This window comes from Lactuca saligna, chromosome 1, assembly GCF_052625555.1.
Source record: "Lactuca saligna cultivar CGN05327 chromosome 1, ASM5262555v1, whole genome shotgun sequence".
In the NCBI taxonomy this organism is placed as follows: Eukaryota; Viridiplantae; Streptophyta; class Magnoliopsida; order Asterales; family Asteraceae; genus Lactuca; species Lactuca saligna.
Genome location: NC_136417.1, coordinates 22688873 through 22760961, shown reverse-complemented (window position 1 = coordinate 22760961; position 72089 = coordinate 22688873). Strand labels below are relative to the sequence as shown.

At 35.6% G+C, this 72089-nt stretch overlaps 4 protein-coding genes, 2 long non-coding RNA genes and 2 pseudogenes across 26 annotated transcripts in view; 4 read left to right on the top strand and 4 right to left on the bottom strand.

Moving 5' to 3' along the window:
* LOC145028541 (Rhodanese/Cell cycle control phosphatase superfamily protein) overlaps window positions 1-1665 on the top strand; it is a 2462-nt gene extending 797 nt beyond the window's left edge. Inside the window, exons 3-10 of the mRNA XM_078977235.1 lie at window positions 66-173; window positions 298-394; window positions 536-575; window positions 670-744; window positions 865-952; window positions 1062-1129; window positions 1260-1332; window positions 1413-1665. Of these exons, the coding sequence (XP_078833361.1) occupies window positions 66-173; window positions 298-394; window positions 536-575; window positions 670-744; window positions 865-952; window positions 1062-1129; window positions 1260-1332; window positions 1413-1496 (633 nt within the window). The 3' untranslated portion in view covers window positions 1497-1665. The remainder of the gene's footprint in view (window positions 1-65; window positions 174-297; window positions 395-535; window positions 576-669; window positions 745-864; window positions 953-1061; window positions 1130-1259; window positions 1333-1412) is intronic.
* Window positions 1666-8409: 6744 nt separating this feature from the next.
* On the bottom strand, window positions 8410-10268 carry LOC145028521 (cytochrome P450 736A117 pseudogene; annotated as a pseudogene).
* A 203-nt stretch (window positions 10269-10471) lies between these two features.
* On the top strand, window positions 10472-12892 carry XRCC2 (homolog of X-ray repair cross complementing 2 (XRCC2)). Its single transcript, XM_078977226.1, has 2 exons — window positions 10472-11374; window positions 11857-12892. Exon 2 carries the CDS (start codon window positions 11881-11883, stop codon window positions 12772-12774), a length of 894 nt encoding a protein of 297 aa, XP_078833352.1. The 5' UTR covers window positions 10472-11374; window positions 11857-11880; the 3' UTR covers window positions 12775-12892.
* Window positions 12893-24919: 12027 nt separating this feature from the next.
* LOC145028435 (uncharacterized) lies at window positions 24920-31039 on the top strand. Of its 18 annotated transcripts, none has more exons than XR_013676021.1 (17): window positions 24920-25076; window positions 25214-25289; window positions 25429-26649; window positions 26830-26878; window positions 26954-27013; window positions 27146-27304; window positions 27810-27861; window positions 27975-28017; window positions 28167-28222; window positions 29008-29043; window positions 29275-29323; window positions 29508-29630; window positions 29704-29743; window positions 29958-30097; window positions 30279-30353; window positions 30480-30630; window positions 30753-31039. It is a non-coding gene; the product is annotated as an uncharacterized LOC145028435 (long non-coding RNA). The 18 variants fall into 18 exon arrangements; XR_013676015.1 differs by having other exon boundaries at window positions 29008-29061; XR_013676005.1 differs by lacking the exon at window positions 27975-28017 and having other exon boundaries at window positions 28199-28222.
* A 7368-nt stretch (window positions 31040-38407) lies between these two features.
* LOC145003570 (uncharacterized) lies at window positions 38408-39833 on the bottom strand (annotated as a pseudogene).
* Window positions 39834-44741: 4908 nt separating this feature from the next.
* On the top strand, window positions 44742-46641 carry LOC145028424 (3-beta-hydroxylase-like). Its single transcript, XM_078977114.1, has 2 exons — window positions 44742-45687; window positions 45801-46641. Exons 1-2 carry the CDS (start codon window positions 44767-44769, stop codon window positions 46416-46418), a joined length of 1539 nt encoding a protein of 512 aa, XP_078833240.1. The 5' UTR covers window positions 44742-44766; the 3' UTR covers window positions 46419-46641.
* Window positions 46642-46798: 157 nt separating this feature from the next.
* LOC145028416 (cytochrome P450 Tp4149-like) lies at window positions 46799-50215 on the bottom strand. The gene is made up of 2 exons (XM_078977104.1): window positions 49230-50215; window positions 46799-47503 (listed from the first exon to the last, which is right to left on the bottom strand). Exons 1-2 carry the CDS (start codon window positions 50166-50168, stop codon window positions 46895-46897), a joined length of 1548 nt encoding a protein of 515 aa, XP_078833230.1. The 5' UTR covers window positions 50169-50215; the 3' UTR covers window positions 46799-46894.
* Window positions 50216-55842: 5627 nt separating this feature from the next.
* LOC145028400 (uncharacterized) lies at window positions 55843-58991 on the bottom strand. Of its 4 annotated transcripts, none has more exons than XR_013675992.1 (5): window positions 58855-58991; window positions 58406-58719; window positions 57823-58247; window positions 57676-57732; window positions 57413-57457 (listed from the first exon to the last, which is right to left on the bottom strand). It is a non-coding gene; the product is annotated as an uncharacterized LOC145028400 (long non-coding RNA). The 4 variants fall into 4 exon arrangements; XR_013675994.1 differs by having other exon boundaries at window positions 57823-58507; window positions 58622-58719; XR_013675993.1 differs by lacking the exon at window positions 57413-57457 and adding an exon at window positions 55843-56784 and having other exon boundaries at window positions 57823-58719.
* Between the last annotated feature and the right edge of the window lie 13098 nt (window positions 58992-72089).

Genomic DNA, 72089 nt, shown 5'->3' with positions numbered 1-72089 from the left:
TTAATTAATCTTCCATTAACTTCAACTCAAAGTGTTTGTTTCATTTTCCCACATGTTTATCGTAGGTAAGGGAAGAGAAAGTGAAAATGCTTACACCAAAGGAAGCTGGATACGCCATTCAACTTTCTGGCAAAACTTTACTTGATGTTCGTCCATCTACAGAGCATGAAAAGGTGAACAAAGTTCATATATGATATATCCATTCTTCATCATCATCATATACACATGATATACAAGTAGCTAAAGTTAAATTTCAAAAGCAACATTATTATTTTCTTGTTGTTGATTGTTTTGAAGGCATGGGTTAAAGGGTCAGCTTGGATCCCAATCTTTGATGTCGATACTCAGTTTAATGCTGGAACTCTTTCACGGAAGGTCACAAGTTACATGATGGGTACCCATTTAATCAGCTTTGTCAACGATCACATTTAGTCAACTAATCAGTTTATGGGCAAATTAGTAATTTTAGTGAGGAAAGTTGGTTAAGTTTGTTATTTGTAGGTGCTTATTACCTATATTTCTTGTATGACAACAGGAGGTTGGTGGAGTGGCGTGCCTACATTATCTTATGATAAGTATGTGTTGAGTTGTTTGTAACCATGTATAATAATATATAATCAATCTTGAAAAATATAATCTTTTTGTTACAAAATTTTCTCTTTTCAACAGACAATTTGTTTCAAAAGTCATGGAGAAATTCCCAAAAGATACAGACCTTATTGTCGCATGCCAAAAGGGATTAAGGTGAACGTCTTTCTAGAACTCATGTCATGGAGTTTTATACCGTTTATTTGATTTATGCTAAGCAAGAATAATTATTTATACCATTTATCTGATATTTTACGTATTGCTAAATTATTGTAGATCTTTAGCTGCCTGTGAGCAACTATACAATGCTGGTTATACAAACATTTTCTGGATTCAAGGAGGTCTAGAAGCTGCTGAAGAAGAGGTAAATTATAATCCTTAATTTCAAAGCAAGATAAACACTTTAGTCCTGTTTTTTTTTTCCTTACTAAAAAGCATGATTTGGTAGTGTAATTAAGTCTTGTTTGATGCAGGATCTTGAAAGGGAAGGTCCTCAGCCCTTTAAGCTTGCTGGAATTGGTGGAGTTTCAGAGTTTCTTGGGTATAAATTACTATCAAACATCATCTCATTTTTTAAAAACTTTTCCTTTTAAATAAATGCTATAAAACAAGAATTTGATCATATTGTGGAATACTTGTCCAGTTTTCTGAATAAATATAAATATATGCAGTTGGACTGATCAACAAAGAGCTCAAGCTGCAAAGGAGGGCTGGGGTTACAAGCTAATGTTTTCTGCTCGATTGGTAACAAGTTTAATTTCAATCTTTTTCCAAACACATTTCACTCAACTATACTTTATAAACTAAACATTTCTACTTCATAGGTGGGGGTTGTTATTGCTGCTGATGCATTGTTTATTGGGGTCCAGCAACTCTCTCATTATCTTCAAGATATAAGGGCTAACTAAAGATCCATTTTTTTTTTTTTCGTTCAAAGATTATAGATTTCATAGGCGCTTTTTACAATTCTTGTATAATTTTCATGAGGTGATTATACTGCTATTGCCTCGCTAAATTTTGTCTATAAACCGGAACTATGTATGTGTGTATAATTTAGGCCATGTTTTTTTCTTCTTCCATGAAGTGTTAAAGTGTGGATAAATAGAAGGATAAAATGTCATTTCCATCTACAAATTATATAAGGTTCGGACTTGATAAGGAAAACCATTTTCCTGATTTCTAGATTTAGTAATAAAGAAACGTACGCTTTCTTGCAAGCATATTATGTGTAGAAAGCAACCAATCGGGTGTGATATAGTGTGCATTGAGCCTGATGAAAGGTGACCCAAGATTCTGAAAGAAAAAAAAAAGAAAGAAATTGCAAAGGTTATGAGAATGAATGCATATTAAGAAAGTGGGGGAAGGATCTTATACAAGCTTTATGTAGATTTTTCATCGTAAATATATAGAATAGTGTCAATTCATTTAATAGATAGGTTTCTTTCATTTGTATAAATCTCTTTACTTATGTAGTTCTCTCTTGTAACATTTTCATATATCCCTGCCTAATAAAAGAGTAGCAAGTTTGCCACGTGTCAATCATTAGAGGTTGAAATTAATTATTTATCACTTGTTAGTCTTTGGTTTTTCCTCATTAATTACATTTCCACTAATTCACTCCTCCATTTTACATGGATGAAACACGTCAATTGATTTGTAATATCTGTTGCCTAATTTATTACAATAAATATTTAATTTATTTTATAATCGTGGTTCCCACGGGTATTAACTAGTAGTAATATAATTAGCTTTTCCATTTAGCTTGTTCTTCTTACAATCTTACTTGATTTACTTTGTTAGTTTACCTTATGTGTTCCTCATTTGGGCTGACTTAGTTTGAGGACTATGTGGAGACAAGCCCATAACACCTAGCGAGGACATGAGCTTCGGAATTTTGACTTTGTTTTTGTAGGTGTTCTTCCATTTCCCTTTACTCTTTTTACCAATATAGGCAATTGTACTTTATTTTTATTTCATCATGGTGGCAACATGCTTACATTTCTTTGTAGTTTATAGCAACATGTAACCCATTGTATCAATACACATATGTTCCTTACATATTATAGCAACATAACTATTTATTCATAATAGCAATATACTTACATTTTGTACACATAACAACTAACAAATAAAGTACAATGCCTATAATAGAGACATACTTACATATTTTATATATAAAAATATTTAAGTATGTTGAGATATGACATAGCCTTAGGAGGTCGGGTTACACTCAGTATGCTCCCTGTCGGCTGCCACCCCAGATCTAGAATCCGCATCTCATATCTTGACAAGTTGGAATTATTTTCATGCAAAAACATGTGCTCGATACATCCGGATCACCCACCTACCGATGCTTAGTAGTGTTAAGGCCATACTACTTGATCATCGCCCCATTATACGAATCCCACAATATACCAAAATAACATAATTGTTATTATACCTAACATTGTTAATTATAAGCATCTTTGAGACCCCTTATTAGTGGTGTTACTTCCATTGCATAATAGTCTCAAACAAAATAAATTCTCATAAAACTATTGTAGGAATGAAACAAAAATAACATAAGCATTTTAACAATAGAAAGAATATGTTAAATACTTTATAGCCAACGAGATGATATAGCCATGGCTTACGATGATACAGCCATGGCTTACGGTGTGATAAGTGGCAATAAAACCTTCATTTATTACAATACGAGATGATACAGCCATGGCTTACGATGTGAGCATTGATTCTCACGACGTGAGGGAGCCAAAACACCCTACAAATAGCAAGTTCGAATCTTTCTTTCCTTACGCCAAATACTTTTGTTTGTCTCTCTCTCTCTCTCTCTCTCTCTCTCTCTCTCTCTTTATCTAGTTATCGCTCTCTCTCTCTCTCTCTCTCTCGTTTGCTGAAGGCATTCCGCATCCCGAGCCTGACGATCACGAACCGCTGACCGTTTTTAGTTAGATTTTATCAAATAACGCTACTAATGTATAGATGCGAAGCTACATTACACTGAGAGATTAAAAGAGATGTAGATCACTAATGTAAATGAATGTAAGGTCTGTTTATGCTTATCTTTCTTTATTGACAATGACATCACAAAGTTTTAATATAAACAAAATACATTTATTCGGAAATGTTTTGATAATATATTTATCATGTTTTCTGGAAACAAAATCCGCAATATTATTATTTAAAATGAATACTCTGATTTTCAAATAAGCATAAATAAAAAATTTAAAATAACCGAGAATTTAGGGAAGTCACATTAACCTTATTAACTAACTTATAATTATTATTAGAAATAAATTGAAAAGTAATGAAAGTTTCAAATGAATGTGATGTAAGAGAAAAATGCATGAGAGTTTCAAATGAATGCGGTGAAAGGAAAAATACTTTCTTTATAAATATTGTAATTTTAATGTTATATTTATATTAAAAATATAAGTATTTTGTCCAAACTGTTCAAAAATTATAGTTTTAAACTGATAATGGTTTACATAAAACATTTTAAATCTAATAAATTAAGTATAATATGTTAAAAGTTAAAGACATAACCTTATAAGTAGAAATAAATATATTATTTTAAAATTGAAACATAGTTTATTTATGATTACACTTTAGGTTTGATATTTATTTAACATTATTAACCAACTTATAATCATTATTAGAAAGACACTACAATTTATCAATTTTAACAATTTACAAAATTTTATTTGGGCTGTTTAAGTTAAACTCAAATTTATATTTAAGTTGACCCTGTAATGTTATATTTAAATTAATAATTTATATATTTATACAAAAATTTCCAAAATTGTATTTTTAAACTGATAATGGTTTACACCAAAAAATATATTATTACCAATAAATTAAATATAATATGTTAAAAATTAAAAACATAACTTTATAAGTAGATGTAAATATATTATTTTGATATTAAAATTTTGTTTATATATGATTACACTTTAGGTTTGATATTTATTTAACATTATTAACCAGCTTACAATTATTAATAGAAAGAAATTGAAAAGTCATGAGAGTTTCAAATGAATGTGGTGAAAGAAAAAATGTTATATATATATATATATATATATATATATATATATATATATATATATATATATATATATATATATATATATATATATGGAAAGCTAATTTGGTCTTTTTTTAAACCTCTATAAAATAATTTATATTTGTGGTTGTTTTAATAAGAAGGGATAATGGGGAACACTTAGGTGCTGTTTGTTTTTGGTAAAAATCTTCTTCAGATATCTTATTGCTGTGCGGCGCAGTACACACACAACACTTTTAATCTTGTAGTTGTTTACTTTTTCAAAGTTTTCAGAGTAAAAAACATTTGCGCGTGTTCTGTTTGGTACAACAAATGTATTGTCTTCCAACATCTTCCAACATATTCTTCTTCTTTTTTTCTTGCTAAATCTTGATTATGTGTTGCTAAAATTTTATTTTACATTTTTTTTTGTTTATTGTTGTTGATTTTTTTATATTAAATAATAAAAATAATTTATTGATTAAATAATATTATTTTTTGCTAAAATATCTTTATTTTTTGTTGAAATATCATTATTTTTTTTTGCTGAAATATCATAAATTATTGATGAAATGTTATATATTATTAAATTTTCTGTATTAAAAAATTATTTCCGGTTTATAAAATCATTTTATTTTAGATTTTTAATATCTGCAACACCACGCAGATGTGAAAAAAAAACACGTATTTTATTACAGTTTGCAACCGTTTAATCTACCTCTTCTACTGCATAGAGTTATAAAGATGGTTCGTAAACTTTATGAATTTTTGTTTAAAAAAACAAACTAACACATTAAAAGATCTAGTTGAAGCACATATGAAGACTAATAATTGAGTCAAAAGAGACATAATTTAAAACCAACATGACTTTTGATTTATTAGAAGTTTAGGAGAGTGTTATATTTTTCAAAGGGAACTGATTCGTACACAACAAAATTTTTCCATACACAACAATTTGTGCTTTAAATTGTTGTGTTGTACAACTCTGTTAAGCATAAAATGTTGTGTACGGATAAAAACTGTTGTGTACGAATCACTTCCCTTTTTCAAATAACTATCACCGAATTGAATTGGAATTGCTGAAACTAATGACAGATTGCCAAAGGAAACCTGCCCAATGGTCGATCCTCAAACTCCACTATTTATGCTTTAGTTTGAGCTTTCCCTTGGGTGTAATCAATTTTAGTGATTTGTTTGAATATACTTGAATAACGAATGTCCATTTTTGTTATTTTCTAATATGTTGTTTCTATTTAATAGCTTGAGGATTTTAATTTTAATTTCAACTTTCCAAAAATTATACGTAAATTTTAGCGGCTTCTATATATAATGGTTTTATAAGCCCTAATATCCTGAGATCAATTTTATTTATCGCTAATGTCTTTGTTCTTGCTTTCATTCCACCTTATGGAACGTTTATATTGTACTAACATTTGGTTTATTATTTGTTATATTATAGTATATTATAACAATCACTTTAGCTTTTAAGTTTGGTCTTTTCCATATTAAAACATAATTAGTATTTAATTATTAGTATAACTTTAACTTCTATATCTTTTATAGTTTTATTTACTAACTTCTCTGTCTTCTAATACATAGTGAGTATCCATAGTTAGCATTTTTTTTTTGGGACTCATTTGTACGTAACTAACTAACTAAGAACTTTGATATTCTTTTTTCTTATTTTTCAAAATTATTACGTATTTTATATGTTTTTTTAGATTTTATAATAGACAAAACCGTCCGATAGTGAAAGAAAAGGAATATTTGTTTTAATTCGTTTTTTGTAAGTTCTATCCAAATCAATAGATTATATAATTCTTTTAATAGTGTTTTATTACTACACTAAAAACTAGTTTAATAAAAATATATACCAACAACTTTTTTACACTTTTGACTGGTTAATCAAGGTCTTCCAACCATAGGTCTTTGGACCACAAGTCTAACACAAGTAGCTTGACGAACCAAGTGCCTCAAACTAGCAGACTCCTCTCAACAGAAGACAACTTTAGAAGTCTCACATGATCAACATTGTGGACAAGTTAGCAGATTTGTGTGTTTTTGTGGACAGTTGCAACAAAATTAACCAATCTATACTTGAATAGAAAGTAATTTACTTTTATTTTAATTCTTGTTTCCTCAAGAAGCTACACATATCAAGGGGGACCATGTGAACCTCCTATTATCTAACATTTTCTAGCCCAATTTATTTATTTCTGGCTTTACGATGAGAAATCTTCAATAAAATTTTAATATTTTTGATGAGTTTACGATTTAATGGTAATATTTATTTTTTGAGTAGAAAAATCTCAGTTATTTAATTTTATACGATAATATCTCATTTTTTGTTGAAAAAAAATAAAGAATGTTTTTTTGTTGAAAAAAAAAAATAAGGAATGTTTCGTTAACTTGGACAAAATATAAAATAATCGGGATGTTTCTATTCAAAAAGATAAAAATTGAGATTAAACCGAAAACTAATCCAAAATATTAGAATTTTATCGAAATCTCCCTTACTAAATTTATCCTAAATTTAGATTATCTAATATTCAAACTTTATTCTATGATATCTTATATTTTATAAGGTTACTTTTTCCAAGAGTTTTGGCATAGTATGATTCTAGAACAATTTTAAAGACGAAATTTGATATGATTTCATGATCTTTAATTCAACAATTTTGGTTTGATTATGAAGTTGATCGGTATTTGAAGACTTACCAACCTGTAGATTTGTATATCATTTTGATGATTGGAGATTTCATTACACATACTTAGATATCACAAACACGTCGAGTTTTCAAAGACTTTTCAATGTTTGTTGCTCATTGCATATCATTTTCAACACCAAGCCAAGTAGTCAGATATTATGATTTAGCACTTTAAAACATCGATGTGTTAAAAAAATGCAAATCTAATGCTTTAATATATATTGTAGTTTTGATACCATTTGTTAGCATAAATATATAAATCATAGATCGAAAATGTTATTGACTCACCAAGACATAAAAGAAATTAATATATTACTGAGGCAAAATTTTGACGCCCAACTATGATAAATGATAACATCATATCTTTATTATTAGAATATCTTCCTACCTAATAAAAGAGTAGCAAATTTGTCATGTATCAATCAATTAGAGCGTGAAATTAATTATTTGCCTCTTGTCAGTCTTTGGTTTTTTCTCATTAATTACATTTCCACTAATTCAATCTTCTCTTTTACACAGATGAAACACATTAGCAAAAAATTGATTTGTAATATCTGTTGCCTAATTTATTACAATAACTCTTAATCAATAAATGTAATTTCAAACAATCTCATCACCTGTATGTAATCCCTTCAAATATACTAAATGTCCGCATAACACGTATTCATTTTTATAATTTAATTTTCAAAATTTCAAATTAAACAATATAAACAACTGTACAATATACTCAATATATATACAAATATTTACCTCATCTGCAATGAATATTCATGAATTTAAAAAAATCAAAAATAAATTATACTAATTTACTAAATTAAGTGATTGAAAATTAGCTTGATTTTAAGGATAATATTATCCTTTCGATTTCACATTTTCATTTAAAACAACGATTATAATTTTATATAAATACAAAAATATATATCTTAATTAATAATTTATTTACAATAATTGATTAGTAATTATAAGTTTTTTTTATAAATATTTAATTTATTTTATAACCGTGGTTTCTACGGATTATAACTAATTATATCGTATATCAATATATCAATTATCAATATAATGCTCTATTTTTTTTTTTAATTTTTTTTTTTTTGTATATTTCTTTTTTATTATTTCGTCTAAACTGTGATTATTGAATACACACGAGGAAGAAACATAAGAAAACAAGCCCAGAAACAGGACCTCCTTACACCTACGCCACACAAACATGTAGGGACCATCAAACCGGAGTTGCGACAGCGAGAAGTGGAATCCTTTTGCGGACTGCAACTCCCGGAGATTCCGACATATCCAACTCCTCTTCCTTTTCTCCATTACCCAACTTCCAATCGAACTTATACAGAAGAGTCGCTAGCAAATTCTCATTCGTAGCCATCGCAAATGCAATTCCTGGGCAAATCCTCCTCCCAGCTCCAAACGGAATCAACTCGAAATCATGCCCTTTGAAATCAATATTAGAACCCAAGAACCTCTCCGGCCGGAACTCCTCCGGTTCATCCCAATGTTTCGGGTCCCTTCCGATTGCCCAAACGTTCGTCATAACTAAAGTTCCCTTACTGATGTCATGCCCCATAACTCTAACATCTTTCGAAGCAACATTAGGAACTAACATAGGCAGCGGAGGATGGAGCCGGAGTGTCTCCTTGATTACAGCTTTTAGGTAACTCATCTTCTCAAGATCCTCCTCCCCGATGCCATTTTTTCCCGCCAAAATCGCCCTCACTTCATCTTTTACTTTCTTCATGATTGTCGGGTGTTTGAGTAGCTCCGCCATCACCCACTCCAGCACGGTGGCAGTGGTGTCCGTTCCCGCGGTGTAAGCGTCCAATAGGAGTGCTTTGATATTAGTCTTGTTGAGAATACCACTGTCTTCATCGTCTTTTTGTATCTCCAGTAAAATATCGACAAAATTTTCATGCTCGATAGCATCTTTCTGTTTCTTCGTATGCTCATCAAGTACTCCCTCCACGAATTCATCGATCTCTCTCGTGATTCTTTCCACCTTACTATCAAAACCATTGATACGATCCACCCATGCGAGGCTAGGGATGAAGTCAGCAACTGCAAACGAACCTAATGTTATGAGGAAATCCCTCAAAAGTTGCTTAAACTTTTTTCCGTTCACTCCTTCGCCGTACTTCCGCCCTAACACCACCTGACACGTCACGTTGTTGGTGTATGTCACGAACAAATCGCTTAAATTCACCGGCTCGTTGTTTGAATCACGTATAGTCTTCAACATGATGGCAGTTTCTTCTTCTCGTACTGATCGGAAAAACCGAACCCTCTTGGTGCTCAGAAGCTGGAGCACCATGATGCTTTTTAACTGTCTCCAATGGTCGCCGTAGGGGGATCCGGACACGGTTTTACCATCGTAGAGAAGCTTCTTTATCAATTTGGATTCGGGTCGGCTGGCGAAGATGATGTCATAAGTTTTCATGATCTCACGGGCGGCTTCCGCTGATGAGGCGACCACCGTCGGGACGTTGCCGAGATGGATGAGCATGAGTGGACCATAACGGAGAGATAATGACCGCAGGAATTGGTGGTGGAGGGGGCCGAGTTGGTGGAAGTTTCCGATGATTGGTAACCGGGGTGGTGATGGTGGGGGGTTTCTCGAGGTCTTAGATGGGAAGAATTGCCATTTGATGAAGAAGAGAATGATCATGAAGAGTGACCAAAGAAATGGATAAGATAAAAAGCTCATCATGGTATCTGTGAGTAGGGGTGGCCGTTATTTTCTGTTTTTAAGCTGTAGCGGAGGCAGATAGGCAGCGGCGGATCAAGGCGGCTGCCGGCCACCGTTTAACGACGATATGGATAAAAACTAAAATAGTAAAATTTCGTGACTTGATTGGGTTTCCTTTCGTCTTTCGTTGTTTGTGGTTACAAAAGGTCGCAAGCGTCTATGTTTTCAAAATCTATGTCATAATTTTCATGAGGCTCTGTGGACTTTTTAAGCCTGAATTAATAATTAAATAAATACATATTTTAGGTTGCATTAATAAGTGGATCTCTTACATGTAGTAACGTTTTGGTTTAAAATTACTTATATTTATAATGTTAAGTAGTTGGCTATCTTATTGTCAGTAGAAATATTTTAAATACTAAATTAAATTAAATTATTGTATTAAATTATATACAAAGTTTTTTTTTTTTTATTTTTTATTTTTTTTAATAATACAGACGGAATCTTTATCATCCATATTTTTCATGATTACTTTTAAAAGTTTTTGGACTCAATGGCCGATAACATCAAAGAATTTACGTAACTCATTTTCTTGATTTACAATGATTACTTTTAAAATATTTTGGGCTCCATCTACGATGAAACCAAGAATTTTCGTAGCATATCTTTCCTGATTTCCAATAATGAAAGAATTTTCGTAGGATATGGTGGATGTGTTCGGAGCCTTTCAAAGTTTTTTAGAGTTCTTAATTTTTAATTTTATTTTAAACAAACCGTTTTTTATCTCAAAAAAAGTTATTTCAAATACTTTTGAGAGTTTTTACTTAAGTTTATACTTTTTAAAACTAACTAATTTGTGGGATATTTAGGCACAAATAAATTTTTTTATTGATGAATCGTTGGTAAATAGTGACATTTATGTCGCTCTTTTGAGTCTTTTCCTCAATTTATCTGATAGAATCTTGGTTTTCATACATATCAACCCTTCTTCAAGTTCCATACTATTTTGTGGTCTCTCTATCGCCACGCTATGGTTTAATTTGATAACTTTCTTCTATACGAATTTATCCCATAATTTTTTTTATTAAAATTGACGAAAATCTAATATAGAAAATCGAAAATTTCGTAGGTGGGCTTGTCAAAGGCCCATTTAAGCATAGGTTGATAATATCTGATCCGAAAGATACAATCCTTCTTCAAGCTTCCCGGTTCCCGCTCTTCACTCTATAATCTGTATCATCTTCTACCTTTTGCCCTTTGTTGCCATTTTAGGGTTTTAATAAGCAATTTCATGATTGTCTAACTGGAATAATATAAGAATGAGGACTAATCAAGTTGCTCCGACAGGTTCGTCGATATCTCCCTATCGTCTTAATCTTTTGCAATTTCTTCTTATATATCGGTTTTATTTTATTTTATTTTATTTTATTTTATTTTATTTTATTTTTTTTTTATTTTTTATATTGCTCCGAATTATAGAATTAAGGAATTAATAGGGATGCTATATGTTGTATACGATATTAAATGTATGAAGTTTGAGAATCATTGATCAGAATTGAGAGAGATTCCGACTGAATTGATTACGCCTTGCTCAACAATTAGAGTCCCAATTGGTTTAAAAAATCGCACCTACCATTCTCCTTTTCTTTCTCAAGCTCGTTTTCGTTGCTTAAAAATAGAACTATTATGGTATAGTGTTTGTAATTACTTATTTGAAGCTTGTGCAATTTTTTGTTGAGGCCTCGATTTTGAAGTTGAGCGGATCTATAAATTGAGTTGCAATCATTATTGTTTGACTGATGACTGTTCTTATTTATGTAATTTTGCAGATAACTGATTGATCAACAGTAAATATGGCTAAAGCTTGGATCAATCGAGATGAAACTGCAAAACAAATGCTGGCTAGGGTTCTTAAAGAAAGACCATTGCTACTTCTCCCTCAACCCCTTCACAGGGTACCCCTTAGCGTTAACAACATCATTGAGATCATAGGTCCATCTCCTTCAGCCAAAACCGAAATCTTGCTGCAAGTTGCTGTCACCTGTATTCTTCCCAAGAACTGGAACGGAATCCAATACGGAGGCTTAGAGCATTCCGTCTTCTTCCTGGACTTAGATTGTCGGCTTGACATATTCCGCCTTTCTCAATCTCTAAAGCTACGAATATCCGAAACCAATTCCAATTCAAATCATCAATTTCAGCATGATGATGACATGGAGTTGTTATTTAAAGATTGCATGAAACGAATCTCATACACCAGATGTTACGATAGTTTTCAATTCCTTTCCACTCTAAAGGGATTGCATTCCAAACTTGATAAAGAAAGAAAGGAAGATCGGAATGGTGTTGATGTACTAATGATCGATGGAATTGGAGCATTTTATTGGATCGATCGTGGGTTTTTATCTTTGCCACAGGGGAATCCCAACAGGAAAAACTTTTGTTTTCAAACTGTGTTTGAAACTGTTGTTCAGGAACTAAGGAAGCTCTTGATGATGCATCCTGTTCTTGTTTTAGCTACAAAGACAGTTACAAGTCAAGTCAAAGGTTGGTCAAAGAATGAATATCGTGAGTATATGCCATTGATTTGGCAATCGTTTGTTACACATAGAATTCTTGTGAGACCTTCGGATGATAAAAGAAAGATTCATGATCGTGTTTGCTATTTGGCTGAGTGGTTATTGCCAGCCCTAAATATTTCAGATGAGTTTTTTGTTGGCGATGCTGGAATTCTCACTTTGTTGTAGAGCATGATCTTGGTTTCATATATGTTTTTTTTTTGTCATTATGGTAAATTTCTAACAGGTTTTTGGATAACTGGTTTAGCAGTATGGTTTTTGTTTAAATATAGATTTTTTTCGTTAATTTAGTTATCATCATAAAACGAGTGAGATGACAAACGGACAAATAAACTGCAATGTTAAGCCTTTTTGTATGGTAAAACTAATACTTTGAAGACTACATTCATAGTTCTAGAGATATAACATTGCTATGCATGATCCATTGTACTCTATTAAGAAGCTTTATTGCATCCGGCATGAGGAAACCAAACGTATCAAATGTAAATAGTATAAACAAGTGTTGATTTTCCATGTACGATTTCTTATATTTGGTGATTTTGCATGTGACAGCTTTTAAAGTAGCATGTCTCGTCGTGAAACCTCCAACTTTCAAGTCCACGAGAAGGGATACCTCTATATGGTCCACACATGCGTGCTTCTCTTCAACCTATTCAAAAATCAAAACATCAACCGATCTAGGTCTAAGAGTTGACCTTCCTTCTACCGGGTCGGTCAAGAAATTCATAGGTGCCTCTTTTTTGGCGGAAACCCCGACACGCTTAAATATGTCAATCAAAAACATATCTAACCATATCATGCTTGTATTTAAACATGTGAGTTTTTTACACTGAACTCGATGCTCTCCAAAAAAGTCCAAACATGCCTTGCGACATACCGAAGATAGCTCGTTAGCTGAGAATGTTAGAATTATGAGTCGATATTTGAGGATAGTACGATACTCCACATGAGACATATTTGGCCAAGTCTTATACTTCATTATAAGAATAATCATTTTGCCTTCATCTTCTTCAACCAAGTCCGAAGTTAAACACAATTTAGTCAAATTATAAAAAGACAAAATTACATAAATGGTCCTTGTGGTTGGCCAAAAATATGCCACTATACGTCATTTTGAAGAATTTTGAACGCAAATCCAATTCTTATGACTGACTGTATGTTTTTATCCATTTAGTGTATGTGAAAACTGAAAAGACGTTTTTGCCATTTGTTTTATTTATTTATTGTTTAAACTGAAAAGATGCTTTTGCCACTTGTTTTATTTATTTATTGTTTTCAAAATTATATTTTATACCCTAGCATCGTCTTTCCATTCTTTTGCTAGACTGGTTACTTGAATCAATTATTGACTTTTACTTATTGATTTTTGTATTTAAGTATTTTAAGATTGAATAATTGACCCAAGGATATAATGTGATTAGTCATAATCAAGGTTCTAAATAACGTAAGTCGTGATTTGGCGGTCATGTCAAGCCTTAAGTTTTTCTAAGCCTTGGCGAGCCACGTCGTTTGTAAGCCTTGACATAAGGAGGCGATTTTGTATATAATTAATAATTAATATTTTTATATGTATTTTTCAATTATTATTCGTTTTTATACATATATATGAGTTAAGACGGCGTTTTGATAAAGTTTGACGGCAGGTACAAGCCTTGGAGTCATTGCATGCTATGGCGGAGCCATATTGAACTTTTTAGAACCTTAATCATAATTGAATGGGATAAAGGCTTATTAATCATGTTCTTTGGTTCAATTTTGACTTGAACATTTGGTGCACCTAGTCTCATGAACCAATCTTGACTTGAAATCGATATGAAGTTGTGATGACTTGGTGTATTGTACTATGGCTTTGGTTTGATGATGTTTCGTGTATAAGTGTATCTATTAGTTTGATGTGGTTCGTTTTAGGCTAGATGGAAATATCGAACAAAAGAATCCGATGGAAAATAATGTATTTTATTTCTAATTTGAGTGGCATGGGAGGAAAAAGAAATATGTGTTCGTGTTATATCTCGGAAGGAGGGTGGGAGAGAGGTTTTAAACTCTTACATCCCATTCTCAAGTTCAATTTAAAGAAAGAAAATAAAAAGAAAATGAAAAGAAAAAAAAACATGATAATATCGTTGAATAATATAGATTTTATCTGCGAAAAACAAAAAAACATTTTTGAACTTTTTTGGTTTAATATATTCAAATACCACTTTAGCATAAATCAAGTTTTTAAAAGTCTTAAATCTGATTTATAAAAATTCAAAAAGAAAAACAAAATTTTGAATGTTTCTTGTTAAAAATCTTCAAAGAACAATTAGAGTATCTAAAATAGTAAATTCATACTACCACTTAATATTTTTGCCACCTCATTATTCTAATAACTTTGACCTCTAATTAAATGATCTTTTCGTTGGTTAAACTTTTTTTTATAGTTGTTTTTTTTCTTTAATTTAACTTATTGATCCTTATCTGTTTAAAATCTTCCATAAAGCTTTCTCATTTAGTTAGTTTTTTTTAAACATATTATACTTTAATATGAAACATTTTAACCTAGATAAAGGCCGTCCGAATTTGAATGGTCAGGAGTTTTAAAAAAAAGTTTTTCTTATACCAAAAATTAGAGAAACTCCATGCAATACCAGTAGAAAGTTACAAAAAAAAGTTATTACAAGAATTTGAAGAAAATCAATAGCACAACAAACTTAGCAAATTGAATGACTCTCAAATCTCAATCCAAACATACGCATAGGTTTTCCTTTAGATGAAGGATCCTGATTTTCTTTCACATCAGCTAACCTCCATACACACCTCTCACATTCCCCTTCAATTGCTTCCAAAAAGAACACCCTCTCCTTTTCCTTACACCTATGATCATCATGTTTTACATACTTCACTCTCATAGCCGTCTCTTTAAATATTTATATATCATCCGGTATCCTCAGTAGCCTATCTGCACATGGCGATGACACCTTTCAACAAAAAAAAAACATAAATAAGTTATATGTATATGACTATATGACTATCATATCAAAGATAGAAAATAATACAAGGGTTGGTTAATGGTTACCTCAAGAGCTAAATCATTGTGGATGTCTCCATTTTCCCATTCTGTTTCTACTATTTTCTTGTATTTATGGCTGTAACTTTTAATATCCTGCATGTTAGGGCACCCATATCTGATACACAAATCATGATGAAATTGAGAAAAGTATGAAGTTACAGATGATATGCCCATCAAATTGAGAAAAGTTTCGGCTCCACAATAGAATGTTGCAGGCTCAATTATACCAGTTCCAACAGACAAAAGTAACGCAATAGAGACAAAGGCTAATTTCCGTTCTCTCGCCTGTTTAAATAGTTACAATTTAATCTTTTTATTTTTTATTTTTATAATAAGATTGGTATATTTAAAAGGGTATACCTGAATCTGACTCACTTCGTGAATGCTTAGCTATGTTCTCAACCACAAATGAAGTTGAATGACTAAGTAGGAGAATGTTGAACACCTTTGATACAATATTGAAAACTGATATGGAGATGTCGGCTGATGTTAATTCCAAAGCACCTTAAAGCTTAATTGGGTATAGAATTTGGAATCTATTAAGTACAATATCAAATGAGTAACAAAAGCGGGCACTTATAATTCTCATAAAGCGATAGAAGTGTTGAAGTTGTAAATTTTTCCAAAGCATGTATAGTTGGTATAAAGTTTTTTTTTTTTTTTTTTTTTGGCAAAAATACAATCAATGGAGCTATTGTTTACACCAAGCTGATTAGTTCGATCTAATTCCTTATTACTACTAACAAAACAACAGGAAAAATCAAGGAAATATGTAGATAACAAACGAAATCAACCATTACCTCAAAAATTAATTTATCAATGAATAACCATTGCGAACAATGACCGATTAAATCTTGGAAATATATAATGTGGATAAAAGCAAAAGAAGTAAGAAAATTAACAATAATGTGAGACTTTAAGTTCATATCATGGGTTACACATAAATTTTAAAAATCTTGAGATTTGATTAAATTGACCTACCTCATATGCATGATGATTACATCCCCTCCCAACGTATATATTGAGATTGAAGGTTATCTAATCATACGTTTTAGATATCTGTTAGTTAACTTATATTTAGGAGGTTATATTTATCTTATTTTTCTTGTTTAGCAAGGATGTTCCTGCCTATTTAAACTCAGTTGTATGCTCGTTTATTATTAAGAAGTAATACAAAAAGGAAAACCTAACTTATTATGGTATCAGAGCGGCAACACTTGAGACACCAACGTTAACCTGAAGCAAGATGATTAGGAGCCAACACTTCAGGCACTTCCCTTCCATAAACAGGTGATGATAAATCTATCCTGGATATATCATCACCTTATTTTCTTACCCCCGTAGATTATCCAGGTCTGAATTTTGTAGGAGAAAACTTGTTGAATGATGGAAATTACAACAATTGGCAGAATGAGATGGCTAATGCGTTGTTTGCCAAAAATAAATTTGGATTCGTTGATGGTTCAATTTCAAAACCAAAAGAAGGGTCCAATGATCTGGTGAATTGGAAGCGATGCAATGCTATGATGCGTGGATGACTCGTGAGTGCAATGGAGAAGGAGATCAAAAGCAGTGTAAAGTATGCCTTAACAGCCAGAGACATATGGTCGGATCTCAAAGAAAGGTTTGGGAAAGAGATTACCCCTCGGGCATATGAATTAAGGAGAGCAGTGACCATGATCCAACAAGGAGGTATGACTGTTTCTGCTTGGTATACCAAATTAAGAGGGTATTAGAATAAAATTCGGTCAATAAATCCAATACCCACATGTGCATGCGACGGTTGTGCATGCAAGCTTGCAAGAGTTCAACATACAAAGAAAGATTGTACGATTTTATGATGGGACTAAACGAAGAATATGGTGCTGTCGAAACTCAAATTTTAAGCAGCACTCTATTACTGACTTTGGGAGTTGCTTACCATCTGGTGAGCCACGATGAACAACAAAGTTAGGTGGGGCTCATGAGAAGTAATGCTACTGAAACTTCTGCATTCCAAGTGTTTGGAAGGACAAATTCTAGACAACAATAAAAATCCAACCCTCAGAGAAAAGATGAGATGATCGGATGAAAGATGATCGGACTTGCACCCACTGTAATAAAAATGGACACATGGCTGATGGCTATTTTGACCTCGTTGGGTATCCTGAATAGTGGTCAACAAAGAACTCCAAGTCACAAGTTAGCAAGACTAAGTCGCAGCCACGTGCATCCATGGTCAATGAAGAAAGTTGCCTACCAAAATTTACTAAAGAAGAATATGAGAATTTGCTTCAGATGGCTCGAGCAACACACATAAAAGAAACCCCTCCTATGAAAAACATGGCGGGTAAGATATATGTACAAAATTCTTGACTCGTTGACTATGGTGCAAGTGATCATGTCACACACCACAAGGAATGGCTCAAATCGATCAAATGGTATAAAGAGGACTCTTCCGTTGTTATAGCTAATGGGGATTCCATCCAAGTGAAAGGCATTAGAAACATTAACTTAAAATATGATTTTGAGTTAAAGTGTGTGCTTAATGTTCTTAATTTTAAGTGCAATCTATTATCTGTAAGCAAATTGACTCGTGACTTAAATTGTTTCCTAACATTCTACCCTGATAAATGTTTCATACAGGACTTACGTACGAAGAGCCTGATTGGTACGGGTAAAGAACAAGAAGGGGTGTATCGTTTGGAGTCGTTCAAGAAAAGAAAGGTGGCAATGTCAGTTATAGTGCAACGAGAAGTTTGGCATAGAAAATTGGGACATTGTAACACTCGGTTTCGAATCAATTCATTATTCGGGGTTGTGGCCCGATCATTAGTTATCATATGGATTAGGGCCTTGGGGAAGAAAGGTTTAGACCCATTTGGATATGGGTGGTGTTGGTTATCTGATGATAGGGTTTAGTTTGTGTTTTAGAGCCCAAGGGTATTAGTAATGGCATTGGTTCGGGCCTTTTATAAATTTTGGATTTAAGTTCGGTTAGCTTTCAGATTAAATAAAATTGATATAAGTGTAGGGATTCTTGTTACCTTTCCATTGATATAAAGAACGCCGAAAACAGATAAGGGATGCAAAAGTTATGACCATTTGAAGTTAAAGGGGTTTTGGGCCAAATCGGGTACACATGGTGCTCAAAAGGAAAATGGATGCGGGCCAGCTTGGGAATGTTGGTCATTCCCTAAGGAAACGCTAAGCATTCGCTGGGATGTTTCAAACGCTCTTTTTTAAGGTTTGGTCCCTTTATAAGCATCATTATGGACCTAAACCTCTTCCATTCTTCAGCCTCTATCCTCTCTAACCCTAAGAATGAAACCCTAGCCCTCATTTGCATATTTCTTGAGCTTTATGGTGATTTTTGTGTGTTTTGGTGCTTGAAGACAAAGAAGGAACTTTTTGAAGAGTTAAAGCTTGACTTAGAACTTTTGGATCCATGCTTTGCTCACCTAAATCTAACTTCTGGATGTATAAAGTCTCAACCTTGACAATTCTTTCATGTATATCTAGCTAGTTGGTTTTGGTCCCTTTATGGTGGTTCTTATGAGTAGAAGTTACTCCAAAACCTTTAAGCTTCATATTTGGTCCTTGTTGGGGTTATGAAGTCTTAAAGTTTGGATCTTGATGAGTATAAACCTTTCATGCATATTTTGGTGGTCTTTTGGTAAAGTTTGGGACATAGGGTTTTGATTTAGGTCCCATTAAGTCTTGCTAAGTCATAAAGTCAGGAACTTTATGATTTAGGAAGTCCCTTTGAATCAGATCTGGAAGTTTGGACTAAGGTCTTAAGGTAAAAGCTTGCATCTTCGCCTCTGTATGGAGTTGCAATGCTTGAAATCATGATTGGATCCTTTTGGACCATGAAAAGGTGACAAGTTGACAACTTTATGGGTTAAGTCAATAATATGAAGCTATTTTCAATAGTTAGACGTTGGACTTAAGGTATTAAGTCATTGGTGCAATTTTTGGACATTGGCCGGGAATTCCGTGCGTTTGTCTTGGGAATGTCGCACGTTTGGGTCATCAGTGGACTCTTTGGGATTTTTTCTTTGGACATGATTTTGGGGTTGGACTTTCTGTTTTGTGCAATGTTCGGACTTATCTAGTTAGATAGCCCAGTTTGGGCCTAAGGAGTTTAGGTTGGGCCTTAGTGGGCCAAACTTGGGTTTGGGCCTTAGTGGGCTTAATTTGTTTAGGCCATTAGTGGGTTGGGTTAGATTGGGCCATCTTTGGGACTATGTTTTGGGTTTATCCCTAGTTATTAATTTAGACTAGTCTGGCTTGGCTTAGTGTGTGGAGTCGGTTCGCAGCAACAACGAGTGAAGGATTTTGTTATCATCCGATCAAGGTGAGTCTCCTCACTGGGTTTAGCGGGTTGAAGGCACCAATTTCGTTCCATGTTTATGCTATGTTAGTATGCTAGTTGTCTGCGAGACTCTTGTATGTGTTATGTGTTTATGTGCTTGCTGTGCGGGGCTCGATAACCATTTTGTATGTTATGTATCTTTGTGATTATTGCATATGTATGTTTACTTGATATATGTTATATGTATGCTGGGCGGGGCCCGGTCTATTACCAAGAGGGGCTCGATGCCGGGCGGGGCCGATGTCAGGCGGGGTCTGATGCCGGGCGGGGCCTGATGATAGGGTGGGACCCTTTATGTGTTATTTGTATGTATCATATTTGGTATTTTGGGGAACTCACTAAGTTTTGTGCTTACGGTTTTCCGTTTATGTTTCAAGTGATTCAATTTTCAAAAAAGTGGAAGAGCTCGGGATGATTGCAGGGCATACACTGCATGTTTTCGCATTATGTGATTTACTCTGATTTAATGATGCTTTGCTAAATCTTGACTACCTTGGTTTTATGGAAATGATATGTATTAATGATTTATTAATTTAAAAATGAAATTTTATGTCATTATTTTTGGGGCGTTACAAGTTGGTATCAGAGCCTTGGTTTGAGGGATTCGGGCACACTCTCGGGTGTGTATGAACTCAAACTGAGGATTTGTTAAAGTTTTTTAAAAAATAAATATATTTTAGAAAGAGATTTTTCTAAAAGAAGAAAGGGTGTGGTGCATGTAATCAGCTGAGCTTAAGTAAGTTTCTCCCAAATTATCCATACATGTTATCTGATATGATTTGATCTGTGAATCTGTGAATGACATGCTAGTTAAGGCTAAGGACCTGCTTAGTTTTGCATGGTAGAATGCTAGGAGATATGTCTTTGTATGCCGATTGTATGAGCTTGTAGACTTGCATGCTAGTTTTGATTATCCAATGATAGGTGGGCCTGATATGTGATGCCTTTTAGCCTATGAAGCATGGGATGCTAGATTAAGTATAGTTTGTATGTGTGAGGTAATTAGTAGCGGGAGTGGGAGCTCCTAGTATGAGTTGCAATATGTGGGATTGGATGCTTGTGATTAGTCGGTGGATTGGACTGCTACTACACGAATGTTGTTTGCTTTGTGCTTTGTGGAACTCTTAGGTAATGGGAGTTAGCTACTACGTGAATATGTGAAGTCATATGTGACAAATGTTGAATAATCTCAGAGTGATGGATTTGAACCTATTGCCCAACTCTTGTCTGAGTCCAACCATTATAGGGATGAGTCTGTTACTCGAAGGATTATCTAAGCTTTGTTTCATATGATTGTATCCATGAGGTGGGTGACTGGCATTATGGGGAGTTCTTCAGCAGATGATGGCAGGGTGAGGTTGGGAACCTAGGAAGGCCTAGGGTTTGCTTCAATGGGTTTCGTTGCGCTGGTTAGGGAGTGTTTGGTGTATGGATTTGAGAAGGTGACTTAGAGGATTCGGGAGGATTCGTGAGGAAAGTATGGATAGGTGTAGGAGGTAGTATTGGTATCGTACTACTAAAAGCACAAGATCCATACTCGAATTGGGGAGAGTCTTGGAGAATCTAGGAAGCCTGTAGGATAAGGATTCTTGGGTATATTCGGATCTCTTGCATGTTGATTTCTATATCGTGTTGAGCACTCAAGTATGGGGTTCGAATTCTGGTCCCGACTTAGTAGCAGGTACTAAGCAGATCAATGCGCGAACGTGGGAATTCATCTCCTTGGAGATTACTTGCGGGATCTTAGTATGGACCCGATGGTCTTTGGTTCAGTCAAGGTAGGAAATTTAAAGTTCTTGGATGGTCGTCTCGCGGCCTTTCGGGCCAAGATTATAGCAGGGCAGTTGGGGGTTCATCTGGAGCCCAAAGCTTGTGGATCTCTAGAATTTTTCGAAAAGTACGATACTATTATTGGATATTGACATTTGGTGTTGGAGACGAGTTTTGCACCATGTCCTCGGGATGTGGGGGTAACTCAGGAGGAGGAGGTCTAGATTCCTTCAGATGTTTTGTGGATATGTTATCTTCCGCTTCTTCAAGGTGGTTATTGGGAATTTGTATTGCATTGGAATTTTGATTGGGGTTGAATAAGTTATATCTCAGATCGGTTCTCTGCTATTGTCTGGGTTATCAAGGATTGTTATATGCTATTATGCATGGCAAGAGTCTTCAATGAATCATTAGAGGGTCGTATCTTGTTGAGCGGATTTCAGCATGTTCAGTTGTTGATCTGGGTCTATGTGAGGATCAATTCGGGGGTACTGCTTGGAGGATCTTTGGTCAGGATTAACGGGTTAGTTCTCCAGTGGGAGTCAGGGTTCAGTTGTTTTATCTTTTGATCTGGTAGGATCAACAGTCGTCTAATAAAGAACTTTTGGGTTCAAACCTTACTGTTGCTTGGGGAGGAGCGGTAGTAGGAAGATAGTGATGTCAGTTGCATGAGTTGTTGGTCGTTGGATTTGTCAAGGGAATTGTGCATTCACATGGGTTGTAGACGGTTAGAGTTCAGTGGTTCTTTGTGAACATAAGTTGGGGTGGATGTTCGTCGGTACAGGGCAAGGGTTGTGGTTTGTAGTAGCCAGCATAAGAACCCAAGGATTTGGTATGTTATCATGGGAGGTGATTTGGATTATCACACTAGTTAAGATTTCAAGGGCATTCTCCAGGATTTTACAAAGTACGATACTATTGTTGGATCTTGACATTTGGTATTAGAGACGAGTTTTGCACCATGTCCTCAGGATGGTCGGGGTAACTCAGGAGGAGGAGGTCAGGATTCCTTTAGATGTTTTGTGGGTTTGTTATCTTCTGCTTCTTCAAGGTGGTTATCAGGAATTTGTATTGCTTTGGATTTTTGATTGGGTTTGAATAAGTTATATCTAAGGTTAGTTCTCTACTATTGTATGGGTTATCAAGGATTGTTATATGCCATTCTGCATGCCGAGAGTCTTCAATGAATCAATAGAGGGTCGTATCTTGTTGAGCGGATTTCGGCATGTTCAGTTGCTGATCTGGGTCTATGTCAGGATCAATTCAGGGGTATTGCTTGGAGGATCTTTGGTCAGGATTAGCGGGTTAGTTCTCCAGTGGAAGTCAGGGTTAAGTTGTTTTATGTTTTGATATGGTGGGATTTGCAGTCGTCTATGAAAGAACTTTTGGGTTCAAACCTTACTGTTGCTTGGGGAGGAGCGGTAGTAGGAAGATAGTGATGTCAGTTGCATGAGTTGTTGGTCATTGGATTTGTCAAGGGAGTTGTGCATTCGCATGGGTTGTAGACGGTTAGAGTTCAGTGGTTCTTTGAGAACAGAAGTTAGGGGTGGATGTTCGTCGGTACAAGGCAAGGGTTGTGGTTTGTAGTAGCCAACATAAGAACCAAAGGATTTGGTATGGTATCATGGGAGGTAATTTGGATTATCACACTAGTTAAGATTTCAAGGGCATTCTCCAGGATTTTAGGAGTGGGGGTATCTTTGAGTGTGGCTTGTAATGGAGTGTTAGTATTGATTAACGCAAGTTATAAGCAGTTCATACTATAAAATGTTGATGGGTTGGGAATCCTTCAGATTTAAGGAATGAGAAAGCTTCGTCGAGTCTAAGTGGGGTTGTATCAATCAGAAATTACGGGAGTTGGATCGGGTGTGAAACTAGGGTAAATTTCGCAACCCAATCAGGAGGAGAGACGACCCAAGTGGTCGTCTGGATTGAAGTTGTGTAAGTTGGAAGTCCAAGAAGTTTCCAACAACTGGTCGGCGCCTTCTTTGTTATGCATAGCAGGCTTGCGGATAGATCTAGGATGAGGGTTGTGTTAGAGCCTTATTACTTTTTCTTGTTTAATGAAGGCTTTGAGGTTCGAAGCATGACTCTAACACCTGATTAGATGCAAGTTTTGGCTCTAAATTCGTGGGCTTGTGATGTATAGGGTGTGGTTAGGCTATGAGTGGTATCCATGGTTGGTTAGAAGTGTTGTAAGCCTGCGATGGGATTGTAGCATTCACTAGTTCGAGGTAGACTATCATTGGAGGTGGTCATGAGCGTAAAGGAGGAATTAGTCTTGCCTTGGGCGCACCGGCCATGACTAATGAGGAGTATTTCTCTGTTTGAGTTGAGGACCATTGGGGTTTGAGGCGGAGTTGGGCTTATGTATCTCTAGTCGAGTAGACACGTGGGCGAGGCCACTCTGTGGTATAATTGGGTGGGACCTATAGGCGAGGCCCATGTAATTATGGCAGGTGGGACCTGGTGGAGACCGTTGGGTGAAGGTTTTGGATCTTGAGTTTCAAGATTAAGTGGGGGGTCAGTGTGTGATGCAGAGGGATTTATAGGCTGGGTAGCCTTGTTATTTGGACTCTTGGGAACCTGGTGGTTGGACCAGGTGCGAGACGGGTAGTCTCAGCGATGGGTGGGAACCTTTATATCTCAGTCTAGTGAGGGGTTGTTGTGAATCGGAAGGTTTTGGGTGAAATGCATGTGCACATTCGTGGATTTCGGGTTATGAGTTAAGTATCAGGTTGGATTTTTGGGTGAGATCGTGAGTTGGGAATCACGAGTGTTTATGTACAAGATTTTCTTTACATGGGATTAGAATTTAGGGTATCTATATGCCAAGGACATCGATCGAAGGGTTCAAGGGTAAGGAATGGATTCAGTTTTGGTCACTACAAGAAAAATACCTTTTAATGACGCGCAAACAATGACACTCGCTGATTTACGATACGCAATTTTGTGTGTCCCTAAAAATAATGTCAGCCTTCCAAAATTTGAAGGATAAAGGACACGCGTGCCTTAAAATTAATGTCCAAAAAAAAAAAAAATACAAACACGGAGGGCTCTTGTTTTAAACGTGTGTCCTCTAAAAATGTCGCTTTATATTTTTTTTTATTAAACGCGCATTTTTAAAGGGCAAAAACTTGAAGTGCCCGCTTCTTCGATCTCTCCTCTGTATCTCCCTTCATTCACACATAGGGCTTTTTCAAGAAAATTTAAAACGCTTTCCGATTCTTGATCGGTTCTCCCAGGCCTCTGCAACAATCGAAACTAGTTTGATTTCTACTCTAAAACCTGGTACGATTTCTCCTAATCCTTTCTCCCAGGCCTCTTCGTAATTTTTTTTTAATTTTCTTTGAATTATTGACGTTATTGGTTTTTGTGTAATTTGAATGCTGAAATTTCATGTTCGCGTGTTGAATTTCGTATTTTAGGTATACGATACTGGCAATCTAAATCAGAAGGAGAAGTTTGAGGCCGACTTGAAGAAGGGGATTAAGAAATTTCAAGGTACAAAAAAATGCTTTCTCTCTCTAAAATTCTCTCTACCCTTTCTCTCTCTACCCTAAAACCTGGTACGACTTCTCTCTACCCCTTTTCATCTCATTGCTGAAGTATCTTCTCATCATTTTCGTTGTTGCGATGGAAGCTTCTTCTAAGCATGATCGATTGAAGGATGTAAAGGTTAAGCCTCCTGATAAAGGAGCGGTGGGTCGATTTGTGCGGATTGAGGTCGATTTAAACGATGCTATTCCTCTTGGGGTTATCGATCAGTGTTCGTCTACTATCTACCATGCCTAACGAAAGCCAAGTGCTACTGGAGCTGTTGTGTCGGGAATTGGGAAAGCGGAGTGGAAATTGGAGGGTTTGCATAAAGCTAGGAATCCTAATCGGGGTGATTCTCTTCTCAGAAATCCTATGGATGTTGATGATTACTATGTGGATGATGTTACAGAAGAAGAGAGGGAGGATGTATCGGAATCTGATGGTGTGTGGGAATCCGATTCCAGTGCTTCTAGGGTTGCTTGTCAAGCTTCGATCAAGGGTTCTAGTTCCAATGTTATGGATGAAGTGACCAAGGATTTGCCTCCGATCATTCATGAGGATTCTATTCCTTCAGGTAACACTGCAAACTTATATAAGAATTGGGAAATTCCTAAGGATGCAGTTGTGATTTCTAGCCCTAATTCTGATATGAATCAAGTGAAGAGTCATATGAATAATGTTGGTTTATGGGAATGATGATTCTATCTGTTTTGCTGTTATAAATTGGAAAAATGTTGCTGTCAAGAGTGATATTCAGGATCTGATTGATAAAGATGGTGAGGGGTAAACTATGGTCATGAAAAAAGATGGAAATGCAGGGACTGCTACTGTGAAGGGGTACAGTATAGGTGATATTCAGCCCAATGTTTCTGGAAGCAAAGGTAGTAATTGGAATGGAGGGAATAACAAAAGAGAAAGTTGTAATAGTGGTAATAAGGGTAATAAATGTTGGAATAACAGAAGTAATAGTGCAAATTGGAATAGGGGGGATGTTAGCCATTGGAATCATCAAAAGAACCAGGGAGTTTGTTGCTGCAAATAATAAATCTTTCATTGTGGATAAGCAGGGGCATAATGGGAAAAAGAGTGTGGATTATGGGAAAAAAGAGGAAAAAGGGAAGAAGGGTAGCCAAAAGGAGAACAATTTTGGTAATACAGTGAATCGGTTTGCTGAAAGATTCTACAGGTCCATGGTTTTGTGAGTCATGTGAAGATTCACCATCTTCTAGAAACAGGGGGTCCCATCTTTCAGTTATGTGGTGGCAATACTGGTGCTTTTAGGAAGTCAACTGATGGTCAATGGGTCCATGCCTCCTGTGCTGAGGTAATATTCTTTGACGGTGATTCTTACTTATGAGGTGATATATTATTATTATTATTATTATTATTATTATTTACCATAACATTAATCACTGTCAACCTTCTTGTTTTTCTGCTTCTATTTTTTTATCAAATATGATACTAGTTTCTCACAATACTTTATTTGTTGTTTATTCTCGGCCAGGACTCAAAAACATGGAGTTGAAGAATGGAATTCTCTGAAGAAAGTCAGGGTAAGTTATATTGTTGTTTATAAAAACATTATTTGAATCCAAAATCATAATTTTTTTCTTAAAATCGTCATGCAGGTTTAATTGGAAAGATTACGTCTCATCTGTGAAAGAATTATCAGACGTGAGAAATTGAAGGTAAGCTAGATATTTGATTATACATACATACATACATACATACATAGACTAACTGATGGGATTCTATTGATGATTGTAGCGTGAATTGGTGATTTGTTCACATTATATGCTCTTTATGTGTTTACTTATCAGGTAATGATTAAAATTTGGGTGAATGGTGCTGAAGGCCAAAAATTAGAGGGTCAAAGTGACCCATTTAGTGAAAAAATTGCAGAAACAGAGGATGCAGGTGCTGAACAGTCTGTTGTAGTACCAAATCCCTCAAATTGTTGTTCCAATCTGTCCTCACAGGTCTAATCCTCTATCTCTATTGGCTGCAGTTTGTATGTATATCTTTTTGGGCTCCTTGTAGTTTTAACATATGCTTTTTAAGAGGTCCAGTGGCAGTGAGTAATCATTTCTAACATAAGTTGATTTGACCATTACTTGAGAAACTTAAGGTTTTTCTGAAAAGACTTGTCTTTTTTTTTTTTTTTTTTTTTTTTTTTTTTTTTAAACAAGATATATATGATTATAATGATTTATACCATTTCCATTTCTTTCATTTTTAACCTTTTAATATGGTTGTAAAATACATTGTCCGGTTGTATTTAAGCTTCTCAAAATGGGAAATTGCCACTATTGCCTCGCAGCTCTGAGAACAATGGAGCTGTATGTTCATGACTTACTTCCTTCCACTCCTTTCTAGTTTATTATGCATTAATATTTTGTGTTCTTTGAAATAATCAATTAAGCATTTCCAAAGGTCCATAAACATAAATTTAATTTTTAAATGGTATTTTTTTTCCTTATATAGGTTAACAATCTTGACCGAGGAATTAACTGCCGAAAAGTCAAAATACGTACATGTGAGTTGACCAAGTTCTTGTATTTAGTTTATTAAAAATTAAAAATGAATTAATAAGAGAGTTAACCTTGTTCCGGTTTCTGCTATATTTTTTATTCTATGTTTATGAACTAGGGGAAATGGGATTTCTAAAGTACTCTCTGTTTCATCTACAATGGTATGTACCTTGATTCTCAATCTTTTTTTTTTTTTTTTTTTCATAAAATAACCAATTGGTACAAATTAGAAATTTCAAATATCACAATAAATTTAAAAGGTGATCTTTTTAAATTTGTTTATTATAATCTAGCTTTGTTTACTTGTCAGGTGTTTAAAATGATCATCGATGTTCTAACCAGGGGCGGATCTACACTGTCGTAAGGGTATGCAATTGCATGCCCTTGACTTTTTATAAGAAGTACTAATTATTTATGTTTCAAAAAAATTATATATAATTACTAATGGGTTGCATATCCTCTATAAACTGTTTGCATATCCTGAAACAAATAAAACAAACAAGTGATAAGAAGCCATGGTACAAATCAAGATACTTTCAGAGGCTTCATTATCTTCAAAAATTTAAAACAGAAAAAATCACACCTCTGGCTTTTAAACGGGATAACTGGACAAAATCTAACAAATCTTCTAAACTTTTGAACCATTATAAGATAAAAAAATCAACTGTAACCCTAAAAAAATCAACTATAATAAGACTCAATCCAGAGAAAAATGCGAACATCACTCTGCATTCATAAAATCGCTTTCTGGTCCAACGGTGCGCCTCACCGGAAGTTCCTCGCAGAAGTGCACTTCATATATGCTCTCTCTCTCTCTCTCTCTCTCTCTCTCTCTCTCACACACACACACACACATCAGATCTGTCATATTATCTAAGTTTCATGAATGATGAATTCTATGGACACTGATGTGGATGAAATAAATTCTTCCAAATTTATCCTTAAACAGAGGACAAGTAGTTTACATCATTGTTAAGATGTTGGTCTTGAGTAATTGGTGAAAATCACCCTGTTAAAATCTTTTCTGGGCATCAGGTTTGTTGTTAGACAGAGGACAAGTAGTTTACATCATTGTTAAGATGTTCATCTTTTTTTCCTATATTGTACTTAAATTGAAACACTAATTATAATGAAAATTTATATTTGTTCAGATTTGGAGTATGAAGTAGGAGAAACGCATTCATGATGTAAGATATCATACTAAGGTGATTCATTTTGAGTAATAATTTTTTTAGTTTAATAAATTGTGGTTATTTAAATTGGGAATCTTTAATTTGTTACTAAGTAACTGAATTAAACATTACAGGAGATATACTCAGTGAGATGAAGTCCAACTGGGGCACCATTAATCTGAACAAAAAAAAATTTGAAGCAATGTTGAAGAACTAACTCTATAAATATGTGCTTTGTTTTTGCAGAATGTTAGTCACAATGCTTATAGCTAGGATCCTTATGCTAAGGAATTTGGTATAAAAATTATCCAAAATTTGATGTATTTCCATCTTTTTTTTTTCTTCCTTTTCTAGCTTAAATACCATGACACAGGACGTGAAAGGGATCCTTATCCTTATGTTGAAGCACTAACTCTATAACTAACTGTTTTTTTACGTGTTTAAATTTCTTGCATTCTAATGATCTTTATTTTTGACAGAAAATGGTCAATGGTGGAACAGTCACCAGCTGGATTTGCATAAATTTTGCACGAAATGTTCAAGATAATATTGCTAAATCTTTATGTCAAGAGCTTGCACAGATGTGCAATACCTCTGGCATGGTATTTTCTAAAAAATAAAACTTGTTTTTTTTGTATATTTATATATTTTTTAATAAATGTTTTGTTTTTGCAGGTTTTTTAGAATGTTTTAGATACGTGTCTTCTGCTGCCAGGTTATACTTTCTACCTAAAAATCTATTTTGTTAGCTTTGTGTTTTGGTAGTTTTTTCACTTTTACAATGTCGTAATCGGAAGAAACGTAAGTACTAAGTAGGATGCTGTAATAAACTAGTAACTGATAGTACATTTGCACTAACTAGATTTGCTTATAATATTATACCATGGTTCCATATGTCATTTACACATCATTTGGACCAATGGAAGCAGGTTTATAGCTGGCTTCTAAGGTTCAACACACGAAACAGTTTGTATCCAAGTGAAGGTATTCATAGAAGATGGAGTGGTGGATAACATCAACTGCTACAACGTGGGACCAAGCTGCTTTTGTTCCTAATACACATGTTAAGGTCAGCAATCACCTTTCCTTTCCTTTCCTGTTTTATTTTTACAATAATAATAATAATATCTTTTCTTATGCATGACATACCTACATTTGATCAGTATTTTAGTTTCTAATCATTATTTGTTTCATTCCTACTACCTTTTTAAATGCACAATAATATATTTTTTTAATTATTATTTATGAAGAGGAATAGCAAGGCACTGCAATTACCTTGGAGATCTGTTATTGGCACTATCCTTCAGCTTACCCTGTGTGATTAGGTAAATTTGCAAAAATTTAAATTTATTTATTTATTATACCATTCTATTTAAATTTAAATTTATTTGTTTTGACTTGAAAAGTCAACTACTGTATATGATATTATAATATGAAGCATGTGATTGCAGCTCTACAGTTCCATATTTTTATCCAATTTATCTTCTGATTCTGCTGATCTGGCGAGAGAGAAGAGAAGAATCCAGATGTGCACATAAATACAAAGAGGTGTGGGCAGAATATCGCAAGGTTTGCTCCATGGACAACTAGTATTCTTTGTGGGTATGTGTTTGAACTTTGATGCAACAAAATTTGAGGTTTTATTTCTTGTTTGCAATTTGTATGTTTTGTTGATTTTAGTGGATAAAGACCTTGTAGTTTGTTTCATGTATTTTGTGCGTCAGGTAAAGTTGATGGAAGAAAGGAATATGAAGCTACTTGATTCAAATCTTGCAGCATTATCAGCAAGATGCAGTAAAGACTTGGAGTTGAATTTGGCTAAGTCATTCATGAGTGAGATGGGCCAATGTACAACTGCTTATCCATATAGTCTTAAAGAATTATGAAAGGCAAGATGCAACTTTACTTAGTTGGAATTTGGTGTATAGAGTACATTAGATGCAAATTTAGATATTCTAAGAAATAGAATTGTATGACATTAAATTTTATGCAATGGATTGTATTTTTTGTATACTTTATTTCTATTATGAGACATTAAATGCAAATTTAATTTAAAAATTAATAAATATATAAATATATAATTTTTTAGAACATTTAAAATTATGATATGCAAAAATGTGTGTCATCTTCATTTATGACATGGCCTTTCTTGACAGGGGCTTCCTTGATACGTATTATGTGTCATAAACACGCGCGTCATAAGGTTACGACACGCATTTTACGACACGCAAATGCGTGTCGTCTTCCTTTATGACAGGGCCTTCCTTGATACGCATTGCGTGTCATAACCACGCGTCGTCTCTCTTTATGACATTGCCTTTCTTGACGCGCATTTGCGTGTCGTCTGAGTGTTTTACGACGCGCAATGAGCGTCGTAAAAGGCTGTTTTTCTAGTAGTGGGTGATAGATCAAGCTCTTATGATTTTGTCTTGGATTGGTTCTATTGGTGAAGGGCATCAAGATAAGTCAAGGCAGTATTATCGATTTGGATCTTGTGTATGAAGTCGCTCATGTGGGGAATGTGTTAGGTCAATTGTAGTTTGGGTTAAATAATCTCAGAGTAAGAAATTTGACGCTGTAGCATAGCTCTCGTTTGAGTCTAACCATTGCAGGGATGAGTCTTCTACTCAAAGGATTATCTGAGCCTTTTGCCAAGTATGAGTGTTCTGCATCAATAATGGTTAATTATTTTGTCTCCTTTTGAAGCATCAAGTCAATCAAGGGTTGGAAGCATTCTGTTTAAGTCTTCGTATCAATGAGGTTTTGGTCTGCTAGTGGTATAGTATGGGCGGTATGTCGGGGAGTCAAATCAATTCGAGATTTCAGATTTTAGGTAAAGTATAGTTGGTTTTCTGCATGGGATTATGGATTCGACTTCTTTGGGTTGGAAAGCTATGCTTGGGTTGGTTTTGGTTGCCTTGGGAAGGCCATTGTATTCTCAAGTTTGTGATTGTGTCCCTCAGGCTGTCGGGATTGTTGGGGATGGTGTTGAATGATTTCGAGGACAAAATCGAATTTAAGTGGGGGAGAGTTGTAACGCTCGTTTTCAAATCGCTTCATTATTCGGGACTGTGGCCTGATCATCAGTTATCATAAGGCTCAGGGCCTTGGGGAAGAAAGGTTTAGACCCATTTGGATGTGGGTGGTGCTGGTTATGTGATGATAGGGTTCGATTTGTGTTTTAGAGCCCAAGGGTATCGATAAAGGCGTTGGTTTGGGCCTTTTATGAATTTTAGATTTAAGTTGGGTTTGTTTTCATATTAAATAAAGTTTATAGAAGTTTGGGGCTTCTCGTTACCTTTCCATGGATATAAAGAACGTAAAAAACGGATAAGGGATTCAAAAGTTATGACCATTTGAAGTTAGATGGGTTTTAGGCCAAACCAGGTACGCATGGCGTACTAGGTGGGAACGCATGGCGTTCAAAAGGAAAATGGACGTGGGCCAGCTTGGGAACGTTGGGCATTCGTTGGGCAGTTTTGAAAGCTCGTTTTTAGTGTAATGACCCAAAAATCGAGGGTAAAATTTTTAATTATAGTCAAACACAGATGCTACTTAATCCAACCATTCAAAGACATTGTTTAATTAAAACATTTATCAGAGTTACATACCAAAATCACATAATGCGGAAAATACGGGTGTGTGCGCTGCAATCAAGTTGGGCCCTTCCTTACAAAACCAATGATATCTGAAACCATAAATAAAACTGGAAGCACGGAGCTTAGTGAGCTCCCCAGAGCATACCTAACATAATCCACATAATCATATAAACCTTATCAACCATACAATCCATATAAGCCATGCATATAAACATATAAGGATGCCATGGAAACCCTCCAATGTCTTACACCGGACACCATTGGAACTCCCACATGGTCTAAACCCACAACCATGGGAACCCCCACATGGTCTTAACTAACAACCATGGGAACCCCCGCATGGTCTTAGCTATCTGTCATGGGAAACCCCACATGGTCTTAGCTAACTGCCATGAGAACCCCCACATGGTCTTAGCTATCTGTCATGGGAAACCCCACATGGTCTTAGCTAACTGCCATGGGAACCCCCACATGGTCTACACATAAATACATTACATATTGATAACACATTTGCAAGTAACCATTACATGCAAGAGTCATGAAGACAACTAACATACCACATATACCTAACTACCATGGGAACCCCTACATGGTCTACACACCAGTACATAAAATATTGATAGCACGCATGCAATAAACATCTCAACTAAATAAGACGGGCCATGGGAACCCCCACATAGTCTTATATCCAATTGCCTCGGGAACCCCTGGGGTCTTCCATGCAAGTATCACAAAAACAACTAGCATATCACATACCACATAATCAACTAGCACACCACATAACACATAATAGGATGACTTTGGTGCCTTTTACCCATTGGTATGGTGCGAAGACTCACCTTACACTACTGAAGTCCCACGGATAAAACTCTAGATGTTGGATGACAGACTCCCGAATTGTCCATATAAAAACAACACCCAGTTAACCATTTGGGTTTCATTGTATAACCATAAATCAACACTTGAGGTAAAAGGACCATTTTACCCCTAACCTAGCTTGCTTCAAAACCAAGGCCTAAACTCACACTCTGAAGGCCCAAAAGACAAATAATCAACCAAGGCCCAACATATGGCCTAATTTTCCAAATTGGGCCCAAACTTCTACATGGTCTTACATTAAGTCCCAACCATTTATTCTAGTCCAAAAACTTGGCATTCCGATGGTCCAATATAAATTGAAAATGGAGAAGAGGCCCCTGATGTTGAGGATTGGGTCCATCCTTGCTATAAGTTATCAACATGGAAATTAAGCCATGTATCTGAACAAAATTAATCCAATAAATGGTCGTTCAATGTGGCGAAAAAGTGATTGTCCATTCACTTTAACTCCACAAAAACATCACACACAGGTTGTTATGTCAACTAGGCTAGATATGTACTTTTAATGCCAACATGTATGTTTATGTTTTAAATATAATAAATGCATATATGTAGGTTGGGAGGCCAAAAAAGTAGAGAAGGAGAGGTGTTGATGAGCCCAACAGCCAAACCACTAAATTGAGCAGGAAATTTCTTGTAGTCACATGTTCAAAGTCTCATAACAAGGGGCACAATTCTAGAACAAGTAAAAGGAAAGGAGGCATTGGTGAAGTTGGATCAAAAGGGAAGATACAGGGAAAGGGGAAGACACAGGCAAAGGGGAAGACACAAGGAAAGGGAAAGGGGGTTGGAAATTCTGTTAAGTAGTTAATTGGATGTTTGGGTAGTTAGGTCTTTTGAAACTTGAATTATGGTTTTGTTGTTTAAATTATGGTAATTAGGTCTTTTGTAATGTTTGTATGGGTTAAGACCTTCCATCAATAAGTATGTTGAAACTAAGTGTCATGTTTAAACACAAACTTGTAATGATTATATCAACATTTTGCTTATGAATTACCCTCTCCAAACCTTTCTAAAAAAGATGCATGTATAACAATGTAGATTTGAAATACCATTCCTAAGCATTTGCAAGATGTAGTTATAACAATGTATCATACGAAAATGCACATCAAAACCACTGATTTATAAAAAAAATACATAATCATCATTTCCATTAACTTAATGTGTTACACTTCATACAACAAAATGAAAACAAAAATACCCATTCCATCTCAATCCAAAACCCCCTGAACTAGTTAGATGCGTAAAAAAGAAACCCCCCCCCCCCCCCCCCCCCCAATCCTATTACCATCCAGACCATTAAACCACCTTACTGGTTAAAATAAAACCAAAAGAAACATCCATGAACAAAACAACATCAACTGATAGTTCCACAGTTCTGCACTTGCAATTGCAACCCTCCTTTCCAATCGGTTCATTGATCTTATCAAACCTGGAATCACCACCAATGCCCTAGCACACATCAGCCCACCTTACGAACCCACATCTTGATCAATTCAAAAATTGCCTTCCTGGGTTACGATCCGTCCATAAGGTCAACTTCGTTGTTTCCATTCCGTATCTACAAATCGCCATCTTCGACACTCATAGAATTCGTTTTGCGATTGGATGCACAGTAGAGTGAGAGTAGAAGATGGTGGGTGCGAGAAGGGTTTTCAAAATATCAGACATGCATTAGGTTATAAAGAAGATGACACAGGTGAAAAGACCGATTTGCCCTTATATTATTTTAATGAAATAAAAGTTAACGGTGTGGTTCTAACGGTGTGAGGGATAAGGACCATCTTTCAAAAGTTTAGAAAGAACAAGGACCATCTATAAGGTTTTTAAACCACATAGCCTAAATTTCAGATTTTGAGAAACCACAGGGACCCATTTATGATGTTTTTTCAAAAATATACAAAAAGTTAGACACTCATATTAAATAAAATAAGTGATGAATCAATAATAAAAATCTATAAAAAAGGCCTCATTGATGCTCTTATATAACAAAAGAATAAGCTTAATTAATGATGTAAAAATAATTTTCTTTTAAATAGTTTTCACCTAAAAGGAAGATAGAGAAAAATAGCCTTAAATAGTTACATACGGGACATTTCGTGACCCATTTCACAATGTCTTCGCAGCCGAAAACGACTTTTCCACGACCCATTCATAATATTCTCAAAAAATAATAAAAAAACCTCAATCTCTTGTGATTCCTCCATCTCCATCTTTTATCATTACTGACCCAACTTGAAAAAATCTGAAAATGAGGTGGGATTCCTGATTTTAGAGTTTAAATACTATGTGTCGAAAATAGACCGGAATCGCAACCGATTTATTGAAATCACATGTGGAGGTGATTACACGTGTTGTGCCTCACTTGCGATTTTAATGGTTATTTAAAAAAAAACGATTAATTTTTGGCTAAAACTTGAAAAATCACTAAGAAAAATGACTAAACTTGTCATTTCTCTTTCAAATTTAATATTGATAGTATGAAATTTTATGAAGTAAAAGGAAAAATAGGGTTCTTAAAAGCTAAGGGTTGAAAGAAATCAAAGAAAGTAAGGTATAGTAGTCATACTTGTAAAAAGGAACAGCTATTTTGATGTTTTACTTAGGGTATCACCACTAGAAAATTGGGAAGGGTACCAAGTTTAAAAGAAAAACAATTCTAGTCCTTAGCTGTCTTAGAGCCTGCAACCAAATTATTTAAAGTTTTTAGAAGCTTGAATTATTAGCTTTTAAAATAAAATAAAAGTCAAATCTATTAAAAAGTTTTGTTTGTGAATACGTGGTTAAAGTTTTTAATTTAAAATAAAAGTCTCACAATCCTCACGTAATAACAAAATTATAAATTGCTTTTAAAAAATCAAGTATAAAGCTATCATTTATGTTTTTCAAACGTTTAGAACTATACACTTATATATGAATAAAACCTACTCTTCAAACTACCAATTATTATTATTATTATTATTATTATTATTATTATTATTATTATTATTATTATTATTATTATCATTATTATTATTATTATTATTAAAATAATGTATAGCTTAAATAGTAATTTTTATTCATATAGATATAACTCTTTGAAAAGAATAGTTCTCAAATTTTCAAAAAATATCAATTACACAAAACAAAATCATTACTTGATTTAAAAAAAAAGAACATATGATTTTGTTATAGCAAGCGTTGGATTTTTCTTTAAAGATGCATTAAATACACTACAATAAATATGAGTATTATCAACGACACTTTTAACGGCGACAACCATTATTAGCGGTGGCAACAAACATTCGCATTGGTCATCGTCGTTTAGAGTGGATGTCGCCACTAATGCTCTTTGACTACAATCCGTAAGAAAGTATGAGATTACACTCTATTCGTTGATCTTGTTGCAAAGCATTAACGGTGGTAGGTAGGTATTAGCAGCAACAACGCATTAGTAGTGACATATAGTATTTGCGGCAACAGATTGAGCATTTGCAACCTTGCAACAACGGTGATCTTTTTGCGGCGACACGTCGCCGCTAATAGCTTTAGCGACAACAACTGCACTATTTAGCGACGACCATTGTCACTGCTAATGATCCCATCTCCTGTAGTATACTTTTTGTATTATACGATTTTTATTCTAAATTAACAACTTTAAACACATTCGCAAACAAAACCTCTTATAATTTAAATTTTAAAAAAATAACATAAATGTCTTACGAAGTTTTTAGGGTTGGCGTATTAATTCCTTATGAACTGTTTGGTTCGTAGAATGTTTATGAAGAAAATGGAATCGGAAATCAAAAAGGAATCTATCGAGAATTTGAATCCAATTCTATATTATTTATGTTTGGTTGGCAGAAAATATGATTAGAATTATTTCTAGATTCTGTTTAGTTCGCGAGAAATGGAATTGGAATCCATGTAAAACAGCAAAATTACACTTTTGTATGTTTCACTTAATTTTACTTTATTTTCTAACTTATATGTAAAGATAGATTATATAAATAATAAAATAGTAAAATCTCAACAGTATCGACGGTGGCAGTGGCGGTGGTGGTGGTGGTAATGAAAATGGTGATTGGGGCAGTGGTGGTGACAATGACGATCGTGTTGGTATAGTGGTGGAGGAGGCGACATGGATAATGGTGGTTGTAGCGCCAATAGTAGTGGTAGCGGTGGAGGTATTGGTGGTGGAGGAAATGGTAATGGTGGTGGGTGATGGTAATGATGACGACGACGATGGTAGTGGTGGTGGAGGTGGTGGTGGTAACTAATGGTGGCAGGTGATGATAGTGATGGTGGTGGTGACGAGTGATGGTGGTGATGGTGGCGACGATTATTAGTGGCAGTGGTGATGGGGGCTGGTGGTAGTGGTGGTGGTAGCGATGGTGGTGGCAGTAACGATTGGTGGTCGGTTGCAGTAGCGGTGAGTGTTGGTTTTCTGATAAGTAATGATGATATTTTTATAGTCTGTCACTTTCCTTGACGAGATATGAAAGATTTACATCCAACTTTGGAAGGAATCCAATTTCCTCAATAGGGTGGAAAGTTTATTTCATTAGGAATTCGTTTCCCCCCTCTAAGTATAACCAAACATATGAATTCGATGTAATTGAAATCATTTTCCCTCGAATTTCATTCATTTTCTACTAACCAAACACGCCCAATCATTTTCGTTGCTTTATAAGGGCATAAACTCGTTTTTGCCAGAACTATTGGGTCCCTTTGGAAGAATTAATTGGGTATATCGGTTAGCCATTGCCACATAAGCATTTCTTAAGACCCCACTTCGCTTGACCCAAGTATGAAATAAATGATCTTCCATTTGTTCTTTAAATACCCAAAGATTGGAGCTTACAATTGAATTTGTTGACTTTGAGTTTGTTAATAGATTTACATCAAGTTCAATCATCACCTTACATGGTGTTCCAGATCTCTAAGAAAGCTTCCACAATTACACCATGGTGAAATCTTGAATTCAACAACAAGAAACACTATAAACTTTGCTCGAGATCAGTCTCCTCAAACCTGTTCTTCTCCATTATCATCTCCATCATCGATCTCTTGAAATCTTTGAATGGATCCTCCGATCTCGTCACCACTGGGAAGATCTCCTTCATGTTCCCCTCCATTTTACAAGGTATAAGTTTTTTAAAAACCGAAAACCTCGTCGGGGATCCCCATTCAAGCTCCCAAAACTGCATTCACACATCATCATCATTCCTTGTATGCCATTGTTTCCATGGCCTTGGCTGTTGCGTTTGGATGATGTAGTTTGCTTTTTGTTGAATTTGTAGCGATGCGATAGTGAAATTAGCGCCCACTTATGTATGGTTTCTAGTTGATGGTTGAAATCTGTTGACGAATCAGTTCAACAGAGGAAATTATGGTTTCGGTTTCATCTTCCACTTCACCACCGCCTCTGTCATGAAGAGCTTTGTCTTCGCATCCTTCATGGACACTATACTCACTGCTAAAAATGCCACTATCAACAAAGGAAATTATGGTTTCAGTTTTAATCTGTTTTACCTTCACTCTTTTACTTTGATACCTTTTCTTTTTGTCTACCGTAGGCAATGGTGGTAATAGTAGTGGGAAACCATCATCGTTTATATCACAATTGGAGACAGATGAGCTGTATATTTTCCGACGACGGAGACTCCACGTCGTATATTTTAGCGACAACAAGCCATTGCTCGTCCTCTTGTCACTGGAAGTATTCAGTATCGGATTTGTCTCCGGATTTGGAGCCACATCCGAAAGCGGATGAGATGCTTTTAATGTTTTTCTAGTAACAAAGAATTTTCAAAATATTATGTTGACTTTCCAATGGCTGATGTGGCAAAAATTGCTGATGTGATGATTGAATCGGCTAAAATAAGTTATAATAAGTTATGATGACTAAAAATGTAGATTGTTTTCTACCTATTAACCCCATGAAGCAATGAAAATATTTTAAGAATTAAATGGACCAACCATAAAAATTTTGTAGGACAAACATATAAGACATCGAGGACTAGAATTGTTTTTTTAAAAAAAAAAACAACGAAGGACATGCAACAAAGCAAATTAATCATGGACTGAAACCGTAACTTTTGAATAATTACACCGTTGTTTTTGTAATTTAGTATTAGTATTTATTAGACAAATGTTATATATATTAGGCATTAATTACATGTTTATATTCTAGAGGGATCATAGTGTAAATATATCTATTATTAATACTTATGTAATTGTGACATTCTGGGAAGATATACAATTCACGTTTTACCAGTTTAACTTGGTATCAGAGCCGCTATTCCCTAACCCTAAAATTGGCGCCACAGCAGCCCTCAAGATCATCAACCTGCACCTGTTTCTACTCTTTCTTCCTCTTTTCTCTTGTCGATCAGTACACAGCCAACACAATGGCGCCTCTCACAGCATTCACTACTGCAGAGAAAACAGCCCACAACTCTCATAAATTTGCCTTTACTTTGTCCCCAAACAACTATGGCTACTGGAAAACTATGTTACAGCCCTTTCTGGTTACAAACAACCTGTTCGGGTATGTTGATGGCACCATACAGTGCCCACCAGCCACCATCGTGTCCACCACCCCTACAGGAAAAGAAGGCGACACCATGACCACATCCACATCTACTACTAACCCTTGTTACAATACATGGGTCTCTAATGATGCGCATGTTCGAATGCTTATTCTGTCCACCATCTCTGAGACGTCTTTTCAGCATGTTCAAGGTAATACATCACGTGATCTTTGGCTGTCTTTAGAAAGTGCTTATGCTCCTCATACTTCTTCTCGTGAATATACTCTTAAAACCCAACTTCTGAAAATCACAATGAAAGAAGATGAGTCCTCATCTGCTTACTTAACCCGTGCACAAGAGTATTCTAATGCTCTTGCTAATATTGGCGAACCAGTTAAAGAAAAGGACCTTGTCATGCTAGTTATCTCTGGCTTAAGAGAAGAATACAATAGCTTGAAATCTACCCTTTTAGCAAGATAGTCTCCAACAGCCTTTGCTGAACTTCATGGTCTACTGTCTGACCATGACTACATGATTACAAAGACCTCCACAGTGATGCCACCAGCCCAAGCGTTCACAACCACCACTAGACAACCCGGTTCCATGGCTGCTGGTTCGTCTCTATCACAAGATGCAGCAATCCAAGCTGTTCAAAAGCTTGCACAACAACTGGGGTTACAGCTCCAGCCAACTAATTCAACATCAGCCCAAGCTTTTTACACAAATCGATCAGGAAACAATCGTAACAACCGATCAACAAACAACCGTGGGCGTGGCAGCTACAACAATCGTCCACAAGGAGGAGGTAATAGAAACCAATTTAGTTGGGCATCTAATCAAAATACTGTGTATGGTACATGTAACAGGTGCGGTATTGGGCATGTTCCGTCTCAATGCCCTAATCGAGATCCCTCCACCATACGTGTGAGACAACAACAACCATTCGCTAATTTTGCAGATTATCGATCCCGGGCCTCTTCTACCTGGGTCACTGATACTGGGTCTAGTCATCATGTTGCATCCGATCTCTCGAGCTTTGATCACTCCAAGGCATACCATGGCCATGACAACTTACATGTTGGCAACGGTAAAGGTTTACCCATTCTCCATATTGGCTCCTCTAAACTCTATTCTCCTAATAAAACTTTTCATCTCTCACACATTCTTCATGTTCCAGAAATCAAACAAAACCTTCTTTCTGTTCAAAAATTCTGCGATGATAATAATGTTTATTTTGAATTTCACACTTCCTTTTTTGCTGTGAAGGACGAGAATACTCACACTACCCTCCTCATGGGTCCAAGTAGTGGCGGCCTTTACTCCTTCCACCTTCCGCAGTTGCAGTCTACCTCGTCTAAAGTTGCTTTCTCCGCTACTCGTGCTTCTTCCGTCACTTGGCATCAACGACTTAGACATCCCCATCCGCAGCTGTTGAAGTCAATGATTTCTAGATATAGTTTACCTTTATCAAACAATTTTGTCAATTCACCTTGTGATTCTTGTTCTATCGGAAAATCTTCAAAACTTCATCTATCATCTTCTAATTATAAAAGTTCTCATATTTTAGATTTACTCTTTTGTGATGTTTGGGGACCATCCCCTGTTACTTCTTTTGAAGACCATCGATATTTCTTACTATGTGTTGATCATTTTTCTAGTTTTATGTGGATTTTTCCCTTAAAATCCAAATCTGATGTCTTTAGTACTTTCCAACAGTTTCTTCTTACAGTAGAATGACAATTTCAAACCAAACTAAAATCTGTTCAAACTGATTGGGGAGGTGAATTTCGAAACCTCTCTAAGTTTTTCTCATCTCTCGGCATTACTCATCGCTTGTCTTGTCCTCACACCAGTGAACAGAATGGTGTTGTTGAGCGTCGTCACCGTCATGTGGTCGAAACCGGCCTCACTCTTCTTGCTCAATCCGGTGTTCCACAACGGTTTTGGCATTATGCTTTTGACACAGCCGTCTATCTCATAAATCGTATGCCTTCTAGAACCAACTCCAATATCTCACCTTTCGAACATGTTTTCAAACACAAACCTGATTTTTCCTTTCTTCGTGTGTTTGGTTGTCGATGTTATCCACATCTTTGTCCGTATAACAAGCATAAAATGGATTTCAGATCTCTTCCGTGCATTTTTCTTGGATATAGCACCTCCCACCATGGTTATCGGTGTTTTGACCCTCTTTCCGAACGCCTTTATATCGCTTGTCATGTTCGTTTTCATGAACAATTATTCCCTTACCAAATCAGCCCATCATCTCCACCCACATCTTCCTTTGATCCTTATACATCCTCTTATCCTAATCCTGTACCTGTACCTGACATATCAACTCCTTCCAATACATCCCCTACACCTCCTACGTCATCTGCACCATCCCCTTCCAATACATCCCCTCCACCTCCTATATCACCTACACCATCTCCTTTCAATACATCCCCTACACCTCCTACATCACCTACACCATCTCCCGCATCATCTTCTTCCCCTATATCTCCACATGAACCTCCTCTTCCGCCTCTCCTTCATACCTTTGCTCGACGCCTTAAAACTACCACCACCTCTCAATCAGAAAACACCACATCTCAACTAGCACATTCTACCTCCCAACCCGACAGTTCCTCCTCTCTACCTCGTCCTCGTCCCTCTAATTTGCATCCTAATCCTAAACCCTCTCAACCATATAGTCCGACCTCCTATCATACTACTCCTGTTCCTACCGAACCAGCCACCTTTAACGTTGCTAACAAATCGCCTCAATGGCGTCAGGCCATGGCCGACGAGTATTTTGCTCTTCAGCGCAACAACACCTGGTCCTTAGTTCCTCCTCCATCGAATGCTAATGTTGTTGGTTGTAAATGGGTCTATAAGCTCAAACGTGATCCAACTGGGGCAATTACACGTTACAAAGCGCGTCTTGTTGCAAAAGGTTATCGTCAGCAACATGGTCTTGATTATCATGAGACTTTTAGTACTGTTGTCAAAGCGACTACAATTCGGGTGGTTCTATCCTTGGCAGTCTCACATAGTTGGCCCTTACGACAACTTGATGTTCAAAATGCCTTCTTACATGGCGATCTCACAGAGACAGTCTACTTGCAACAACCACTGGGTTTTGTTGATCCGGACAAACCTGATCATGTTTGTCTTCTCCACAAGTCTCTCTATGGACTTAAGCAAGCTCCCCGAGCATGGTTTCATCGGTTGTCAACTGCACTTCATGCTCTTGGTTTTCGTGGATCTAAAATGGATCCTTCGCTGTTTATCTACTCCTCTAACGGTGTTCTCTTGTATATGCTTGTTTATGTTGATGACATTATTCTCACAGGAAATAGTCCCGCTGATATCGACCGGGTTGTTCAACATCTTAGTCGCATTTTTGCTCTACAAGATTTGGGGTTGTTATCTTATTTTTTGGGGGTTGAAGTTATTAAGCAGGGGTCCGACATTGTTTTGTCTCAAAGAAAATACATACTCGAGCTACTTGAACGTGCGAATTTGTCTAATGCCAAATCTGTGCCATCTCCGATTACTACCACCGCCAATCTTGCCCTTGGCGACAGTCCACCATTTGAAGACCCGGTTAAATATCGTCAAACAGTTGGTGCACTTCAATATGTGACTCTTTCACGGCCGAATATTTCGTTTGCGGTAAACAAAGTGTGTCAATTTATGCATTCTCCGACTCAGAATCATTGGTCTGCGGTTAAACGCATTTTGCGTTACTTACTTGGCACAGTAACAAGTGGACTTTTATTTCAGCTCACTTCCGATAGTGTTCTTCATGCTTACACAGATTCGACTTTTAATGTCTTGAATGCTTTCTCTGATTCTGACTGGCCTGGTTGTCCGGATGATCGTCGATCCACTGGGGGATATGCTATATATCTCGGTTGTAATCTTGTCTCATGGTCTGCTAGGAAACAAAAGACTGTCTCGCGATCATCAACAGAATCCGAGTACAAAGCCTTAGTCGATACAGTTGCTGAACTCACATGGCTTCAAACTCTTCTACAGGAACTACGATTTTCTACGGTGTGATAATCTTGGTGCTACATACCTATCTGCTAATCCGGTCTTTCATGCTCGTACCAAACATGTTGAAGTTGACTTTCACTTTGTTAGAGAAACGGTTGCTCAAAAACAACTCCTGGTTCAGTTCATCAAAACAGATGACCAGATTGCGGATATGTTCACTAAACCACTGCCTTCTCAACGTTTTCAGTTCTTGCGGTCCAAGCTAAGAGTCGCTCCCCGACCTTAGCTTGCGGGGGAATATTAGACAAATGTTATATATATTAGGCATTAATTACATGTTTATATTCTAGAGGGATCATAGTGTAAATATATCTATTATTAATACTTATGTAATTGTGACATTCTGGGAAGATATACAATTCACGTTTTACCAGTTTAACTGTATTTTTTAAATGGTTGACCTTAAATAACATATGTATGCTTCAATAATTTGGAGTTTAGAATAATTTGGATAAGATTAAATAAGTCATAACGTGCTTTCAATTATTTGTTTACTTCTTAATTATGTTTAAGTATAAACTTCGAATTATAAAATTAGGTTTCTTGTTTTTGTTTTATCGGTTATACACACCATAACACTTTTCTATTACAGGTACATGCACTTGTTTGTCATCTCCTTCCAAGTTTGGCTTATATATACATCTTCTATGAACCTTCTGCAACAGCATGCATGATATATCATATCTGAACAATTAACAATAATGTTGTTGTCCATCTTTGATCAGCTCTCGTCTTCCTTGATTCTTCTTCCATTGTTCATCTTGGTCGTCTCCATTCTTTCAAAATGGTATTTCTTTCCGTCAAAACCCCTAAAAAACTTACCACCTTCTCCATCGAAGCTTCCAATCATCGGAAACCTCCACCAACTAGGTTCAAGCCCCCATCGTTCCCTCCAAGGTTTAGCCAAGAAACACGGCCCTGATCTCATGTTGCTACATTTTGGTCGTGTGCCGGTGGTTGTGGCCTCCTCTGCTGACGCATCTCGAGAAATCATGAAAACTCATGATTTAATCTTCGCTAATCGAGCCAAATCAAGCGTGCCAAGCATACTTTCATACAATGCTAGGGACATTGCTTTTGCAGATTACGGAGAGTATTGGAGACAGATCAAAAGCATTGCTGTGCTTCAGCTTCTAAGTCAAAAAAGAGTTCAATCATTCCGTCGGATGAGGGAAGAAGAGACGGATCTGCTCGTTGAGAAAATCAGAGAGATCAGTTGTTCTTCTTCTCCGGTGGTTGATATGAGTAAGTTATTGATTTCACTTACAAATGGAGTGATTTGTAGATCAGCAATGGGGCGGAGGCACGGTGGTGAGAAGTTCAAAGAGCTATTTGCTCAGTTTGTAGAGTTATTGGGTGTTTTCAGTGTTGGAGATTACATCCCATGGTTGTCATGGGTGGATCGTTTGAATGGTTATGCTGCTAAAGCAGTGAAAATTGCTGCCGAATTTGATGAGTTTCTAGAAAGCGTGATCGAGGAGCATGTTGACCGGAAGAGACAAACATATGATGTTGGTGGCGACGACGAGAACAAAGATTTTGTGGACATTTTACTTGAAATTCAGAATGAAAAGGACGCCAGTTTCGTTCTTGATCGAGATACTGTTAAAGCTCTTATTTTGGTACGTAAATTAAGTTTTCTATTTATTAGCATGTGCGATTAAATGAATTTCACAAATCTTTTATAGACTTTCATATATGGCTTAATGGGATTAGATGTTTTTCGTGTGTGTAGGATGTGTTTACAGGTGGAACTGATTCGACATACTCAACACTCGAGTGGGAACTCAGCGAGCTGTTACGAAACCCACACGTCATGAAAAAGCTACAAGAAGAGGTGCGAGAAGTAGCCAAAGGCAAACCGAAGATAACCGAGGATGACTTAGATCAAATGCACTATTTAAAGGCAGTTGTGAAAGAAAATTTCCGATTGCACGCACCACTCCCGCTGCTTGTTCCTCGGGAATCGACCCAAGATGTTAAATTAATGGGGTATGATATCGCAGCAGGGACACAAGTTCTGATCAACGCATGGGCTGTTGGGCGAGACCCAAGTTTATGGGATGATCCGGAAGAGTTTCGACCTGAGAGGTTCATGGATAGTCCGGTAGATTACAAAGGTCTTCATTTTGAGTTGACGCCTTTTGGCGCTGGTAGGAGGAAATGCCCTGGGATCCAGTTTGCGATGAGTGTTAATGAGCTGGTGTTAGCTAGTTTGGTGTATAGTTTTGATTTCCAATTGCCTGGTGGACAAAAAGGGCAGGATTTGGACATGAGTGAGACTGTTGGGATCACAATTCATAAGAAACTGCCTTTACTTTTGGTAGCAACTCCATATGTCACAGTACTGTAGCTCATGGTTAGCATGAGGATTGCATCTGTACGAGCGTTTATCCTTCTAGTGTGTTCCTCTCGTCCACTTGCATTAGAATAACACAAGGAGAAAATGGGCTATATAGTGGAAAACTGCCATGAAGAAATCCCTAATCAGTTGAATAAGTTTGTGTATATTTTAGTGATATGTATGTGATATAAGTACTTCCGTCTTATCTAAGGTTATGGTATTTTTTCTAGTATTGTCATCATTTCCATTCGTTGTACATTTAATTTGAACCTATAGGGAAGACAATTAGTACCATTTCTTATAGTTCAAGAAACATACACAAAAATAATTTCTCCAAACCTTATAAGCAATATATGTTTTTCTTATGACATAATGTATAGGAATATATATCTTGTGAAAGATGTGTTATTGCCATTGAAACAATTGCTATATATTTTGTGATATATTCCGTTAAAAGTTACATAATATATATATATAAGCAACTACTAGAAACTAGGAGTTGCCATAACAAGTAAAGGAGCTTCCTTATGGAGCGTAATGCCAAATTTCTCTTTCATGTCCAAATCCGTATTCTTGACTCCATTTGGTAATGCCAAATCGAACTTGTATATCACATTTGCTAATGCGAGCTCAAAGATGACTGTAGCAAATGGGATTCCAGGGCACCCTCTTCGCCCACCACCAAATGGAAGCAGCTCAAAGTGAAGCCCTTTGTAATCAGTGGAACTATTCAAGAACCTTTCAGGCTTAAACTCCTCTGGTTCTTCCCATGCTGTAGGATCTCTTCCTATTGCCCAAGCGTTGACCACCGTTTGTGTGCCAGCTGGAATGTCATATCCCAGTAGTTTAACATCTTCTGCTGATTCATGAGGAATAAGTAGAGGGATTGGAGGATACATTCGTAGTGTCTCTTTGACGACGGCTTTAAGATATTGCATGCTCTCCAAATCCTTTTCGAGAATCATGGATCTTCCTTGTGCTATTTTGGTTACTTCTTGTTTTAGTTTTTCCATTACTATTGGATGTCTAAGTAGCTCACTGATTGACCATACCAAACTTGCGAATGTAGTATCTGTTCCAGCTGCAAATACATCCTGCAAGAGTTTCAAATTCACATGTGCTTTTATGAATTTTAAATGATATATTGAACCACTTTCGCGTTTTTTAGTGACTAGTACGATTATATTAAGAGGATATTAAAGTGTAACATAAATTAATTAGAATTGTGCGGGTTGGAGTGCTTAACATGGTATATTTTAATTGAATTTCGAAGTAGTGATCCTTTATTGTATTATAACATTTTTAAGTAGAATATCTATAATATTTTGGTTTATTTAGATTTTTTTTACAAATTCAATTTTAAGTTTTTTACCAATTCAATTTTTAAGGCCCAAAGATGTATTTATCTTTCACTTTCACCTCATTTTTCGTAATTAAACTTTCTTTTCACTTTTCAAAATCCAAGAATTATCATCTTTCATTTCACCTTACTTTTATATATATATATATATATATATATATATATATATATATATATATATATATATATATATATATATATATATATATATATATATGGAAAAGTGAATATACCCTTAAGGGTATATAAGCTTAGGTACCCAAACTCACCATACTACGTCATTTTGTATCATATATATACATTGTAATTATCTAATGTTCTTATAATTCAACTTCTACCTTGATTTCATTCAAAGATTTTTATAAATTTTACATTTATTTTCCTCTTACTTAATTTTCATTTTCAACTATAATATACATAGCCTAATTGATGTTCGTCAAAAAGATGTAATGTAAGAGAAAGATAATAATGTAATTTTGAAAATCTTGAAAGTAAATCAAGTTAAGGATTGCAGTTGAAGAACATTATAATAAATATATCAAACAAAATGACGTATTATGGTGAGTTTGGGTACCTAAGCTTATATACCCTTAAGGGTATATAAGCTTAAGTACCCAAACTCACAATACTACGTCATTTTGTATCATATATATATATATATATATATATATATATATATATATATATATATATATGTATTACCATAAATATTAAATGTGAAATTTTAATTAAATAAAATGAAAAATACAATAAAATAACAAGTGGAAAATAAAAAATTAAAAATTTTTAAAAAATACTATATATCCAAATAAAAAAAAAGAATATATGACAAAAAAAAAAATATTTATTTATTTATTAGGAAGGATAAAAACGGAAAAGAAATGGTTGCCCAATTAGAGAGGACGAGGGAGAGTGAGGGGACCTACTACCTCTTATGGAAACTGTTACCTAAACCACACAAATGATGTGGTGTTTCTGGATATTGGTTTTCTGTCCTAGTCAACAAACCATAGAGTGAAAGACATGTATATGTAAGACCTAATATTTTCATTTATTCCATCTCTTTTAATTTGCAATTGTTTGATTTTCTTTTATTTCTATTTATTTCAAGTTTGCGTGGTTATTTTTTATTTATTTATTTATTTATTTTGCTTATGAGGTTAATTGCTAAAATTAACTTTCATTTTTAATTTATTGTAGTCTAAACTCAACGAAGAAAGCGGTTGCTACTTTTAAATAGTCAAAATTTTCAAATTGACGTCGATGGAATAACAATAAACTCAATGACAATTTAGTAATAATGTCTCATATGTTTAACGCACGTAACAAAATTTAAAATATAAAAAAAGTTCGAACTTCAAAACACTAACAAATGTTTAAACCCGTTTAACAAAAGATTAGCTCAATAGGTCGATAGGTTTAATCATTACTCCTTAATTAGAAAAAAGAAGAAATCTTACCAGGATGAGAGCTTTAACGGTGTTTCTATGAAAAGTAAAACCGGTTGTATTATCTCTTTGCACATCCAACAAGATGTCAACTAGATCTTGATCTTCACCACTTTGAGCATCCAAATCCATCCCTCTTCTTTTATCGACATGTTCTGCAACAACACCTTCAAGAAAATCATCAAAGTCTTTGGCAACTTTATGTGCTTTCCCCTCTAAACCACTCAATTTGTCTACCCATGACAACCATGGGATATAGGATCCAAGGCTAACAGCACCCAACACCCACACAAACCTTTCCAACAAGTCCGCGAACTTCGACCCAGGGTATGTCCTCCCTAGAGCTGCCTTACATACAATGTTATTCACAAGCCTAAAAAGTAACTCACTTAGATCCACTACAGAACTAGAACTCTTTTCGATCATGTCAATCATAAGTCCCACCTCTTCTTCCCTCGTTTGTCTGAATGACTGAACTCGTGTAGTATTTAGAAGATGGACTACCGCGATGCTCTTCACTTGCCTCCAATACTCTCCGTAAGGAGAAAATGTAATGTCGTTGGAGCCATACACAACTATGTCGACAATTCTTAACTTGGGTCGATTACAGAATTTTAAATCATGGGTTTTCATGATCTCTTTAGCTGCTTCAGGGGAGGAAGCTACAAGCACAGGCACACTGCCAAAGTGCAGCAACATGAGTGGACCATGTTTTCTTGACAAGGCACGGAGAGACCTGTGGGGGCTCAACCCTAATTGGTGGAGGTTTCCGATGATCGGAAGCTTTGGTGGAGATGGTGGTAAATTTTTCTTAGGTTTTAAACGAGTTGAAATCCATTTGACACTGAGAAAAATTATTAAAACAGTGAACGAGAAGTAGAAAGGGAAATAGTTCTTGGAGAAAGAGAACATTTCGTTTGTGATTGGTAGTTGGAAGATCTGCCAATACATAAATACAAAGCTGCATTCTCAGCACAACATTATATTTAATTCATCAAATTTTTATGTCACCTAAACTGTTAGTTTATGACTTTATGTGGTATCTATTATAATATAATAGACGTGGATAAGAAAATATGGCAGCCTCTAGAAACCCTATCTTGACGGGTCATCTTCTTGTGACACGTCTGGTTTATTGCATCAAAAATAATGCATAAATGTATTATTGTTCTGATAAAGTCAACCTGCTGTAGGCCCTCCGATGAACTATATTCACCGTCTTGCCTTATTTTAATGATAAACCATATTAATAAAAATGTATTTTGTCATTAGTCCAACCACGAAACGAGATAAATCACCTGGTCAACTTCAACTTTTATATATATATATATATAGGATCATTTGAGAACTCATAGTTTCCCGAGAACCCGAGAACTAAAAACCATCCGTTAGATAAAAAAAAAGGATGGTCAAGATACTTTGTAGCATTTTTGTAAATAAATGATAAAGTAAATGAACAGGGGTACTGAAACAAAATGGAATTGGGGGTATTTTAGGGATATAGATATTGACCCCGTTTAGAGAATATCAATCCAGACACCTCGTTCCGAGTTTTGATGATGATACCTTCTAGTGGATGATTCCTCTGTAAACTCTTACATGATTGCTACAGAGTTCATCAATCTCCCCTAGAAACCACATCACCGCCATCGCCTCCTGTAAGGCCTACATCATCACGATCATCTCCTATAAATTAACGATCTCTTCTCGTTTCTCCCTACATCAGTCTACTACTCTTTCAGTCAAAGATCTTCCACAACAACCTCCCTCCTTCTCCGTCGACCATCAACAATTCATCATTAATCACACGGCGAAGGTAATTTTCTTTTGATCATTGAATTTTCTATTTTTTGTTCCTGATCCAAAAATGACAGCTAGGACATATATCAGGTTTTAAAGTTTTGAATTCTCTACCTTGATTTCTACATATATCATGTTTCAATTGATCGATTTCCTTCCATGGATCAACTGATCTAATCCATACCTGAGTCTCCTTCATCTCCTCGAATGGAAAGATTCTCCACTGAAGGTTCAGATATGGTTTCCATGTCATGTGCTTTGACACTTGGTTTGGATCTCACTCCTCATGTCCGTCTTGTTGCCATATCTTATTAGCATCGCCAAGATGTAACAATTGAGGTGAAGTTCATGTGGATGAATTCACTGCAACTAAAACAAATGCTTCAATTGATAGTTTTTTCCCTAATTTGAAAAGTACCTATCACAACTGAACTGATTGAGATTATTTCTGGAGCGTCTGCGTTGACGGGTTAATTATTTCTTTTACTTTTTGTTGCAAAAGCCTGAAATAAGTTTGTTGGAAATTTGATAATAATATGGGCTTGATTGACTGACTCTTTTCATCAGGGGCAAATCAGTCCCTTAGCAGTTGAGTTTGTTGAGGTTTTCTCATTGTTGTATTGAATGGCTTTCAGCCAATTTTGTTTACAATGTCAATGTATTTTGTTGGTTGATATGAGTGTGACGGTTATACCCTTTGCTAGTCGATAATGGTGAAAATGGGGACATGATCTAATCGGCTTGTTTTCTTTTTCCTTTATGGATATAGTGGCTGGACTAGTAATGATGTCTTATTCCTTTATGATTTCTATACAAATACTCTTTGAATTTTTAAATTAATGAGCCACTAAATTAATTGATTTATGGATTTGTTCAAGATATGCCTTATGCTTACATTCATGAATTCACAAGAACTTCAATGGCTAGTAAAATAAGACGGTTTGGGATTCTGGCAGAAATTAAGCAACTCTCTCCCCATAGAAGTTCAATGCAACACAGAAGTATTAGCCATCAGATGCACCTCCTCAAGTGTCTCTATAGACACCATCAACACTAGTAGCAAAGAATTCAAAACCATAGAATTCGATAAGATCATCATTTCTGGATCGTTTCTTTTTACAAATGGGAAAATATACAGATCACCAATCTATGTACCACAAGGTAGGTGCATTACAATATCTATATATTAAAATTTTATTTAATTCATATGTTGAAACGTGAAATGAATGTTTTTCTTTCACAGATACTGTCAATGGGTTGATGGATTTGAGTGATCTTGAGAAGGAGTTGCTTATGATTAATGATGTCTTAATAATTTGTTTAAAATTGAATTTCCTCGATCTAGTATTGTGAATAATTAGGTTGACTCGAAATTGAAAATTGTTATTCTCTAATCGTAATTCTTCCTTATGAGGATATGATTAATGGCTCTTCTGGAGCATTTGATTTCATAAATTGGTAAAGTACGGAGTTGATCAAGTTTGATTTCATAAATCTACCTCTATGGTTCAGGTTTATGGGGCACATATATGATGATCAACAGGAGCTTCCTCACAATTTCAAGAAGCTGGAAAAAGACGTGTATACCCCTGATGTCATGGCAACATCTGACTGCATTCTTGGTCCATGATAAAAATATATAATTTTTTTCCTTTTGCAATCCAAACTGATTTGACATAAATTGTTTCAGGAACAACTGGACATGGAACTTGTAGTGAAGCTTTGGCATACAAATTACCTTCTGTGTTTGTACGTAAAGATTATTTTAATGAAGAACCATTTTTAAGAAATATGCTTGAGGTACCACAATTATCTTCCACTTCAACTTTTTAAAAGTTATTACAAGAAATTTTAACATATATTGCTTTAAAATTCTGGAGTTAGTGGAGCAGGTTACTTATATAAATGTTTCTTTTTTGCTTAATGAGCTTTATGGATTAAGCATTTAATCTGACAACTATATATGTCTGTTTCTTTTTTACGCAATTTAGACAGAATGACTTAATAGTTTAAGCCAAAAACTCGGATTAACTTATTGTGAAATCTTTTTGTTGGAAATCAAGGATAAAATGATTACTTACTCTCATTTAGACGATTTATTTGTAAAATGATTGAAATTTTGTAGAAGGTTAAGACATAATAGGGAAAATCTTATTTTGCTCACTTACTTCATCTAATAATCCGTTCTTCATGTATCAAGGGAAAAAGAAACATCCATTATACTTAACATATCTAAATGAATATTTATGTATTATGTAAATGTTTGGTGACCCTTGTAGACATAGTGCAAAAGGGCCAAATTTGTATTTGTTAATAGAGATTAAAGATCAGAACACATTGATGAACAAATAGCTAGGATTGCTTCAAGAAAACTTAAGCATATTGAAGAAGCTACTTGCATGAATGGCAATCAAACTAAGCTTGCTAGATCACAAGGGAAGAAGATTCAAATCACAATGGGACAAGAGTATTCAAGGTAGAAACCTAGATATGTATAATCATGAGCCATCTTCAAAATTTAGTTTTAATTTTTTGATGTTTTGGAATTGAATCAGGTTATCATGGAACTTGGCATGGACTCACTTGTAGCAAGACAAGTATAAATTAACTGAAGAGATATATAGGTATGAAAGAAGCAAAAATCCATATGCAATTGTTCAAAAAACATCTTATTTTGTTGAAAACTTCATATTTGGATTTGAATTTTGCAAAAAAAACAACCATCATATTGCAAAGGCTTATCTTTTTAAATGAAGAAAAAAAAGACTATGTTACTACAACTTATGACATGTTTTCTAAATATTTAACAATAAAATTTTCCACAATTATCTCTCATTATTATTTCAATACATGTAAACCATAAGTGAATAACATATGATATACATGTGACTCATATACGAAGTACAAATAAATTAAATGTGAATTACATGTGATTCACATGTAACCCACAAGTGAAACACATATGAATTACATGTGATGTACATGTAAATCACAAGTGAATTACATATGAATTACATGTGAATTACATGCGATTCACATGTAAATCACATATGAGTTATATGTGATTCACATGTAAATCACAGTGAATTACATGTAAATCACATATGAATTACATGTGATTCACATGTAATTCACATATGAATTACATGTAAATCACATGTAATTCACATATGAATTACATGTAAATCACATGTGATTCACATGTAAATCACATGTATTCATATGTAAATCACATATGAATTACATGTGATTCACATGTAATTTACATATGAATTACATGAGATTCACATGTAAATAATGTGTAATTCACATATACATCATATGTAATTCATACGTGAATCGTCTGTGATTAATATGTTAATCACATATGTATTTTTGTGAGTGTTTTTGCATCAATCAATTTTTTTTTAAAGTTTTCTTGTAGATTTGGAAGAAATTGTAGTGAATGTAGAAGATGTGAATATGATAAATTGAAGAAAAATATAGAAATATTGCCACGAAGACATAAAAACGCTTTGAAATTTTGTATATTTTTTTGTTTTTAATATTTTTTGTATCGAATAAAATACTTATTCTATTGTATTTATAAATTGGTAAATAAAATGAGTTTTTCTATGATCTACTTATGAATATTATAGTATAAAAAATATGAATATATGCATTTGAAAATATATGCGTATATGCACCTAAATTTTTATTATTTTTTTTAATGTAACTTTCTTTAAATAACTTGTAGTTTTTTTTATTAAAAAAGGCAATTTTTTTTTTTTTAAATTGTAGTTTTTTATTTGGAAAAAAAATGCAGTTTTTTTGAAAAAAAAAAAATTCTTTTCAATTTTTTTTTCAAAAATACATGTTTTTTATAAAAAAATTAAAAAAAATCTGCATTTAAAAATAAAATGAAAATACTATTTTTAAAAAAATCTGAAAATTTGATATATGATGTAAACTTTTAGATATTTATATTAATATATTAAATAACACAAAAAATTAACATTATACGAGATTGGTAAGATGACGATTATATCCTTAACGAATTAATTTTGATCCAAAGCTCCACTTTTAGTTTTTAACCGATCTCAACTATATATATATATATATATATATATATATATATATATATATATATATATATATATATATATATATATATATATATATATACTAGTCGTTTACCCGTATCAAGTGACGGGCGACGAATGGTTTCTTTTGGTAATTAGTTTCTTTTCGGCAAAGAATAATTAGTTTCAATTCAACGATTAGTTTGCTTCAGAAATATGTCATATTAAATTAAAGACACAATGTATTAGCACGTATCACTAAGCATTAGTTTTCATTCTACTTAGTCATTTTCTTTTCAACGGAAAATGTATTATTTAATGCATTTGTGTGTACTTATAGAATCATAGAATGATAAAAATATAGGTATTTGATATCCCTATTTTCTTTCTTAATTTAGGAGTGTATATGTGCATTTATGTTAAAATGGGGTTTAAATTGTTTTCCAAAATATTTTTTTTGGAAAAATAATAAAATAGATGGATTACATCGTATGCATCTACTTTAGTTGAAGTTAAATCAATCATGAATGAAATATCAAAATCAATATATTTATCACTTGGCGAGGACACACCACACATATTTCTATTGAGACCTTAAGATTATAGAGAATCAAAAGAAAAATAAGATAACTACTTTTTTTTTTTTTTAAGTCTTTCTCAATAAATAACGATATAGCAAAGAAAATGCACATAATTACCTAGAGTTTGTTTGACCAATACATGGTGATTATAAGTTTATTTACCAAAATAACTACACATTCAAATTTAATTAAAGAAACATGGAAATCTTATTGTAGATCCAGTCTTTTTAAATTCGAAACTTAAAAAAGAAACAAATGTTGTACTTAATTTACCAGAATGGCCCTTTCATTTCCTTGACCATAGATCCAACAACCAGAAACTCACATCGATAAACTATCCAAAAAATAGCTATTTTTCTCCTTTTTTTCTCATTTGGTGGGCAGTGGTTTATCATTACTGCTAGTGCTAAGAAATAAGAAAACTCTTCTCGCCTCCCAACTACGTGCAATTCAAAATCAAACAAAGAATTGCCTTTAACTCTTTTTATATTCCAGCATTTGAACCCATCCACCTTCCATGATAAACTAGATCCTAACTGGGAGTCAACAACCACTTTTTGTTCAAATAATTAAAAAAAAATGTAAATACCAAAAATTTGCAGACTTTCCTGTCAAGGGAAAAAGGAGTTAAAGGGAAGTATTGGCAATACATTTAATCTCTTTCTGGTGTTATGTGAATCCCGTTCAAATCCATCAATATTGACCACTTTTCAGATTATGAGTAAACATGGTTATTTAGGACGATAGTATAATGGGAAAGTTGGTCACCATGGCCTATAAAACCAACATCAAACTTCGTACACTTATGATTCCAAGTAACAATATCTACATCTTTATATGGGTAGGAATAACACACTTATTCACTCACCACTTAACACAAACACAATAACACACAATAGAAATAACCACACCACAGAACACCAAAAAAAGCACATTTCTTATTATTTTTCCATTTAACTTGTCATATGTGTTTAAGATATCAGACACAACCACATATCTATGTATGAGTAGATCAGTCAAGGTTCCTCATTCCTCTTCAAGAAGGTGTCAACATCTCTTCTTAAGGGATTCATGTAAGCAACAACTTAATTCCAAGTTTTATTGTATTTAAAATTAATCTTTTACCTATAAACATAATTAAGCACATAAATATTGAATGAAATAGAAATAATGCAATTGTAAAATTATAATCACGTCAAAAACATTGCAAGTAAACAAAAAAATGACAAAAAATTGTTAAAAATGTTCCTACTTTTCAATTTATTGGGATGCAATTCACTTTTCCATTTAATTCAAAGTAATTTATAACGTAAAAATAATGTACCAAGGAAATATTATCCATGTTATCTTAATGATTATGCTAAAATGGGCAATTTTAAATGGTGTTATGAAATTAAAAGTTCAGCCTCTAAAAATTCTTTATTATAATCAACAAACATCAATATATATATATATATATATATATATATATATATATATATATATATATATATATATATATATATATATATATTGATGTTTGTTGATTATAATAAAGAATTTTTAGAAGTTGAACTTTTAATTTCATAACACCATTTAAAATTGCCCATTTTAGCATAATCATTGAGATAACATGGATAATATTTCCTTGGTACATTATTTTTACGTTATACATTACGTTATTTTTACGTTGTATATATATATATATATATATATATATATATATATATATATATATATATATATATATATATATATATATATATATATATATATGGATTTGTAGATCTTTTCCTTCCACAGTCATCATTTCGATAACCTGAACAAAATATATTTATACCAAATTAAAAGTTCAGCCTCTAAAGTTTCATTATGACAATCATCAAACATCAATATATATGTTAAGAATATTCCTATTCTATTTCTTTATGCAAATAAACCCTTGAAAATCAAAACATTTTTTTAATAAAGAAGAACATAACGAAGGATTGTCGCTTAAAAATCTAAATAAAACCTAAAAAATGAGGTTATACTTACCTGTAATTGAAAATGAAGAAGTGGGAGTGAATTTTTGGGGCTTCAAACCGTAGATACCTGGGATTCAAAAATCAAACAACAAAATGGTTAAAAATAGCAAAATTAGCAAATGTTTACAGAATAACTTTAATTTGATACAAAACCTACTTGGAATAATTCAAAATTTTGGGATGTGTAACTTCAACTTGGAACCAAATATCTGCACAAATCTAACACCTAGTTTGCATACAACATATACATCTACCCTGATTTCGGACTTGTAAACAAGGAACAAACCTTTAGATAGAGAAATTAGAGATGGGATGAAGAATATGGAGTAAGTGAAGAAATCATAGATACTGATTAATAAATCTAAATCAAGCACTAAAACTATTCCGCTGCTTCTTCGCCTCATTCCCCTCTTATTCTAGTGACTTGGGGTTGTCTATACCTTTAAGATAAGGAAAAAAAACGAAAATCATGGTTGCTGCTAAATTTCATATCACATGAAGCGTAAATAAACAAACAAATCGTTATTCTTGTTGGATGTTGGGTTATTCTTCAATTCAACTTCATAAATAAACATTCAAAACCTGTAAAAAATATTAAAATAACAGAAAATAATACATAAGATGAAGGGAAAAAATTAGAGAGAGAGAGAGAGAGAGAGAGAGAGAGAGAGAGAGAGAGAGAGAGAGAGAGAGAGAGAGAGGATGATGGCGGTTGGTAGATTTGGATTAGAGAGACTCACTTTTACATGGAAAAATTAAGATAAAGGGATGTTGGCATTGTGAATCGTTTATGAATCATTCAATCATCGTACTAAAGGGCAGTTGGATAAAAAACACAAAATCTACGTAAAATGATCATAGAGATGAAAATTAAATCAATTAGAAATGCAGCAACACACAATAAAAACAAATAAAAACCCTTGATTAAGAATGGATAAATAAATCCATGGACTCACAACTTAAAGTTTACATCTCCTCTTGATTTCTCTTGGCCTAGTCTCGTCCAACATTTATCGGTCTTCCTGGGTGCTTTCTATCACCGATATCTCCAAATCTAGCATAAATATTGAATAGTTAAGTGTGATAATAGACTCTAATATCTGTTTTGCTTGAAAAAACGAAAGGAGAAATTCAAGAAAAAGAAGAAGAGATTCAAGATCAAAATCTTGTTTATCAAAATATAACCAACCGAGATATAGGGAAAGGTGATCGATATCGGGGGATTTGGGTTTCAGTTGATGACTTGGTCTCAAGCGTGAAGGGAGATTCTATGTTACACCCAATTTTTTTTATTGACCGAGTTTGACTGACAAGTTAATCATGCATTTGAAGCTTGTGCTTATAGCTTTAGTAATCCACACCTGTTTCACTGAGTTTTAAGTAGGAATTCAAATTCAAATGAAAAATAAAGGCCAATTCAAATAAGATTGGGAAAGAATGTACGAGGATACTTAAGAAATATAATGCATTAGGTTTTGTACATTGCGTTTAATATTTTGGACGTGTTAATCTATTTTTAGAAATAGTAAGGTTTGTATAATAATATAGTAATATATATATATATATATATATATATATATATATATATATATATATATATATATATATATATATATATATATATATATAGAGAGAGAGAGAGAGAGAGAGAGCTAGGTTCAAATGTTTCTAATAATTATTATGTGTATGTATGCACCAATGAGAATTCAAGAATTAATAAATCATTAAAAAAATTAAAAAGGTTATAATGATAAACTTTTTATATCTAATTATGGTAAAAGCTAATTCAATTAATCTCTCCTTAATTAGTTGAACCCTATAAAACCAACACTTCATCGCAGCCTACATCAACCATTGTCGTCTCCCTCTTCCATCTTATCATCTCCATCTTATCCTCTATGTTGAGATTCATGGTCAACCTAGGCATCCACGTATACTTCAGTCTGAGTGAAACGGTGAAAAAAAGAAGGGCTATAGGATGTGAAAACTCAACCACAATGACACCAAAAATCAGAAACTGATTCACCTATTTGGAATCTTGATATTAATTAGAATTGTTCGTGCTTGGATTGTTGCAGCTTGTAGAAATCAGAAAGAGTAATCCTGGACTCGTTCTCTTTTTATCTAATTTCTGGAAAGTTGTAAATTTCTATAATTCTTATTTTTTGCATTACAGTTAATGATCAGTGAATAGATACATTTATACAGAGGACTAAGAAATGTCAGGACACAAGAACTCAAAGAACGCATCAAAACTTTCTTCCTTGAGTTATGATTAATGTTCCACCTATGTGATATAATCTCAATTAATGGGGTTATCTGACACCAATTCTCCTAGAATGGAAGATCAAGATCTAATTCTATCAGAACAGAATCTCGATTTTATGGAACAAAATCTCAAATTACTCGTTAGTATTTGAAGGTATACATTTTTATTGTAAATTTAGTCACATTCATGTGCTTATCAATTACATATGTTGTATGTTTCATCAAATGGAGTATAAAGATCTGAGCATCTGATATAGCCCACCATGTGTTTGCTAAAATGCTTGAATTAGATATTTCAGCCAATTTTTTTTGTAACCTTTGAACTATCATATCTCTCTCGTACTAGCTTGGATTGATTTGAAATTTTTTCTACATATTCTCTTTTCTGTTAGCTGCAAGTTAGGTTCTAAAGTCAATTTAATTGGATTAATATTGGCTCAATTATAGTCCTTCGAACATAGGATGTTAAAGTTGTATGATGTTCCGGTCCGGTATAGTAAAACCCTCTTTCTTTCCCATATATCTTCTGTAAACCCTTGCGGATTTTCTGTTTGTAGCAGCCTTGTTGTCAATTTTAGTGGGTGTTAAGCCCTATTAATATCTTCCTAATGATGATTTGTAAGCCTTTTAACACTTCACATCAGGTGTAGGCTGCTAGAACCAAAGAAATTGCCTAAAAAATACATATGAACTCCCAAAACCGAACATATTGTGGATTTCCTGTTTTGAGATCTTTGCTGTTAAGTTTTATGGGTTTTAGATCTTCTTACTTGGTGGTTCGAGGATTACATTCTATCAAAATGGTTGAACAAGTTCACACTTCTTCATATACTTTCTATTAATGATTTATTTACCCTTGGAGGGTCTTCTTCCTACTTATTGTTCCCTTACAAAGATGGTTTATATATTCTAATTGTTTTTTCTTAGTCATCTGTTGTGTTAACATGATCTTTTCATGTATTTATATTTCAAATGTTTTGTTCGTTGGGTATATTCTTGATAATACAAATTCTTTAAGAATATTCAAAACCATTATGCAAGAATAGTTTATTCTGTAAGAATATAATTGCCGTATTTTGATAGAATTGTACTTAATTATTTATATGTTTAATGTGCAGTTGTTACAAGTGTATCACTACAAAATATTTGGTAATGAATTTATGATAGAAATGGCTTGAAGACCTGATGGGAAAGGCTTGAAGAATAAATTTAGGAATGATCACAGTCATTGTTTAAGAATGTTGTTATTTTTTTAAGAATTACACTTGTTATTTTTTTAGAATGTTCTTATTATTCAATGAATAAGAATCATACAATGTAACTATTTGGTATATTATTAGTTCAAAAAATCGATTGTGTGTATTTTTTAAGAATGTATTTACTATTTATGGTTGGCATTCTGTCATTCTGACAGAATAAACTCGAAAAATATATTTACTAGTTTATGGTTTGCATTTTATCATTCTGACATAATAAAATCAAAATTTTAAATTTGAATTAATTTAAAATATTAATATTTTTAAAAATAAAGGAATTAATTATCCCTAAAAATCCAAAGTTTTCCTTTTTTTAATATAGGTTAATTGACTGAAATGCCCTTATGCTGAAATTTATGTGATTATATGGTACATGTTATCCTATTCTAATATCGTAGAACCTCAGATCATGACCTTTTATTCTACTCGGGGTAAGGTATAGTGAGAAGACTCACTTGTCAATAATTGGATAGTCTCGAACTCGTCTCACCAGCCTAGCCTCCGCTTAACATACACAATAGATATCCCTAATAAATAACAGCACTCACAAGGTCAGACGAACCCTTCCTATGTACTCACAGAAGGGTAAAAGACCATTTTACCCCTCTATGGGTCCAAAAGTCCACTTGTTGACCAAACCCTAAAAGTCAACGAAAGTCAACAATTTCACGTACGCGGGGCGTACGACACTCTACGCTGGGCCTACAAACTCGCCATGCATCGGGGGATTCTTGACCATACGTTGGGCGTACCAGAATTACGCTTGGCGTACGGCCCGATTTTGCTCTTTCCACTTATTTGGTCTTAGCTCGCTAAGACCTTAGCTCCAATCTCTGATCTGGACTTCCTACAGGATCTTACTACATAAAGTCTGAGACTTTAAGCCTTTTCATGACTGAAGAAGTTTCAAATATTAAAACCCCCACTCTTTGCACACAAATAGGCTCATAACTCATGCATGGGGTGGTCATGAAGTCCAAGATCCCATTTTTATTATTCTACTCTACTAGGGACACTCTAAGGAACCGATATTAGGTCCTGGAGTTGAACAAACTCATAAAGTTCCAAACTTTAGGACCAAAACCCTAAAAAGGTCCAAACATGCACATATCAAAAAGAAGAGAAAGCTTTAAGCTATTTACCTCCAGCAGATGCTCCAACCTCAGAAAAGATTAGATCCAAGGCTTGCAATCCCACTCTATCTTCTTCATGGCACCTCCTTCACTCTAAGAATATCTCAAGGTTACTTCAAGCTCACAAATGGACTCTTAGCACAAGGGATGTGATTTAGGGTTTTTGTGAGGGTTGGAGACTAGAAATGGTGGCTAGAAATGAGGCCATCATGTTCCTTATATAGGGCTCACCCCTCATTTATGGTTTTCATCTTGAGCCTAGTACGCCCAACGTACTAGATAACCTCTGCGTCAAGAACACGCTCACGAGTACGCCCATCGTACACTCTCGTATGCCCAGCGTACTCAATTATCATATAATCTTCTCAACGACTAAATTTGACAACTTAAGTAAAGAAGAAGGGCCAAAGAGAAATACCTGATCCTGGGATGTTACAATTCTCCCCCACTAGCATTACACTTCGTCCTCGAAGTCATTCTCTGCAAATAGTCCCGGATACTGCTCCTGCAATATCTCTAACTCTGGCTCCCATGTCAAATCAGACCCCCTTCGATGTTGCCATTGTACTTGCACCGGGGGCACTTCCTTGTTTCTCAGGACCTTTACCTTTCAATCCAAAATCGTGATTGGCCTCTCAATGTAATTCAGGCTCGCATCCACCTGAATGTCCTCTAGTGGTACGACTTCCATTTCATTGGCCACACACTTCCTTAGTTGGGACACGTGGAAGGTGTTATGAATCTGACTCATCTCTTTAGGCCGTTTTAAACGGTAGGCTACCTTTCTTACTCTGGCGGTCACTTTGAAAGGACCGATGTACCGGGGTCCCAACTTTCCCCTTTTCTTGAATCAGATCACTCCTTTCCAAGGGGACACGTTTATGAGTACAAAGTCTCCGACCTGAAACTTGAGCTCAGATCGTCGTCTATCCGCATAACTCTTCTGGCGACTCTGGGCTGTTAGTAACCTCTGTCCGACCTGCTGAATCTGCGCGGTCGTCTTAAGCACTATCTCAGTGCTACCCATCACTCTCTATCCCACCTCTCCCTAACAGATAGGAGTCTGACACCTCCTTCTGTATAAAAGCTCAAAGGGAGGCATACCAATACTCGAATGATGGTTGTTGTTGTAAGAAAACTCAGCCAGAGTCAGATGTGTCCCAAGTCCTACCAAAATCCATAATACATGCTCGAAGCATGTCCTCGAGTGTCTGGATCGTCCGCTCACTCTGCCCATCTGACTGAGGGTGGCAGGCTGTACTAAAGTGAAATCGTGTACCTAACTCCTCGTGAAACTTCTTCTAGATCCTGGAAGTAAAACGCACATCCCGATCTGACACAATCGAAGTCGGCACCCCATGTTGAGTCACCACCTCTCTCACATATATCTCTGGCAACCTCTCTATAGAAGAGCTCTCACTGATAGCAAGAAAATGGGCGCTCTTCGTCAACCGGTCTACAATCACCCAAATTGTATTGATACTCCATGCGGTCCTCGGCAACTTGGTGATGAAATCCATAGAGATTTGTTCCCACTTCCATCGGGGAACTTCCAATGCTGCAACATGCCATAAGGACATTGGTGCTTGGCCTTAACCCGGCGTAGGTCAAGCACCTCTCGACTACCCAAGCAACGTCTCTATTCATAGAGGGCCACCAATAATCTCTCTTCAGGTCCAAGTACATCTTAATGGACCTGGGGTGGATCAAGAACCTCGATCTATGCGCCTCCTCAATCAGTGTACGTCGAGCTCCGCCCGTATAGGGCACCCAAATCCTCCTTCGAAAGGTCATAAGCCCCCGACCGTCCGTCACAAACTCGGACACCTGTCCAATCATCTATCATTACTCAGATCCCATGAATTAGCCCGAGAAGTGCAACTGATTATTCGGAACATAAACAATCTCCCCAAGATAATCGAACCCTCCAACTCGAAGAACAACGAACCCTTCGCCGTTGCAGAACCAACTCTGCCTCTCCAAAACTTGGAATCTAAAGTGGTATGTCTCCCTGACTGAACGCCCATTCGATATATCCCCATGTCATTCACTCATCGAATAACGTACTCGATAAAACATTTCCAACTCTAATTACTTTGTTGCGACTGATGGAAGAAGTCGTTAACCATAATTAGCTGTTGAACACTCATGCCCAACACCAGTCAACTCCAGCCGAAGCCCAAAGAAACGCGGGTCATCTCGCACCAATGACCAACCTCCGATACAGCTATCAGAACCCATATGAAGAGTGAACCTCAATACTCGATCCTCAACACTAAATCAAGACCTGCCAATCAACATGTGAATCGAAAATCTACGCTTGGTCCAACCTCCCGTTAGATAGAATCATTTCACTGCCGACCCCAGGATGATTCAGCTCTGGCCCTAAAATCAACGTCCTTGCCTGACCGAACTATCTGTTGATAGCCAGAAACATAACTCCAGCCTCCTCTTAATGCTAGAAACCAAATCCGAATACAAGGTCGACTCCCGACCCAACAATTGAATCTCTGAGGCTACCCTAGCGCATTCGGCAATAGGACCTCACAGTAGCCATATCGAACTGAGTTGACTCATCCAATCACACTGAACTCCACAATCACAAAGTTCACTTTATCCTAAGCGATTTCTACACCCGATTTGAAATTGCACTCCACACACGACCTCAGTCATCTACCACATGTTACCTCATGCATGTCATGGTCCTCCTCAAACCAATAAACATGTTCACCCAAGTCTAAAACATCAAATGGGAAACACATTCCTCTCAGAATGAAATCCACCAGAAATCCCAATCTGCTCATCCTCCACCCAGATAGAGCTAAACTCACCCACTAGAGTCTGGTTCGAAACAGAGTTGAAACCACTCGTCCCAACCTAGTAATCTACTCATGACCCGTGATCCACGATTATACGCGTGCTTTACGTCTCGATCCTTCCGATATGCGATAACCTCCTCTAACTAAAAAACAACGGTTTCCGATCATTGCTGAGACCACAGTCTTGCCCCTGATTCAGTCACTAGATTACCACAGACTCATTTAGCAAGGCTACCTAGGCCTAAGATCCCCTCTGCATCACACCCTGACTAGTAAGGTTGCGGATTCTCGTAGGTATACAACACTCTCTCATTGACTAACAAGTGTTACGGCTCCCCGTAGTCCTATGACACTTCTCTTTGCCTTGCGAATGAAACGGCTCTTCGCAGTCACACGATACCCTCTCTCTGACTCACGTATGCTACGACTCCCCTCAGTTACACACTACTCTTTCTTTGACTCACTTATGCTACGACTCCCCGCATTCACACGGTACCTTCTCTATGACTCATGTATGCCATGGCTCCCTGCAGTCACACGATACTCTTTCTCTGACTCACGTATGCTACGGATCCCCGCAGTTACATGATACACTCTCTCGTACTGACATCGTGAATTCTACGGATCCTCGTAGTATTACAAAGCTTTCTCTTACTCTCCATGGGCTCTCTCCACAGTGTCCCTAATAGTCCTCAGTGATTACTCCCACCTGGACTTGTTCACTCTCTAATTACCCTATAATCTTATCCTCAAGTTGTCACCACACTGAGTTCACTATCGAATACTCCACGGTTCAACATAGTTAGGTGCACACACCTACCTAGATTATGCATCAATACTCTTGATTTATGTTCTTGTAGACAGGGCACTTTCCTCAGTACAATCACACTCTTGAACAATTCCCATCTGGCGACCATTAGTTGATGATATCACATATGGAAATATAGTCACTTGGTGGTCCACTTTCCGTAGGACACACCCAAGTATCATAATAATCCAACAACCTAGGGCATCATACTCGGATACCTCGATACACCATTACGGAACCTCACAATGTCTTGCCACGACCACTGGTCTTCCATTCACACAACTCGAAGCCTGGAAGTATTCCAAGTAACAATTGGAAGCACGGAGGAATCGCCACGATTAAGAACACATTGACAACAATCCGAAGCCCCATCTACTACTGATCAAGCCCATGTGAACTACTCATATCGATCCTATAGTTGGTTGCCAATTCGACTGTTGCCCCTCCCAGAGTACAATATAACAGTTCATATGTTGAACTATCGAATCTTGACCTGATCATCCTAACCATATCGAAACTCATACATTGGTACACCCGAAGAACACAAACCATAATCATAATTCTGACTACCGGCCACTTACCGTGAAGTCACTCATTTTCTCCAGAGAATATGTGATATGCATCATCTCGTGCTATACATTGTCTCGACTGCCACAAGACTGCCATCTCATATACTCGCACCGCAGATCCTCATCACCCAAACTTCTGTTCCACATCAGAGTAAGGATCCTCCCCCACATAATACCAAGTTCTCCCCCACCTAGGGTTTGAACCATCATCCATTGACATGCCAAACAGACCACACTACAAAATGGCTTGCCAGATGTACCATTTCTGACTCATGGAATGTACTACGCAACACTTGATGATCTTCTAGATAGTGACCATATAACTTCAAGTATCCCATATCTCAGATGAAAACCTCGGAATCCTCCCAACGTGACTGCCTCTAGTCATCCCGAAATCCCATACCGACACACTGTCGGATATCCCAACTGTTTCGAATTAGTCACAGCTCTCAATATAGAAATAATGCACTATCACACACTTTGTCTCCAATCCCTAAACCAACATTCCATCACGGAAATTATCGTAAGATCAAGAGACCTCACTCTCACAGTTGATACACAACGTGGTCAACAAGGGCCGCTGCCCCAGTATGCTCCTCTTGATCACCTGGAACTGCTGCTAAAAGTATGCTTTACTCAACTAACACATATCCTTGTCCTTATCCATCTCAGTCCCCACTAACAACTCTCTCACGACATAAGAAATACCTCATAACAATTTATTCTTATGAAAATATCGCAATCATATGCTACCCCTCGGGTTACCTCAAACTCTGGAACCGGAAGCTAGTTATCTCTTTCGCTCCACAAAAAAAAGTGGAACTAGTGAAATTCTCATCACAGAAAGTAAAATTTCAATCATCGGCCGATCACTCAACCCAGACCGCAGTCCTCCACAACGTATCATCTCTACTTTTCCTCAAGTCCTTCGACTCCAACTGGTAACTCACCAGTCAAACTCATTGAGATCTAAACTTATTTTTCCTCGCAAGGTACACATTATTGAAGCTCAACCGACATGGCCCTTTGGCCCCACAGTTTACAACATCCATTCTTAGTCTGAATACCCATCAATGGATAACTGGTAAGATGGAAACAAACTCTGCTATGAATCATGATACCCGAACCATGTTATCTCCCCTTAACATGCTATTTAGAACCTCTGGAAATTCTCCCTATTTCGAGTATGGGTCCTCTTCTTTCAGTAGTACGAGCCCATACTACCTGCCACATCTACCCATACTTTCCACACGGATCGTCCCAGATTTCCTAAGTAGCTGCTCAACCTTCTTGATCATAAATCCCATTACACATGTTCACTCTCTAGCAAATATTCTCCTTTATCAGCGTACTCATCTGACTAAAGTCACTCCCTAGGCTCTTCGTAGGTTCTATCACTTCTCTATCATCAGCTGTTGAAGAACTCCTCATGATGCCATCCATCTACCTCCTGAATATCTTCATATTCACTTAGTAGCTGTCTCCCATCATCAAGAGTTCCACAAAGCAAAAATCAAGCAACATTTGAGCATCGAATCATCTCCACCAACACATACAACCACTTTAGCATACAACTCCACTCTCTCTATCCGCAATTCTAAAAGGCATTACCAAACTCAGGTAACCCTACCCCTCGTGGGTATCTCACTACTTTCTCAGAAGATTCCTCAAATGCACATCTAGATATCTTTCCTAGATTACTCCTTTACTTAAGCTCTATCTAAAAGATTCTTGCTAGGTACTCTTTCTCAGCACATACATAGAGCAAATATCAGATAATATCAACCAATGTCATTTCCTTGGCTAAGGCATCACAAATCAGATAACTCTAGCCCTAAGATATGAAATACCTAGCATATCCTCTATCATGCATCGCTAATATCTAATTAATATCTCATCACAAAAATAAGTAAGGGTATTTTGGGAAATCACCCTTCGGGCTCTGGCTAATTGTACAAACCGCTCCAACTTGTTTTTCTTTTAAAACTCTTTCTCAATTTGAAAAATCATTTCTTTTAAATTTTTTTCTCAAATCCTTAGTTTGAGTCCAAACACACCCGAAGGTACATCCAAATCCCTCAAACCAAGGCTTTGATACCAACTTGTAACACCGTAAATTTTCAAACAAAAATTTCATTTTAAAATATCATAATTCTCATTAACACATTTCATAAAAATCCTAAAGTATTAAATTATCCAAAAACATATATCCAAAATTTGTTGAATGAAAATCCAGGATCCTCAAAATATAACTCCAACTCGTGTGTACAATCAAGGCAATGCCTTCCCGCGATCCTGAGAAGTACCTGAAACACATATCACATAACACAGTAAACACAAAGCTTAGTGAGTTCTCCAAAATACCACATCCACAAATGATAAGCCTTTCATGGCTATGGCTCGGTATAGACCCTCCGGTCATATGTCTCAATGAGGACCCTCCGATCTCACAGCTCAGGTTGGACCCTCAAGTCTTGTATCTCAGTGAGGACCCTTCGGTCTCACAGCTCGGGTTGGACCCTACGGTTCGATCTCAAAATGCACAGAATAGTGAACAATGCATAATATCAGATAACTCAAATAAGACCCTCCGGTCACTCAGTAGTACCACTCAGGTATGTATAGTGAGAAGACTCACCTCGAATGATGAACAACTCCTAAAGATGTTGTTGTTGAACACCTCCCTCTAACACTAAACCAAACCTACAATTAACCCAATTAAGATCTAAGACCAAACCTCACTCATTAGGTCTAAATATAGTCCACCACCCGGCCCACAAATAACTCAAGCCCATTGGGCCCACCAAGGCCCAATACTAAATGGGCTCTCCCAAGGACCAACTTTTAAACTTAAGTCCAAATGGCAAGCCCAACACAAAGGCCCAAGACATATACAATATTTCTCTGATCAAAATCTGCAGTACAACAAGCACAAAATCCAGGCCCAACACTTAAGGCCCAATATGAGATTTAGCCCAAAAGCCCACACCGAGATTATGTGGGTCATACCTCCCTTGGTACGCTCAGTGTACACATGAACCCTGATTGGGGACACTTGATCAGTATGTGGGGCGTACTGGATTTACGCTCGGCGTACTTCCAGACTTGCTTTTTCCCACTCTCTTGGTCTCAACCAGTTAAGACCATAACTATACTCTCAGATCTGGACTCCTTAAAGGCTCATACTCCATAAAGTTCATGACTTTAATCCTTTGCATGGATGATAAAGTCCCAAACCGAAATACACTCACTCTTTACTCCCAAAAATGCTCATATCTCATGCATGGTGTGGTTTTAATGTCCAAGACCTCATTTTTATGAATCCTCTCCACTAGAAACACTTAAAATGATAGATATTAGGCTATGGAGTTTAAAAACTCATAAAGCTTCATTATTTAGGACCAAAAACCCCAAAATGGACCATAATTTGCTCAAGTAAAAAAAGGATGAGAAAGCTTTGAGCTTTATACCTTCAAATGATGCTCCAACCACAGAAAAGCTCAGATCCAAGGCCTGGATTCCAACTCCATTCTATTCAATGATCCTTCTTCACTTCATGTATACCACAAGAACACTTATAAGCTCACAAATTGACATTCAAGTTAGAGGAATGGAAATTAGGTTTTTGAGAGCGTTGAAGGCTAGAAATGGTGGCCAGAAATGAGGCGATCATGTTCTTTAAATAGGGATATACCCTTCATTTAGGGTTTTCACCTTGTGCCTAGTACGCTCAGCGTACCCTCTGGTACTCCCAGTGTACTAGCTGGTTCCGCTTCCAAATCATGCATATGAGTACGCTAAGTGTACACACGCATACGCCCCGCGTACTTAGCTGCCACCTTTTCTCAAATAAGGGACCAAACTTTCCAAAACTTCAAACTATCATAGCTTCTTAGTTATAAGTCCATTCCAATGAACCTTATATCCACAAAAAGGTGGCAAGAAGCCCTACACTTCTAGTAACTTGTCGCAGCCTCCATGCTTCCTCATGCCCGGGTTGCAGCCCACAAACCCCAAATCACAGACGATCTGAAACGGGATGTTATACATATTGAGAATGGAAGAGTTCTCGGTCTATTTTGAAAGTTGGCGTCACTATACCCGGTTACTCTCAATGTATCAATGCCACCAAGCACAAGGACACAGTCCTTAGTTCTTCACAGATAATTGAGAATATTCTTAACTGCTATCTAGTGAGATCTACCTGGATTTCCCTGATAATGACTGACCATGCTCAAAGAAAAATCCACATCACGGTGAGTACATCTCATAGCGTATATGATAGATCTAACTACAAAAGCATATGGAAATCTACTCATTTCTGCTATCTCTGCATTAGTACTCGAGCTCTGAGTCTTATTTAGTTTGGTATTACTCTGTATATACAATTCTATTTTCTTGGAATTCTCCATACTAAAATGCGTTATAACCTTTTCCAAGTATATAGTTTGACTAATTCCAATTAGCCTTCTACTCATGTCTCACAAAATCCTTATCCCTAGAATATATGCAACCTCTCTTAGATCCTTCATAGCAAAACACTTTCCAAGCCAAGACTTAACTTATTGCAGAGTTGGAATGTCATTTCCTATAAGAAGTATGTCATCAACATACAATACGAGGAAGGTTACTATACTCCCACTAGCTTTGACATATACACAAGATTCATCTTCACTTCTAGAGAAGCCAAACTCTATGAACTTCTCATCAAAGCAAAGATTCCATCTACGAGAAGCTTGTTTCAATCCATAGATTGATTTCTCAATCTTACACACTCTATTTGGATACATTCATCCACAAACCCTCTGGCTAACTAATGTAAACATCCTCATCTAACTTCACATTAAGGAAAGAAGTTTTAACATTCATCTGCCAAATTACATAATCATGAAACACAACTATGGTTATCATTACCTTAATAGATTTAATATTAGCTACTGGTGAGAAGGTCTCATCATAGTCAACCCTTGGGGTTTGAGTAAAGCCCTTTGCAGCCAGTCGATCCTTGAAAGTCTGTACCTTTCCATCCATGTTGGTCTTCTTCTTGAAGATCCACTTGCACCTAACTATCTTCTGACCTGGTACATTATCAACTAAATCCCAAACTTGGTTGTCATACATGGACTTGATCTCATTGTCTATTGCTTCTTTCCAGTTGGATGACTCAGGGCCTACCATGGCTTCCTTGTAGTTAGTTCGCTCATCCGAATTTACCAGTGTATTATCACTGATAAAAGTATCACCATCTGTAGTAATATGGAAACCATAAAACTCAGGTGGCATTTTAACTCTACTGGAACGCCTAAAAGGTAATGAATTGTCAATTGGCTCAACTGGAATTCCTTCCTCAGGTTGAGCCCTAGCATTTTTAGAAGTTCCTTCATTGTTTGACTCTTGAATTTCTTCAAGATCAATGGTACTGACACTTTCCTCTTTGCATATGATCCCCTATCTCTCTTTCTCTCTCTCTCTCTCTCTCTCTCTCTTTATCTATCTATATCTCTCTCTCAAGACCCCCCCTTCGTGCTACGAAGACCATGTTCTCATTAGGTCTGTAGAACAAATATCCAA

Bases quoted from the DNA above. Each gene is read 5' to 3' on its own strand.
- XRCC2 (XM_078977226.1), top strand. From the start codon at position 11,881: ATGGCTAAAGCTTGGATCAATCGAGATGAAACTGCAAAACAAATGCTG.
- LOC145028416 (XM_078977104.1), bottom strand. From the start codon at position 50,168: ATGTATTGGCAGATCTTCCAACTACCAATCACAAACGAAATGTTCTCT. The intron at 47,504-49,229 runs GTAAGATTTCTT...AAACTCTTGCAG, and splicing joins CCGTTAAAGCTCTCATCCTG to GATGTATTTGCAGCTGGAAC.
- LOC145028424 (XM_078977114.1), top strand. From the start codon at position 44,767: ATGTTGTTGTCCATCTTTGATCAGCTCTCGTCTTCCTTGATTCTTCTT. The intron at 45,688-45,800 runs GTACGTAAATTA...TCGTGTGTGTAG, and splicing joins CTGTTAAAGCTCTTATTTTG to GATGTGTTTACAGGTGGAAC.